Below are 72089 nucleotides of genomic sequence, written 5' to 3'. Positions count from 1 at the left end.
ATCTTGGATTCTTGATTCTTGATTCTTGTTGTACCCTCTTGATTCTTGAAAGTTGAAAGAAAAGAAAAGAAAAGAAATATGGAAATGGAATATGGATGGAGAGGAGTGGATGGAATGTAGAATGTAGATTGTAATTTGTCAAGTGTAAAGTGCTTAGTAAGAGAGGATGTAGTAAGAGAAATAGAGAATAGAGAGAGAGTTTGAGCTTTTTTTGTAAGTATGAATGCTTAGAATGCATATATATAGAGTAAAAATCCGGATTTTAAAAAAAAAGGTCAAAAATTGGTCAGAAATCTGACCGTTGGGCAATATGCGGTCGCATATGCAGTATGCAATCGCATACATCGCATATGCGATCGCATATGCTGGCACATGTGGAATATGTGATCGCATGTGCAGTGATCGCATATGCCACTGCTGCATATATGATCGGGCCAAATATATATGCATATGCGATCGCATATTCGCATATGCGACTGCACATGACAACACTGGAAAGAGTAACCTCCTGGTATTCGGCACTTGGCCCTCATGCATCCACTTGATCCAGACGTTGGAGTAACCTCCTAGTACCATAAGGGTTTAGGGAATTTCACCCAGGGACATCTATCGCGCCCCATGTAGAACCAAATTATTTTCGGTGTCCAATCCTGCCCTCTACGATATGCATGTGGAGGCTACAGCCCTATATCGCTAGGGCATACAATAATCATAACATACAATGCAAGATGCATGACTCACACCATCCAGTCATGCATCAATCCTATGCACACTGCGCGCTCATGTAGGGACACTCCATCTATCAAGGAGTCCCATAAACAATTTGCCCAATGGCATATGCTATGATCAATCACTTCTCATAACAAGCATGTGAATGATGCGTATGGGCATGTATCATAATGCTATGCTGACACATACTAAGTGATAATCAGCCTATATATATGGCGAAGGACAACAGATCCATAACATAAAGGTCAGTCCTCAACTGTGGATATACCAAATCTGACGTCGCAGATCCTACCATCTACAGTAATGATATACTCTTCTCATGACAAGGTTGGGCCTAGGGATAAGGAGCGGGCTTCCTCACCCGTTCCGACACATAGCAAATTGGGCTTCCCAATGGGCCCGATATGTACAAGGTGGGCTCTATGACCTTGGACAAATCTAAAAGGCATGATGGAAACACCAGTAATAATGGGGGCCCAACGGTTTGGGGTAAGCCCAATAAGGTGGGTCATGTTAATATCAATGGGGGCCCAATGAATTTGGGTTAGCCCAATAAGTTGAGATGGATCATACTAATAATAGAGGGGGCCCATCAATTTGGGTTAGCCCACTAAGAGAAGATGAGAATGGGCCTAACAACGGGCCCTAAGGAGGATCATAATGTGGACATCTAACCACCATTGTACCTATAATGTAGACATTTAACCATCATTGCTCCCAAGGCTAGGCCCATTAGAACCTATCCTATAATGGGGTCCATGGTCCTTATATTAACTAGGAAAATGGACGGATATCATGAACATCATCACATATATCAAGGTCGAATCACACATCATAATTGGGCCTCATCACATAGGCCTCATATGCACCACAATGGGCCCCACACAAGGGCCTCATATACATCACAATGGGCCTCACACAAGGGCTACATATGCATCAAATTGGGCATCACCATATGGGCCTCATATGCATCACATTGGGCCTCATCATATGGGCCTCATCATACGGGCCTCACATATATCACATTAGGCCTCACACAAGGGCCACATATACATCATATTGGGCCTCACACAAGGACCTTACTTGCATCACATTAGGCCTTACTACATGGGCCTCATATACATCACATTGGGCCTAATGGGGCAACCCATAATCCAGGAAAAATGGATGGGTAGCCTGTATATACAATAAGGTGGGCCTTGCACATATGGCAGGTGGGTCCACGTGAGTCGCCCACCACATTTTGAACCAAACTGATATTTGCATTTTCCTTCATCCAGGGTTGTCCCAACAGACAGGCAACGTGGATACATCATACATCATAGTGGACTGCAGAAGTGGAAGGTATAGCTGAAACACGTACAACATGGTGGGCCTACGTCCATTGGACTGGACAACGTGGATATACACATGCAACATGGTGGGCCCATAACCAGAACACATCCATCATGCCGCCCCCATGGATGGATTGTGTGTATATAACACATATATCACAACTGGCCACACCGTCCAGGGGTCTAGATGGTATGGATATACGGCACATGCATCATCGTGGGTCACACCATCCAGGGATGGACGGTGCAGATACAACACATATCATCAAGGTGGGCCCCACCCCCACAAGTGCAATAGTGTAGGGTGGGCCCATGTCTAGCAAACAAATGGATGACGTGACATAAAATAATACATTGCCATACATCAAGGTGGGTCCACAGGTGTGTTCCACCAGCTTTGGATATAGCTAATATTTGTGTTCTCCTTCATCCAGGGGCGCTGACTGTACTAGTAGTGTTGGACGTCAGCAACGTGGGCCCCATGGGTGGTCAGGATTGATGAAACATATACATCATGCAAGGGGTCCACATGGGTGGGCCACCCATCCAAAAAATCAGGCTAATCCTTTTGTTTTCCCTCATCCAGATTACCCTAAAAATGGGCATCAAGGTGAACCCAAAAATCTAGATGTGTGGGCGTCCCATGTTTAGACAGCAACATGCATCAGGTGGGCCATCATGCAAAGGATCAAGAGAGAGAGAGAGAGACGTCTGATGGAGGGGCCCTGCCACTATGGACCCCTCTAGGATCTACACATCATACATTCATCAAGATGGGTCCCATGATTAGGTGGGCCCTCAAATTAGTAAATCAAGGTGGGGATGTCATCCCCACCACAAACCAAGGGTCTAGATGACCCATCATTAACATGGATTTAAATAAAACATCATGATGGGGTCCATGGAGAATGGCCCCATCATGGATCATGCATGTAACAAGGATGGGCCATTGGCCACATCCAAGGGATCATGTAAGATCTCCACCATTGATTGGTGGGTCCTACATGCTCCTATGCAAGAAAAACCAGAGACCTATGAAGGGAATAGGGACATCTATTCCTAAACATGCACCCACCTTAGATCTTCAACTTCTTCTTCCCTTATGCTTCAATGCTCCTATGAAGCTCTTTTAATGGTGGAGATGGGCTTTTGATGGTTGGATTGGTGGGAAAAATAGGTGGAAGAGGGCTAGATATGGAGATGGGTTGGGACGTCCCAAGCTATCTAGTTGCAATGGAGGATGAGAAAATGAGGAAGAAAGAGGGAGGGAGAGAGATAAGAGAGAGGGGAAATGATTAGTTGTAAGGTGATTATGACTTGTGTAAGTCATGGGGAAGAGAAAGAAATCATTATTTGTAAGAGGCATGGGCTTGGGTGACATCATCCTACCCTAGGTAGGCTAAGGTGATGTCACCATCATGATTACTTACTAGGGAAAAGTGATATTTAGGATAGGTGGGTCCCACAACGTGCAATCCACGGCCAAAATAGAGCGCAGGCCACATCTCATAACATAAGCGTCGATTTGGCGCACAAGACGCGGCGTCAAAACCGCGGCGATGGCGCGATCGCAATGGTATAGGTTTCAGGTTGAGTTGGCTCAGCTTTACAGGGTGCGACTTAAGGTCACGTGCAAATACTATCTACAGGTCACGGGTTACCAGAATTCGACTGGAAGGACTGCGAGATCCTACGGAATGACGAGATATTAGGATGCAGGCCTAGCACACGTAATTTATAAACATCACGCATAATTAATATGATATCAAAATTTCCAAAGGGTAAGTAATTGATGTTGGTAAATTAAACAATTACAGATAATATCACAGTGTCATAAAAGCTTGTAAATGGTAGAATAATAATATCTTTAATTAAGTAAGCTTGAAAGATAAAAACCCTCACCTCAGTGGTGATGTCGTCCCTTGCTTAAGTTAGATGTTCAGGGTGTATGATCAGATCCTACTATAATCAACTGGTTTAAATTGATTAAGTTAGATGTCAGATTAGAATAGGGAAAATCATGATCTAAGCTATTCCTTGGACGGGTTTACAGGTTGCCTAAGTTGATAGGCTTTCATCTTATCGTGTTTTCAACCCTTCCTATCATCGACTCAACTTCGCCTTTAATGTAAATGGATTCCCATTGTTGAAGGATAGATTAAACCTGGAAAGGGAAAGGAATGATAGAAATAAAAGAAGTTAGGAATCAAACTAGGCTTCCGCGATAACACGGTGGCCCACTAATCTCAACTTTCACGTTCCTTTCTTCTCTTTCTCTCTTTCTTTCTTTTCTTTTCTTTCTCTTTTCTTCTCTCTTTCCTTTTCTTTTCCTTTTCTTTCTCTTTCGTTTTCTTTCTCTATTCCTTCTCTTTCTCTTTCTCTTTCCCTTTTTCTTTCTTTCTTCTTTTCTTTCTTTCCTACTTGTGTGTTTTCCAGCGTTGGGAGAGGCATATTTATATAAGCCTAGGATTCCCAAATGTTCCTGCATATAACAATATGAAGGACGTGTCTTGTGTGACCGGCTACGTAAGCTAGTGTGGAGGGTTGTTTGAACACGCTTGTTCTTATCTCTTCCCTTCTTTTCTGATGGTAAAGGGATCAAAATCTCATTCCTATGTGTTTGGATGGTCTAAATCATCTAAGATGATCATGATGATGGGTAGTCGAACACAAGAGAGGACCGGAATTTCAGTTGGGCCGTCCGAATGGTTTTGCAGAGTTACCGAAATCAGTGTGTGGCCTAATCTTCCCTCTACTTCTTTACTTCCTTGTTGCAGACGTGGGTGGGATTGGAATCCCTACTCCTTAGGTTTGCATGGCTTAGATCAGAACCTGATTCAAGGATTCAATTGTCCTGCGTGGGGAAACTTTGTCCATTTTTCCCGCTCAATGCGTTCACAGAGGGAGTCCCGATTGTCTAGGAGTGCTTTCCTTTTCTTCCGGTCATCATGGAGGGAGTTGGTTTTGGATGGCTGACGCGATGAATGGTTTGGGTCTTTATGTCGGCCGATCATGGTGGGCCACAACATCTCCAAACAGATGTTGTCTAGTGAGCCATGGTGGTGGGCCACTAGTGATACAAGTGGATAGATGTTCATACGTCTTGCAGCAGGAAGAAAAAGTAAAGAGAGACCTCTCCTTTCTTGAATGGGAGTCGGGTCAAACCCTCTTAACTAGGTTTCCCGATTCGGTGCATCGCGGGTCAACACCTGATGTGTACTTGTACTATGCAAGGTGGGGTCCACTATGATGATTTAACGGATCTGTCCCATTCATCAAGTTCTATGGGTCCTATTAGGACATCCGGCCAAAGATGGGGCAGATCCAAAGCTTAGATGGGCCATACTTGAGTGGATATCTATTTTAGCCATTGATCTTGCTGATCCAATGGCCGAACTTTGCCGTATATGATTTATTTATGATAATTATGCATGGTATGAGGTTTCTCATCACATAGATTGCGAGAACCTTGTGATCTAGAATTCAAGGTCTAGGTTAATGGCATTTTCGTAATTAATGTTGATTTAAGAGTTTTGTGAAATCTAATGGTTCTACATGTTTGTATGCACCTTTCTAAACATTTCTTACAAAAGAACTTATGAATGAATCATTATGGGTAAAGAGTTATTCGTCAATTCATTTAAGGGAAGGTACAAACGTCGAATCACTTGATGGTTGGTCTTGTTTTAAAAATCGATGGTCAGATGGCTTGATCAGTGAATGGAGATCATTCCTATCGGTTAGATTCGTGTCAGGGAACAAATGTAAGATTAGGGTAGTTAGAATAGTGTCATATGCATGTACATATTACGTTAAAATTTATGGTAACACTCGAGAACTTTCAATACTCGGGTATTTAAAAGTTCAGGGTGTTACAATAATAAGGTGTGATTTTTTAAGCATCTAATTTATATATTATTAATACCTAATTTTCTCGGGCATGAATACAAACTCTGGCCATGAAAATTCGAGATATTACAGTTGGTATCAGAGCATGAGAATGAGATTAACTAGGCCTGAGTGAATGGACCATCATAAGCTTTACGCGCCCAAGATAGGATTATGAATTAGATACTTATACTCAAATTGAATTCCCAATGGAACTAGGAAAGTGAGGAATTAGAAACCCATATTCAGGTTCCCCATTGGAAATATTAAGTTAGATGTGAAATTTAGAAACTATGAATCTAGGTACCCCCATATTAATTTTTCAACATTTTGAATAAAAATGTTCTGAACTAAAAGTCATACTTAAATAGAGTCACAATCAAGAAGAACAAGTTTCCCATTTGGGAATAGAGACTTTCTAATTATTCTAAGATTTTTGATTATTTCAATGAAATTCTGACGTGCTGTAAAATCTCCACTAGTTACAAAAAGAAGACACATCAGAAAATTTTGAAAATTTTCCAATAGATCAATTAGGTCTCCATCAACCTTTCTATAAAATTCCATCACAAAATTTCCTAAAAATCCGATAGTAATAAAAATCAACAAAAATTACTGCTAGACAACAAGCTTTTACACACCTCACAGGGGTGAAACACCCCCTAAACCATAGAATCTTACCTCGTGAAATTTTCTAGAGTCTTAAGAATAAGTTAGGGGCTTAGGTTCCAAATTTCGAATAAATTGGATGCATGAATCATGAATTAAATTTCTGAAAGTAACAGACTATATATATAAAAAGATTTTTGAGATTTACAAGGTTCATATAACGGATAACACTAAAGCTTAGTTTTTACAAGGAATGAATAATTTTTATGAAACCTAAGATACCCTTATGGTGAAACGAAAATTTCACGATATTCTCCAAAGATTTAGAATGATCGGAACCATAGGATTATGAAACCATAATCAGGTAAGGCATAAGCAAGTTAATTCAATTACCAAATCTCGGGATCGAGATTTTGTTTAAGGGGGTTAGGCTATAGCGTCCCGATTCATGTAGCCAATCATATGTGCACCTAGACATACACACACATACACACACACACACACACACACACACACACACACACACACACACACACCTTACGAGTAATACATTGAAAACTTAAGCATAATGAATTAGTGAGGATGATAGAAGTAATTTTGGGTAGTGTATCAGATAATCAGAGTACACAGTAAAAGCTTAATGGGCTATGTAGAATTATTCCTTACGAGAATATACGAATTCGTGATATTCCCCATGAGTTTAGAACAATCGAGATTATGGACTGATGGAACCATGTTTACACGAAATTTGCGAGGTTTGACTCAAATTCTAAGTCCTAGAAAATCTCAAATGACCCCAATGCCCTGATCAAGCAAAGGATCAAGATTTAACAGGATTATGAATTGATACCAGTAAATCCTCTGTACTGCGCAGGAGAAGGATCTGTGTATCGAGCGTAAACCCACTACAACCATCTATTCATATTACCTCAAACACAGGAAGGCTGGAATCCTTAGAGGCATGGAAATGGCTTGTGTAATAGAAGTACTAAATTTTGGGGGTGAAAATATGTTTAAGGGGGGTAGATTGTAACACCCCAAACATTTCAATACCCGAGTATTGAAAGTTCTCCAGTGTTACCATGAAGTTAACTAAATATGTACATATGTACGATACCAATTTAGCTATCCTAACCTTGTATATAATCTCCAATGTGAATCAAACCATTGGGAATAATCTCCATCCATATCTTAAGTCATCAAATCCATCGTTTATCTAGCCATGCCACCCAATGTTGAAATCCATTACATAACGAGATAATCCAACCAGCTGATTATAGAAACAACCATAAGACTTCAACTAGGATCGACTAAGAACCCTTATAAACCATGAAGGTTAGAGCCGAAGTTGACATGACCGTTGATTTTAAGACAAGATCATCCACCATGTGATTTGATATAGGTACCTTCCCTTGAATGAATTGGCGAATATCTCCCTGTCCATAATAATCTAGATGTAAGTCCGCTCGTAAGAATTGTTTAGAAAGGCGTGTACAACCAGGTAGAACCATTAGATTTCACAAAACTCTTAGATCAGTAATAATTACAAAATTACCATTAACCTAGACCTTGGATATTAGATCATATGGTTCTCACAATCTATTTAGTGAGAAACCCTATACCATGCCTATATATCACATATTAACCGTACATGTCAAGTTTCAACCCTTAAATCGGTAAGACCCATAGTAAAAACAAAAATGCACTTAATATGGGCCACCTAAGGATCATAGCTGCCTGATACTTTATGTAACGCCCCGAACATTTCAATACCTGTGTATTGAAAGTTCTTGAGCGCTACCAAGAAATTAACGCAATATGTACATGCGTACAATACAAAATGATTATCTTAACCTTACATCTATACACTGACATAAATATAACCATTGATAATGATCTCCAAGTAATAAACCAAGCCATCTAACCGTTAATTTTAAGACAAGATCATCCATTACGTGATTTGACATAGGCACCTTCCCTTGAATGAACTGGCGAATAACTCCCTATTCTAATGATCCAGACATAAGTCAATTTGTAAGAATTGTTTAGAAAGATGCATAAAACCATGTAGAACCATTGGATTTTACAAAACTCTTAGATCAACAATAATTACGAAAATAGCATTACATTAGACCCCTGAATTCTACATCACATAGTTCCCATTATCCGATTAATGTAAAATTTTATACCATGCCTAGGAATCCTAAATTAACAATACACATCAAATTTCAGCCCTTGGATCATCGTAAAAGACACCCAATCGACAAATCAGCCCCTTAACCGTTGATTTTGACGGCCAACAAATGTCACAGGTAGCCATATTATGATATATATCGCTTCATCTAAGGATGTATAATTCTATGGATAGGTTGGATGACAAATAAACATCATTGAAGGGCCTAGAAAGGTTTCAACAATGGAAGCCATAATACACAATGTTCCATGTACTATGGCCCATCTAATCTATGGATATGCTTCAATTTTGGACTCAACCCCTTAAATCAGAGGGGAAACCGGACGGACGGAGCAGATCAGATTACAAATACCTGTGGGTCCCACTTTTAATGTAAGACCTGGTCAAACCAGGTTTGACCGAAAATCACGAAAGAGGAGGAAATCTCCTTCCATTTTTCAAAAATCCTCCACCCGCGATGAACTCACGGTGTCCATTTTGGGAGATGTTGTGGTCCACCATCACCATCCGGAAGGATGATCCAAGTCATCCATGTTGTAAATGGGCCAAAATTGACCAGAACCACATAGGTCCCACCACTAATCAAAACCTGACCATCCTCCAAAAATGAACCCAAACAACTCTTGCGTCAGGAAATTTAAACGAACAGTGTCTGTTCATGACGATTGTGGCCCACCATGATCGTCCATCTAGACGACTTGAACCATCCATCATGAAGCCAGGAAAATCTGAAAGGATTCATGTTTACTTCGTATTTAGTCGAGCACGGACAAGGGCACAGGTCCGGTCACAACTAGACTATGCGAAAACAAGAAACTGTCCGGTTTTCTTTGCTGGCAAGCCCACATTCTTTTAGCATCAACCCTTAGAGGAAAACCATCCCAGCCATCCGACCTACGCCAAATGAGTGTCCAACCCCAACCATGATCACCAGAAAAAATTAGGAGACCTCCACAATTCCGGAAATAAGAGTCCATCTGCAGAACGACTAGCCGAGAAAGAGTCACGTTCCAAGAACTTCCACGGTTGAACCTAGGAATCCAGTGCTGATCTGGACCATCCAAATTCAAAGACAGGGAATTCTGACCATGCCCACGTTGGCAAAAATGACAGAAAGATTCCTGATGAGATAGATATTCCCAATTTCCATGTAGGTAGCTGCGATGAGCCTCTTTGTCAGGCCACTGTCTGACCGATCTTGCACCCAACTACACCCAAGAAGACAATCATAACCGTCCATCTGCTGGCTCTTGATCAGAGGACCCTTCTACAATGAGCGGATGGGATCGAAAATACCATCAGAATATTTTTCAGACCTGCATGAAGAGAACAGTAATGCGTTGTGCAAAAACAGAATGCAGAATCCAATTTTTGCACGTAACCATGCATCCATTACACAACTTACGAAGGAGGTTTCTAGAGAATCCTTGCCTATATAAGTACACTCCTACCGACATTGTGGAACACATAATATGAGGAAGAGAGAAAGAGAAATAAGAACGGGAGAAGAAATGTGAGAGCTCTAGTCAACCGGTAGCAACAAGAGAAGAGAAAAGAAATGAAAGGGAGAAATAAAGGAAAGGAAAAGAGAAGAAAGAGAGAGAAAGAGAAGAAAGAAAATAGAACAAGAATAGGAGAAAGAGTTTGGGTTATGCCAAGTCGACTCAGATCTGCTGAGTTTTATGTTTAATTGAGTATAACTCCAGATTCTCTATAACAATTTGTTGGATTCAAGTTGTCAGGCTGAAATCTAGGGGCTGAACAAGGTAAGTTGTCCACTTGTGTAATAATCTAGTTCAAGTTTTTAAATTAAATTATTAAATTATATTACCCTAGACCTACATCGCGAGCCCAACCCTAGTCATCTATTTTGACTGTATGAACATGTGTTATTATGATCTAACCACATGAACTATGTTAATCATGATTAGATCTTGACCGTAAAGTATGAATACATGAAACCTTAGCAATTAGAAGCCGATCTATCTTGAAAGGTGAGGGTTTTTATCCTTTAAGCTTACTTTGATTTAATTGATGATTATTATCCTGTCTTTGCATGGTCACATATTACTGAGAGCTATCCATTCAATTGATTTATTACCATCATTTATTTACCCCTTTTAGGAATCATGATTCAATTTACATTCTCTATCACTACAAGTGTTGTGTTAAAGGCATCATAGCTAGTGACTCAATATTTATCGTGGATGTAATGCGTTATGGGTAGCGGCCCTCTTGGTCGGCACGTAATTCCATGGGTTGGTTGGTGTGGTGCACAATCAATGTATGTAAATCGCAAATCCAGTGTTACATCAACTTTTCTAGATTCAATGTCACAAATAGTCGCTCCATGAATACATCGTATTACGTAAATTCCTCAACTACATTGTTGTCGCCTTGAGATGTTCGCATAAATCCATGTTAACATGGGACATGCAAGCAAATATCTGTATAGTGAGAGTGCGGGTTGAGCCGGATATCATGAACTATTTTTCACATTATGATATTGATCACTATGTAGATTGTTTGCGCATACTGATATCTCTCATAGTGGTGGAGTATGTGACGTATCAGAACCCTCACGTTACCTTTATAAACCTCTTGAATCATTATTAATCTTAAAGGATAAACATCACTATGAGTAGGGCATTGACCCTCTCCCAACTATACAGATTATGCAGGTAACGTATAGATTGAAGACCTAGTGAACAATCTCCCTAAGGAAGATTATGTTGAAAGAATAAGAAGACAATTTTATGATTTAGTTTTATACTTCCATTGTAAACTAGATAAATGTAATAAGATCCCATTGAGAGGGCATTTGAATATTCTTTTCACTTTAATGAAATAAAATCAATACAGTTGATTTTATTCTTGTGAATGTTATCTTCATAAATGTATCTGGATGTGATCCAAATGGAAGAAAAAGGTACTACACCAAAATTCCTCTTTAGGAACGGTTTTCAACCGTGGCTAAATAGGGTATCCCAAAAAAATAGGGATGGTTGAAAACGTTCCAAAAGATTCAATTTTGGAACGGTCCTGAACCGTTCTTGAAGTAGGGCGTCGCAGAAAATAAGGGACGTTTGAAAGCCGTCGCAAATTTTCAATTTCCAGCCCAAATTTAAATTTTAGGGAACAATATTTTTTCTACTAGTTATGGATCACCCCTAGAAGCACGATAGAAGAAAACCAACTAACTCTCAAAGAGAACCAGCGGTATTATTTTGTGAGGCATAAAAAAAAAAAAGAATTACAAAGCTATTCAACAACTATTCAAACTTGAAATGAGTTCGAGTCCGAGTCCAAGCATAGTCAAGAGTTAGTCAAGATTTTAATGGGTCAAGAGTCGGAAGAAAACAAAAAATAAATTAGGTGTGAGGAAACTGACACGTCATGGACATAGTTCGCATTGATTAGGCTCTCACATATCAATCAAATATATAGAGCATAAAATCAAGTGTATTTAACAAAAATAGTTGTTCTTACAATTAAAAATATATATATTTGAACCAAAGGACAAAAAAGCGAGTAATCAAAGAATGCGAGTAAATGGCTAACCTTGGTCTTACAGGTTCTTTGAGAAACCTGCCACTTCATTTTGGTGTTGCAGAGCTTCAACCAGCAACTTTTTATGAGACAGTTCAACCATAACAAGTTAAGAAAAAGGGATACATATAAGTTATACCATATTGAAAATTAAAAGAGCAATTCTAACAGTAAAGAGTCAAGCCCTTAAAATGGAAAATTAAACTTTTCATAATTGAGATAAAAAGGAGTTAAAGATTATCAAGTTCTGGATACTAGGGAAGTTAAAAAGAAGAAGAAGAAGAAGAAAATGCAAGTTTTGGAGAATATATTGTTGGAGGAGGTTCTGTAGTCATGGGTCAACCTTCTGAAGTCATGGCATATCATGTCACAATATGAGGAAAAGAATATAAACCAAATAGCAGGCATCAAAAAATAAAAAGATTAAAAAAAAAAGATGGCAAAGCGAATATTTCATAATTAACATAGACGTGAAATAGTCTGAAAAAGAAAAGAAAAGAAGAGGACATTATATTAACATGTAAAACATCTATCTTTTTGCCTCCAATAGTCTAGCTTGCATAATTCATAGTTTCTTCCAGAATAAAGCCAAGGAACCCAGATGCAAATGACAAAAGCCCAAATGGTAAACTTCAGCATGCTTGCAGTTACATACAGTTATACACTATTTAATTGAAATCAAGTCATGGGATGTGAAGTGCCCCACATGCATGAATATGCATGCTGTGAATGAAGCTAATAAAAACTAGTGAAGATAATAAAAACCTCACAGTCATTACGCTTTCCAGAAATCCCGTAAACAGTACCTATGTCCAGCATTATCAAATGTTGCAATAGACCTATTTCCAAGTCCCTTATCTGCAGAACATACTTGCAATCACTCAAATAGCTCAATAAAAGTTGGTTACCATGCATTCACAACTTTAGCCGATTTGAGCACATCCTTTTTAACTTCTTAGAGCACATCAGTCCATACACTTGACTCCTCGAGGTCTACTCGGACCAACTTATACCTTGGAGCATCTTTATTTGTCCGAAAGTTAAATTAACAGCCATTATTTGATACTGCTTCATAAAGTGCATCGAAATTATCAACAAGCTTAACAAAGGGAAGCATATCATCTCTCTCCCTTAAACCTTCAACCATTACATGGAATCTCCCTTTGAAATCCCGATTCATAGTTGACACAAGTCAGACTAATCAGACATTGTGTCTGACATTTAGACCATATGCACAAAAGGATAACAGGCATCGATATGTCAAACTAGAGCACAATTCATTTCAATACTTGAATTCTATGACTCATCACTTCATAGCATTATATTCAAACCTCATGCTCATACGAGTAAAGCTTGATGATTCATGTTGAGATGTGGAGCCACATCTGGACAGGGCCGCTCGACCAGTCGAGTGGTCCACTCGACCAGTCGAGGGCTGGCTCGACTTAAAGTCCAGCGAGCTATGATTTTGTGGGTTTGTAGTGCTCAACCGGTCAAGGCCCATGCTCAACCAGTCGAGGGTCCGCTCAACTGATCGAGGTTACGTAGATTTGTTTTGCGGATTTGATATGGACTGCGGAAATTTGAGGCGATTTCACAGGGGTGAGAAAGGGAAGTTGCCTAAACCATAAATAGGGGTCCCTAGGGATATTCTAGGGTAATGGGAGATATTCTAAAGTGTGGGAAAAGGGTTTTCTCTATACATCTAAAGGGAAAAGGTTAGTATATTGCTTGTAATCTTGTTTTCTTCATAGTGGAAGTTTTGCACCGTAGTTTTTTACCCTTGTTGGGGTTTTACCACGTATATCTTGTCCTGTGGTTTGTTTAGAATGCTTTAATTCAATTTCCAAATTATATTTCTTTCTGTTTATCGTTTGTGAGTGAGACCGGATATTGGATCTCAGTTTACTGCATTTTTGGCGTGCTGCTCAACAACTGGTATCAAAGTTATTGGCTTAGTTCAAGTGGGAGCGATGACGGAAGAAGGGAAGACTAGATTGAGAAGTTTGATGTTCAAACTTTGCCTACTGGAAGATGCAGATGGAGAATTCTCTGTATTATAAGGACCTTTATATTCCTCTAGGAGGAAAAGAGAAGAAACCAGAGAAGATGATAGATAATGAATGGTTTTTATTGGATCGGAAGACTTTAGGAACGATCTGACTCTCTTTGTCTAAGAGCGTTGCCTTCAATATATCTAAGGTGAAAAACACAAAAGAATTAATAGAAGCCCTAGCTACGATGTATGAAAAACCCTCAGCATCCAACAAAGTTCATCTCATGAAATGCCTATTCAACATGAAGATGTTAGATGGTGGGAGCGTGGCTAAAAATCTAAACGAGTTCAATACAGTCACGAGCTAGTTGGAATCTATTAGCATTGTTTTTTAGGATGAGGTCAGGGCGTTATTGATCTTGTCCAATTTGCCAGACAGTTGGGATGGTTTGGTGATTGCTGTGAGCAATTCTTCAGGGTCGACAAAGTTGAAGTTCGATGATGTGGCCAGTCTAATTCTCAACGAAGAATCTAGAAGAAAAACATCATGAGTTTCAAGGGATTTAGGGAATGCTCTAAACGTTGAAGGAAGAGGAAGATCGCTGAACAAAGAAGGCAATAAACACAGACGTTTTAAGTCGAGGAAGAAGTCCAAGGGACAGAAAGGCAAAGACGAGTGTTGGCAATGAAAGAAGAAGGGGCACATGAGATGTGATTGCATGCCGCTTAAGAAACAAAAAGGAAGCTCTCAAGGCGAGAAGGATTCAGTGAATCTATCTAAGAAGAGCGACCTAGAGGCGTTGATCTTGTCTCTTGATGCGAGGAATGAGTTTTGGGTCATAGACTCGGGTGCTTCATTTCATGCTACTTCATGTAAGGAAGTTTTACGTGATTAAATGTCAGGTGACTTCGGAAGAGTCTACCTGGGTGATAATGAGCCATGCAGTAGTATTGGAAAGAGAGACGTTCATATAAGTCAAAAGATGGAACGATTTTAAAATTGAAGGATATCAGACATGTACCAAGTTTGAAACAAAACTTGATCTCAGTGGGGCAGCTGGCCAATACTGGATATGTGACGACCTTCACTAGTGATTCTTGGAAGATCACAAAAGGTGGCTTGGTGATATCTTGAGGCAAAAAGGAAGGTACTTTTTACATGACTTCAAAATCGTATAGTTCACTCACAGTCGCATCAACTGGAGTGAATGGGTAGTTATGGCATCAGAGGTTGGGACATATGAGTAAGAAATGGATGAAAGTACTATTGTCAAAAGGGAAGCTACAGGGTTGAAGTTTATTGACTTGGAATTCTGCGAGGACTGCATGTATGGGAGGCAGAAGAGGGTAAATTTTAAGAAGACAGCACGTGCTCTAAAGACACATCTGTTGGAACTTGTACACACTGATGTGTGGGAACTGGCATAGGTATTATCACATGGTAGCTCATGTTATTTTTTTTCTTTTATTAATGATGCTAGTAGAAAACTGTAGGTTTATTACTTAAAACATAAATCTGATGTATTTGATGTATTTAAGAAGTGAAAAGTTATGGTAAAAAATGAGACAAGTAAAATAATAAAATGTCTCAGATCTAATAATGGGGGAGAGTACTGTGATAAGAAGTTTGAGGAGTATTGTGTAGCAAATGGAATCAAACATCAGAAAGGACACCACAACAGAACAGTATGGCTGAGCGCATTAACAGGATAATTCTTGAGCGCACCAAGAGCATGAGGCTACATGTAGGATTGCCTAAGACGTTTTGGACAGATGCTGTGAATATTGCCACATATCTCATCAATAAAAGTCCCTTAGCACCATTGGATGGTGAGCTACTAGAAGAAACATGGACTAGGAAAGAAGTGAACCTTACAAATCTCAAAGTGTTCAGTTGTACTACATATATTCACATTGATGTAGAGCACAACAACAAGTTGGATGCGAAGTCAAAGAGGTGCACGTTTATAAACTACAGGCAACATGATTTTGGCTACCATTTTTGGGATACAGAAAATAGGAAAATCATCAAAAGCAAAGACGTAGTCTTCAATGTGAACTGGGAAAGAAGTGAACCTTGCACATCTCAAAGTGTTCGGTTGCACTTCATATGTTCACATTGATGTAGAGCACAGAAACAAGTTGGATGCAAAGTCTAAGAGGTACACATTTATAGGCTACGGGAAGCATGATTTTGGCTACTATTTTTGGGATACAAAAAATAGGAAAATCATCAGAAGCATAGACGTAGTCTTCAATGAAAAAGTAATGCATAAGGACAGTGTGCAACAAAAATAAGGCTAATGAGAAAGAATTCGTAAAGTTGAAAGAGTTATCAGACACGGGTGTTATAGTGCCATAAGATGATCATGCACAGGAGCATTATGAGGCAGAGCCAAAGACACCAGTTGTGAGGAGGTCTACTCGGGAGAGGAGACCCACGGTCCGATACTCACCCTCCTTACATTATCTACTACTAACAGATAATGGTGAACCAGAGTGTTTTGAAGAGGCATTACAATCAGATACACGGATTAAGTGGGAGCAGGCCATGGATGATGAGATAGACTCTCTTGAGTCAAATTATAAATGGGAGTTGGTCACTCTACCTAAGGGTAAGAAAGCTCTTCATAACAAGTGGGTTTACAGACTGAAGGAGGAGCACGATGATTCGAAACGGTACAAGGCTAAATTAGTTGTGAAAGGGTTCCAACAAAAGGTAAGTATCGACTTCACCAAAATATTTTCACCAATGGTGAAAATGTCTACGATTCGCAAGGTCTTGAGTATAGTGGCTACAGAGGACTTACATCTAGAGCAGTTAAATGTTAAGATAGCCTTTCTTCATAGGGACCTTGAAGAAGAGATATATATATATATCAGCCGATAGGATACGTGGCACCAAGAAAGGAGAATAAAGTGTGTAGACTGAAGAAAAGGCTATATGGCCTGAAGCAGGCCCCGAGGCATTGGTACAAGAAGTTTGACACTTTCATGTCGGGAAATGATTACAGGAGATGTCATGCAGACCACTGTTGCTATTTGAAGAAGTTTGATACGTCGTACATCATCCTTCTTCTGTACGTTGATGATATGCTTGTGGCCAGATCAAGCATGAAGGACATCTCAAATCACAAAAGACAACTGTCTAAAGATTTTACCATGAAGGATTTAGGAACTGCAAAACAAATCCTAGGCATGAGGATAAAGTGTGACAGGAAAAATAAGAAACTAGTTTTGTCACGGGCAGAGTACATAGCCAAGGTACTTGATCGATTTAATATGGGAGGTGCTAAGCTAGTTAACACTCCATTAGCCAATCACTTCAAGCTTTCTAAGGAGTAAGGTGCGAAGACGCGGGAGGAACGGGACTACATGGCTAAAGTCTCATGTGCGTCAGCTATTGGGAGTCTCATATATGTTATGGTGAGCACTAGGCCAGACATTGCTCAAGCAGTGAAAGTTGTTAGCAGGTTCATGAACAACCCCGGGAAGGAACATTGGGAAGCTGTGAAGTGGATCCTCAGATACCTAGCAGGTATTGTGGATGTAGGGTTGTGTTATAGAGGATCGAAAATTAACCTACAAGGCTACGTAAATTCAAATTTAGTAGGAGATATTGACAGCAGAAGAAGCATTACTAGTTATATCTTTACTCTAGTTAGTGCTGCAGTCAGTTGGGTCTCTCAGTTAAAGAAGATAGTATCTATCAGTGCAACGGAAGCAGAATATATTACAGCTAGAGAAGCATGCAAGGAGATGGTATGAATGCAAGGTTTCATGGAAGATTTGGGTAAGAAGCTAGCAGATTGCAAGCTGTACAATGATAGTAAGAGTGCAATACACCTGGCTAAGAATTCACCTTTCATTCAAGGACCAAGCATATCAACATCAGATATCACTTCATACATTCGTTACTAGAAGATGGATCGATTACTCTGGAGAAGATTCATACAAGTGAGAATCCTGCGGTATGCTGACCAAGGCGGTCACACCAGAGAAGCTGAAGTTTTATTCATCTTTGATTGGTCTTCAAGCTTAAAGATGGGGAGATGGTGAACTACGGATGTAGAAGACAATTGTTTATGGTGATGTGCCTCCAAGCGGGAGATTGTTGAGATGTGGAGCCACATTTGGACAGGGCAGCTCGACCGGTTGAGTGGCCCACTCGACTAGTCGAGGGCTGGCTTGACTCAAAGTCTAGTGAGATATGATTTTCTAGGTCTGTGGTGCTCGACTGGTCGAGGCCCATGCTCGACCAGTCGGGCAGCCTGCTCGACTAGTCGAGGTTACGCAGATTTGTTTTCCAAATTTGATATGGACTGCGGAAATTTGAGGCGGTTTCGCAAGGTTGAGAAAGGGAAGTTGCCTAAACTATAAATAGGGGTCCCTAGGGCTATTCTAGGGTAATGGGAGATATTCTAAAGTGTGGGTAAAGGGTTTTCTCTATACATCTAAAGGGAAAAGGTTAGTGTATTGCTTGTAATCTCGTTTTCTTCATAATGGAAGTTTTGCACCATGGTTTTTTACCCTTGTTGTGGTTTTTCCACATATATCTTGTCTTATGGTTTGCTTGGAATGCTTTGATTCTACTTCCAGATTATATTTCTTTCTATTTATCATTTGTTGGTGAGACTGGAGATTGGATCTCGGTTCACTGTGTTGTTGGCGTGCTGCGCAACAGATTCATTGGTCAAGGATTGGAGCTAGGCTTTAGGTCATTATTTTTCTACAACAATCTAACTAATGTGGAACAATTCCATCCTCAATATATACAAGACTTAAAAATCTAAAATGAGGAGAAAGGATAAGAGAGAATGAAAAAAGATGGTTTTTATCATATGCCATGTTATGGCCATATGTTCCGCCAAACGATGTCCCATATAGCCTAGTCAGTAGAATAACTGTCTTAGAAAATTTCCCTTACATCATATGCATGCAGCGATGACACAAAGCTCTAGAGGCACATCTCCATATCATTTAAGAGATTTTACAATAAACTAAAAGGAAGGCAACATGTAGATAAATCATTTAAGAGATTCTGGCATATTAAAGAATGAATGGATTATCGTGCTCAAGTGTGATGTTCAAGTGGCTGCGTCACACCCCAAATCCAGGGACGGACAGCTTCCGTGATGCCTCGAATCCGGCACTCAATTTTCACACACCAAGTCCCGAGTTCGGCACACCACAAGAAAGATTTTTAACTGAATTATATATATATAATACCTGAGCATAAAGATCCATGATCAAAATACCAAGCAACACTCTCCATTATAAATCCTGATGATTACAAGTATAATGCTTTATAAAAGGTACGTAACGTCGACATTGCCAAATCAAAAAATGGATGCAATGCATCAAGAAAGCTAAGTCTTCCAAGCTACTCCAGCCCTAAAAAAATGGAAAATAGGAAGCTTAGGCAAAAAGCCTAGGAAGTACACACGTGTGTGCAGTGTGTCCTATATGCAAGCAAGATAAATATGCCACGAAGAAATCATGTATGGTGAAAGGCGTGTAGTACGTAAGGTATGATGTCAATGCCAATGCAATGCATATGCATCATAGTAATACTCTGTATCAATGCTACCAGAATCACCAAGTCATATTTTCATTTCTCTTATACTACAACCATAACCATATTACACGCATCCGTAATCACATCATAATTATCATATTGTCATGCCATATCATAACTGTATATCTCAAGAAAATACCGTGGTCGATACCCATGCACCAGACACTAGTAATCGACCTTGCATACCTGTCCTACGGTGGACTTCCACCAAATGTATGTCATGGGAAACACCATGGTCGATACCCATGCACCAAACACTAGTAATCAACCTCACATATCAGCCCTACGGTAGACTTCCACCCGACATGCCAGTAATGGACCTCATTCGCGCTTCTCCTCACCAGCGAGTCAGACCGGTCCCTATTTGCACCTCAGCCCTTAAGCAGGTTGGACCCATCTCTCCTCAACCCGACCTCGTCAATGGGAGTCAAATCCATGACCCATGTATCCACTCAGCCTGACGGTGAGGTATCCCTAGCTAACATCGGGGTTTAAGGACTTTCAACCTAAGGGGCACATCATCCCCTACTATTTCCACACTTCCGGTGTCCCGTTCATTTTCAGGGATAACCCAAGTCACCATCATAGATGTACATTTCGCCATCAAGATCCAACTCATGTTATACAGCACGACTGTGGTATTTCGATCATCATGTGTGCTATGATTATGCATGAATTCAAGCAATTATGATGTGGCATATGTTCAAGTGCATGTGGTAGGCATATAATGCCATGAGTTTAGGGTCTGCTTAACCTTTAAGCCAAAAATGACATACAATCATCATGTGCCAATATCAATTATATCAATCCATAGTCATGTGACTAAACTGAAGAGGACATATCTTACACATGAACAAATGTATTGAAGTACACTTGCACATACCATCATTCCATGGTGCATGAGTATGATCAATAACAACATGGTCAACTAAATAAATTTAGTACGCTAGGAAATGGAACAACATTAATCAAGATATTAAATCACATACTTCTATTAACCATAATAACTAACAACACTGATATCATCCATAACTATCATAATCATGAGCCTTAATTGTAATCAGAGTTACACCATATCCTTCGCAAGATAGATATTCCATTAGTGGTTTTGGCCCGACATGATTTTCTTGTATTGAAACCCCATGGTTATAACTTAACTAGGCCTTATGATTAATGAGTGGTGATGACGCAAAGTACATGCACCAAGTGGTTATGAGATGAAAGGCATGATTATAACATATAGTAAATGAGCCACAGGATGGATGGTGCTGGCAAAACTCATATAATGTAGTGGACTTCTCCTTCACGTGAGTTGTTAGTAGATTGGATTTATAAATAATTATTGTAGTAGTTCTACAATGGTTTGGAAGGCATAGGTAAACTTCATAAGATATAGTGAGTCCTAAGTTAAACGACTTGGGTATATAATATCCACATAAGAGTTAATCACAGTTAGATGACATGGGTTTGTCTCATACAACATAGTAGTTCCTACTTCCAAGTGGTACTGTAAGTAGATGGGTCCACACACACACATTACGGTGGGTCCCATCAAGTAGATAATATAGGTAACTCACATATAATAAGGTAGTACAAGGAAGAACAATTCAGATGTACAAGGCACACGACAACGGGTTCCATGATCGAACTGTTTGGTTGGTAAAACAATTGAACAGTGCGGATAAAATACGTACATTGAGTGGATTCACAAGTGTTTGAAAGTTATATGTTCAATTAACACTATTTCATGTCATCTGACTTATTTAGGAATTGGATCTAGGTCATTTTGAAATCATATTCTAGAATTAGCTAGCCTAATGGATAAATGGTGAAACATACAATACTCACATCAAGGTAGAGTCCATAATCAATCTGACACATGCCTTAAGTCACATACAGAAAAGGTTACACCATCAGCATAGTCCACGAGTCTGAGTAATCACACAATTCTCGTATGCCCACATGGTCTCATGGTCACTTCATTATCAGAAGTCCATATGGTTGAGTGGCCACAAAAATGTCACTCTATTTACCGTAATAAAGGATTTAAGCTCACATGGTTACTTATTTTTACTATATTACAACTCATACATTTATGGGCAACCACTTTATTAAGCTCCCACATGGGCAGGTTGTCGATGTCATAATTTCACTTGGTTGAGTGGACATACAATTAGTATCATGGTCTAGTGACCGTATCTCAAAGCATCCAAGACACAATCATAAGCATACCCACCATACTAGGCTACATTACATTACACAAACTCTTAAACTATGATCGCCTTATACTTTATACGGAGAATGACTCAGATTTGGTGTCATATAATCAAGAGGCCAAGAACTAGCTTCCATCACATCAGATATAGTTTAGTGGTCCCTGCATCTGCCTCAGCTATGAGAATAATCTAAGGGTTGTATTTATGTCGCATGACACTGAATTGAAGGCCACTCCCTTATCAAGTTGTATAATCCAACCTATATCATAATTCTCATGACTAAGAGAACCTGCACCTACAACCCGATTGTTCATGGTTTGGGTGACTATGGCTATGCCCATAAGCACGTGGTCATAACGTTGAGTGGTCACCAATGCCACCTAACTTCATGTAGTTGGTTGGCCTTGTGTGAATTTTGAAATCATATGGTTAAACGCCCACATATACTCCACAATTGCATTTAATTAGGTGGCCATACATACGTCACATGCCCACATGATTAAGGGGCCAAACATATATCGCACCGTCACACATCTAGAATCTACCTAATTGTTATAATTGAACATGTTTATGGGTTTAAACACATGTCATATGATCCTACTACTTAGGGTCGCACTCTAACCAAAGTGTCAAGTTGTGAAAGGTTGTGCACTCATTATATAATTAGGTAATCTAAGGCAGCAACATAATACAACGTATGTCACATACCAAGTGGTGAAGGGCTATACACACAACATAATTTCACATGTTCCAATATAGCATACATTTAATACATGTAGATCACAAACTCTTGCCGAAGAGAGCCAATGGTTGGCCCAAACAAGGCTACTACTGATGGGCCCACATGACATTCACTCAAAATGGGCCTTAACATTCTTGGGCCCATACATCAATGGAATTCAAATGGGTTCTATGCGGTGGAGCTCATGGGGTTATGCATTCATCATACTTACATCAATTGTAGGCTATCCATGCACTACATCGTCACATGATTGTACACCATCAATATATAGAAATTTTAACAGAGATCGATACCATTCACATATCAATCTAATTTGCATAATTAATGGGCCACCAATCCATGGTGGGCCTGGGGCTAAAAATCAAGTCAATCTATGGCACATGTGGGCCACACCACACACAAAAGTTGAGAGGATTACCCTCCATTAAAACATTCATAATCACTTGTTGGGCCACCAAAGCGTGGTTCACAAATCCAACCCATCCATTATGTGTGTCCCACTTGGTTAAGAGGTCAGGCCAAGTTTCAGATGCATCCAAATTTCAGGTGAACCCTAGCAAGTAATTCTATGTACTTGAGCTCCGAGTTATATGAACGGTTTAAGGAGATCAAAGTTACATGGGTCCCAAAGTGATGTATTTATTACACATACACAGTTCATCTATTTTTATTTTTATTTTTATTTTTATTTTTGTTTTATTTTATTTTTTTAAGAGATCATTTTATAGCACTATCCAAAAATGAATCATATCCAAAGATTATCTAGACCTCACCACAAACAGTAGTGGAGATAATGATTTCACTGTTAAACAATTTACAGGGCCCACCTTAATGTTTATTTTCCATCCAATTTGTTCATAAGGTCACAAAGACCTGGATTAAGGGGAAAAACAAATTTCATATTGGTCCAAAACTTTTATAACCCAAAATTCAATGGTAGACATTCAATCCCTTACTGCTTTTGTAGTGTGGCCCACTTAACAGTTAGATCTATCTTATTTTTCTTCTCAAGCCTTAAGAGGAGCTCACCAAATGAATGGACGGTTTGGATATAACACACACCTCATGATCAGATTGATCCAACTTCCTATTTTTTGTATTATATTTTTATTTATTTTTTTAATGGTGTGGGCCACCTGAGTTCCATGTACAGCTGATTTTTGGGGCGACCCATTCTTTAAAGGGGACCCATCAAATGAACGGTGTAGATGTTCGAAATACATCAACGTGGGACTTGTGGTGGGGCCCAACATCCCTGCCTATTGGGGCGCTGCTTGCTGCAGCGTCTAGAGACGCTGGCAGCAATAGCGTCACACCCCCTTGCTTTTATTTTTTTAATTTTTTTCTTTTCTTATGGTATTTCATAGGTGGGGTCCACATCATGACGATCCACTCCATCTGTTGGATTCTATGGCCCGGGACGGATCTAACAAGCTCAATATTCAGTATTTTTTGACGTGCAGAAACATCACAGCGGGCCCTAATAGTTTTTCACTATTAAAATAGTCTTTTTGATGGTGTGGCCTACTAGAAATTTAGATTGACTTCATTTTTTGGCTCAATGCCTAAAATGAGCTAGGAAATTGAATGGACGGCATGGATCAAATACATAGAACATGATGGGGCCTGTGATGGTCCCACAACCCTTCCCTTTTATTAAAAGCAGCCGGATGCTGGTAACAATCAGCGTCCACTCCCCTCCGTGTGTTTTTTTAATTAATTTAATTCATTTTATTTTATTTTATAATGTCGTGTGTGCACGTGTGTGTATGTGTGTGAGTGTGTGGCCAGCCCAATGGGCCACACTTTGGATAGTTTGGATGGCCTACAAAATTGTGGTGGGACCCACAATCAATGGGTCCCACATAAAGTCTATAATAATTTTTTTTATTAGTACTCTTTTTATATGTATTTTCCTATGAATCCACACCATTAAACACATCAATATCATTATATCATCACCATTTTTTATCATCTTTTTATATGTACTCTCCTATGTTTCCACACCATTGCTCACATCATTATCATCAAATCGTCACCACTAATAATCATACAAATAATCAAAAAGAAAACAAACCAAGAGTGGAGTGGGTGTACTCACCTTGATAGATTAGATTGATGGTTGAGATGGATGGAAGGGATGGGGTTGATGGCCCACCAAGATCACTCCTCTCTCTCTCTCTCTCTCTCTCTCTCTCTTAGTAGAAAATGGGGAAATGCTAAAGGATGAAGGACTATTCGTAAAGAGATTGTTAAAATATGGTTAGATTCAATTAATGTGATCTTAGTTAGCTTAGATTAACATTATGACAATTAATTCATGATTTGCAATTAATGGTGCGTTAAAGGAGCATGGGATAACATGGTGTAATGATGTCATGCATAGGGTATGGTATGGAGGGAAGTTGACTTTGCATGCACATGAGAGAGGAGAGGTATGGGTGTGTGACATCACACACATGGGTAGAGATTCTCTCACCCATATGTGGCATATACATGTGTGCATGGCATGTATTGTGCACATGTGCGGAATGGGGTACATGGCGCCATGCGCACATGATACAACAACAATTCTTCGCGGCGTATCTCACTAACGTAGTATCATACAGACGCGCGGGTGGTACCTCCACGATCGTGGCAATGGGGCAGTCAATATGAGATAGGTTTCGATGTCTTGAGGTTCTAGTCAGTAGGGTGTGCACTATGAACGGTCATTCTAGGTGTAGCTAAGGGCGTCGATCATTGTGCACATATGCATAGAAAATAGTACGGAATGAATAGGGTCTTACAGGCTGAGTACAAAGGAGCTACCATCCCTACCTCATAATGGGTCAACGATTCAAAGGCGGAGGTCCGCGCTTTTATCCATGTGGTTCCAGAACCAGTGTACCTGGATATTCCAATTTCCCATAAAATCTCCATAACACTCTTTGAAGCTTCAGAATATGCATAAATGAAATGTTTATAATTATTCTATCATCTAGAGAAATTTCGATATCTGATAGCTAAGTGAACAAGAGTGCAAGTCTAACAAAAGCACTGATAGATGAAATTTAACAAATTACACCTAAAGAAGAAGAAAAGCATCATAAAAAGGATATATGAGAAGACAACATGTATAGCAACTCTTTGTCACCAAGTAAATTTGTTTCAATGTATTGATGGTGAGTATCAAGTTGTGTTGTAGAAGAGACCACATATCATTTATTCCTCAGCCCACTGGATTGATTTAGCATTCTTTCATTGACCTGCTTTAGGTGACATGGATGAAACTGGATGGTCTCTAAATATGTTGGCAATCTGATCTAGTTGGCCTTTTCAGTTAAAACTTAAATGACAAAATTTGTAGACACTGTCTGCAACAATCTGATGGGAATACTGAAAGGAAGGAACAACAATACTTCTAGAAACAGAGTGAAAATATTGGCATTGGCATGGTGAGCCAGCAGATGAAGGACCTCTAATTGTAAGAAGATGTACTTTATGATTAAGGATATCAATTCTAGGAAGTAGATGTAATGTTAATAAAGTTATTGAGAAATCATTCTTAGTAATTGTCTTTCAAAGGAAAATGATCCATTATAAGAGGGCAAGTTCCCTGTTTGTAAAGAACAAGGATGATCCCTGTTATGCCGAGTTTGTACATGTGCCACACGCACACATACCATTCATAAATGAACTTTCATTGGCAACCATTCACTATAATTATGCGAAGGAGCTTATTTTGGTCAATAGTTCATCTGTACAGGGGCCTAGATAAATAATTTGGATCCTTGTAAAATGGACTAGCAAAGGCTTCTAATAGTAAGACTTCTCGGATGCTCTATGTAAGATCCATACCGATGTGCTGCTCGGCTAGATGCACTATACCCATTTGTCTGCGCAACAGTGACTCTAGAACAGAAGGCTACTGAAGATCATTATTACTTTTCAGTACTGCGAGTAGTCTCCGCCTGAAGTTTCCAAGGATGCAATCTCTCGTCTACTGCAGAGGAATAATGGAAATGTTATGTTGGAAATATAATCAATAACAGTTGATGATGAACTAATTTGTAAATGTAGTGACAAAATATTTATACAATAAAAACAATAGGAAGCAGAAAATAATTAGAGAACCATAAGATAATCTTCATCACATAATGTGGAGGTTTTAGTTATTTATCCTGCACAGCTACGAGCCACACAGATCCATGTTATGGGTACTTACTAATCTCCAGTATACAGAAATTTGTGAGAAAACATTAAAGAAGAAAATATTGTACTATTCTCATTTGTTTAGCATGCTCGTAACAAAGCCAAAATCTACTAGCTCCAAATTGAATGCTCATCAACATGTGATTTATATGCCAGAGCCCTAGAATATGTATAGCTTAGCCTGCCAGACAAACAGACTACAAGATCCGCATCATGATCTTCAAGCCATAACTTCAATTGCCACAGTAAAAAATTGAAAATCAAATAAAAAACTGCTTTACTTATAGATAGCAGCAAGATGCTTAGATTCAAGCTTGTTAGAAAAGTTACATATGCATGAGCAAATCTATAGCAAATTCATAAGTATGAAATGATGAGATAGAAAATGCCCACTTCAACACTGACAGAACAAAGACGTGACTCAGAACACATATTGGTTCCATATCATTCAAAACTGAGCACAGATTCGTTAACCTCTGCATCGCAGCCCCCAAAGCTTCTACTGTTAAATCAACAAAGCTTACATTTTGACAGAGTAATTATTTTTAGGGTAGCTCTCATGGCCAGGCAATGGCAAACCAGATATGCCTCTCGGAGATTTTGTAGAAGGGGTGGAGAATTTTGTTGCATGATTCATGCGAATAGCTGCCCAAGGAAGGTTAATGTCCTTGGGCAGCTGACCATAAACCTTTTTCGCAAATCTACCATTTAAAAGCCAACCCAAAACAGTTGGGAGAAAGGCTAAAATGATGTTGTTAGAAAGAGTTATATAAGCAAGCAAACTTTCAACTGATGCTTCTCGTCTCCAGCTTCCTGAAGCCAAGCCATTGCCGCTACTCATGCCTGATGGATTTCTTTACATGCATGCAAAGACACTTTCAGCAATGTGATGGCATCTTTGGAAAGATGACGTGTAGAGATGCCTAGTAACTCAGATGAATGCAGAGACTCCACGTACACTTGGGTGTGTAGGTCAAATATATTCAGCAGTTAGTTTTCAGATAGAATGTTGGGTAAATGAAAGTTAGGATCTCCTTGCAAAGCACACAAAAGTTAATAAGCGCAATTGCATCAAAATATCATTTTACAGGAAGAGGATATGATTTTAACAAGAGTGTAATGATAGAAAACCACAAAATTGAAAGAGTGCAATCTCATCATTGTCTAAAACCTGGACTTTGGATGACATAAAATACAAATTAAAAGGAAAAAAATAAAGAAACCATGAAACAAGGAAGAAAACGGTCTTGTGTATTTCCTTATCAGCAAAAAATAAAGAAAAGGGTCTTGTGTATTTCCTTATCACACAAAAATCCCTAATTAGGGATTCAAAACTCAAAAATTCCCTAGTAGGTGCTAAGACGAGGACAATAGGACCTTCAGCTTGTTCTGGTCCATAATTCGCAAAAAGAAAAAACAGATAAATGAAACATAGATATTTAAATAACTACAACTGTCATTGGGCAAGGCTCGGGCTTAGCAAAGCGAAATTTTGAATAGGGCCAGCCAGATAGGCACATCTAATCAATTCAAAATCCACGCCAAAGGCAACCCAGGCCCAACTCATTAACAACCATATGGTGTGGCAGTGCATTTATATGAACCAATAAGAGAACTCCAGTGTGAGATCCAAACCATTCATCCAGTGGGCTCAATGGTGAATATTCCCAAGCCCAAAGTCAGTCCAGTCCACTCACTTGGTGACCCGCACATGTATGAAACAATGGATGGTTAGAAAATAAATCAAACCCAACATCCAAAACAAACACCCAAGTTTCAACATCATTCTCATTATGGGGTGCATCCAAATAAGCCTCAAACAAGAGAAAATAAAATTGCAGTTGATTACTATAAAGCCTTGAAATTCCATTCAAATAAATCAAATGAAAAATAGATTTCAAAAATAAAAACGCCAGCATTTCTAATAATTTTCATACCTTGGAATTTTGTAATTCTATAGTTGAAGCAGTGCTATTAACATCCACTAAAAAACATTTTGAGATAAGCAGTGTGATCCAATAGCCATTGTAACTGAGAGAACAGTTAGTAGCAAATGTCATATTGGTTTTAAAGTCTAAGGTTGCATTGGGAGCACAAGTGGATTTGAGTTGCAAACATTTAGTGAAAATGGCCATCCATGCAAAAGTTGGGCCACACCATGAACATCACCTTTCTCAAAAATCAGGTTGATCCACTCATCAAGTGGGCCACCCCTATATATTGATCTAGGCCCTGGTCTGTCCATTTATATCGATTGTGTGGCCCATCTAATGAGTGAATCTAGCTGATTGTGGAGCCCACCATTTGCATAGCTCAAAGGTCACACCAAATATTGATTACAAAAAATATTAAGGGTGTGTATGGTCACACTAAATATCATGATATTTGGTGCAACCAATCTAAGAGTTATCGATTTTGTTATTCCTAGTCGCAGAGCTTCCAAGATCCTATGATTAACAGCAATGCTCAGCAAGAGAGGGACCTAATTTCAGAAAATATCACTTACTAATTTTTTAAAACTTTCAAAAAAAAATTTGCAATCATCCAACCATACAACCATGTGGGTCGACTCATGGGTAGAGAAAAAAAAAGGGACTCAAATGCGATCCACACAAAACATTCCTTGTTGAGACATTTCATCAAATAGTTAACATGCATGACATACAGGAGATTATATACAATGGATTTTTCAGTTTTTAAAAGTGAGGCCATTGTTCTGTGACCTAAATTCTGATATTATATATGATCCATGCACTAAAAATCTGAAAAAAGGGGGCCCAACTTTTATAAAATTAAAAGAAAAAAATTAATAATAACTGGTAATTTACTAACAAATTGGAGATTGGTAAGGAACATAATCAAAGGACTTAATCAAAACCCTTAATTCAAAAGGCCCAAATTAGATGAATCAAGTCAAAAGCACCAAATCAAATGTCCATATCAAAAAATCCTGAATCAAATGTACCTTGATGATTTGGGCTATGATTAGAAGCATAGTGTACCTTGATGTAGCCGAAATTTTTAGTGTTGAGTTCTTCCATGATAAAAAAAAGGGGTATTCTTCTGCTTGTTCTTTCAACTTCAATAGCTTGTTCGCAGAAGCACTCACCATGGCTGCATATGGAAGAAGAAAATAAATGGAAGTTATGTTCTTCCTTTGGAAGAAACCATCATTTCTCTACAGAAAATACAGGATTTGAAAATAAAATCTCAGAAAGAGATGGTCGTAGTTGCAAGAGAGGAAAATCGGAGGGTTGCAACTTCTTCCTTCATGAATCGTGCACAAAAACACAATGCCAGATCTCCATTTGAGAGAGAGAGAGAGAGAGAGAGAGAGAGAGAGAGATTTCCATTTGAGATGGATACGTTGGGTGGTTGTTGGCTGACCGAAGGACGGACGCCGATCTCCATGTGTGTGTGTGTGTGTGTGTGTGTGTGTGTGTGTGTGTGTGTGTGAGAGAGAGAGAGAGAGATTGAAGAAAAGGGGGAGCAAAGAGCCCTAATAACCTTGAAGAGTGATATATGCCTACACTTAAAAATAGTTTAAAACCGTGTGCAATTAGGAACGGCTCAAAATTGTTCCTGAACCAAAGCACTAGCCGTTCCTGATAAACAATTTTGGTGTAGTGAGGTGCGATATTCAAAAACATCTAATTTATACATCATTAACACCCAGTTTTCTCGGGCATGAGTACAAACTCTGGCCATGAAAATATAGGATGTTACACTTTAAGACAGGTCGTGACTAGGACCAAGAAGACAAATGAATGAAGTAGATTTAACATAAATCACATGTGGACCCTGTAAGTGCTATGGTTTTATGCTCCTTTGGTTGTCAAATTTTGTGGTGCCAAAATATCAATCTATGTCTTACGTAGCTCATTGGTATATATGATCAAGACATTGCATCACCTCTCTAAACACTTTGCTTCAAGTCAAGAACGAAGAATTACTTCAAAACCATTTCAAGAAATGCAAGTGCAAGCTACAACGAAAGAAGTGATCTTATTCAAAGACTCGAGTTAGTATACAACGCAAGATGAAGTGTAATTCAAGCTCTAGAAGATCTCAAGCTCAATGTTACATCAAGTGGAGAGATCTCAAGCTTCAAAATCTTCAAAGGTCAACTATCATCTGAAGAAATGAAGTCTCAATGTTCATACCTCACTTTCAAGGTATGATTGACCTTAGATTGACCTTAGGGTAGGTCATTTTGTATACATAATTCAAATTGAATCATTTTATAGATGTTTGGTCTGTTCTAAGATTACTCCTGAACTCTGTTCGACTAGTCCTAGCTCTGGCTCGACCAGTCCAAGAAATTCCTAAACCAGTCCTAAGTTGTTGCAATTTTTTAGAATTTTTTGGTTGAACTACGACCAGTCCTGAAAACTGCTCGACCGGTCGTAGGAACAGTGTTGACTCGTTCTAGGACCAGTCGTTCACCTTCGACTCAAACTACAGCGATCAAATCAGGTGCCTCATGACCAGCCGTAGGATGCTCACGACCAATCGTGGAGGGCTCACGACCGATTGTGGACACCATACGACCAGTCATGAAATGGTTTTATCTGATTGCGCTTAAAATTTCAAAAATTTGTTCGGTCTACGACCAGTAGTAGTGTCCTCAGGACTAGTCGTAGGTGCGATTTCTACAACTACAAATAGAACACGAATTTCAGAGTTTTATATCGAATTCAAGTAAAATCAAGGCATCACTCTGAGATAAGTTTGTGTTCATTCTTATGCTAATTGTGCATATTTAATATTCTCTTTTGTTAGCTTTATTAATTTGATTTTGTTTATATATTCCAATCTGAATTGAAAAGAGGAATTGTTATATTCCTTCTTCTTGGAATTAAAATCAAATATAGCTAGCCCAACTGGTTTAATTTAAAATCAATTAGAACCTAGAACCATTTCAAAGTGAGTATTGGACATTGAACATCCACATTCGAACTTCTACTCCGATTAGTTCGTCCGGGCTGCTACAAAAGGAGAAATCCAGGTATTTTACTATATTGTAAATTTCCTTCATTTTGGTTTTTGTTTAAGATTAAGCCAGAAAAATCTCAATCTATTGGTTATCTGAGGAGGGCCAGGAAAACTCAGAAGTGGGGTTTTTAAATTGTGTAAGCCCATTGAAAGACACAATTGTGAAGGTTTTAGGTGAACCTGTGAAACCTATTTTCATAGTGAATGCTGATATCCCCTGTATGAGGATATTTGGAGTGGAGTAGCAATTTGTGTGGCTGTTGTTTAACAGTTGGTGAACACACAGGCGAACCACTATAATTCTTTGTGTATTGTGGTTTGAATGTTTGCTTAATTTCTATATCATATATCATTCAAAATTGTGGGATATATGTGTGGATGTGAATGTTGTAATATTTACTTTTCAAGCACTGTGGGGAATATTGTAATAGTTTAGATTTCAATTCTTGCTATTTCCTTTCAGTTCCTTTACAGTTTTAGCTTTTAATTCTCTAATTGTTCTAGTAAGGTTGTCCTGCCATAAACCCTTGGTTTTTATGGTGAAAGGTTGTCCTTAGAACAGCTAGATTATGTGATTGCTTTACATTTCCATATTGTGATTGGTTTAAAGTGTTATCTTTACTTTATTCATCGTGGTGCACTAGACTTAGTGTCAGGTCAAACTAGCTTTGACCTGACAAATTGCTGGAAAAAGAGAAACTTCTCTCTTTCTTTAGATTTCCTGCCAGCAATTGGTTTTAAAAAAAAAAAAAACCATCGTCCGTGTTTTGGTTTTAGACCACCATCTGAGATCAAGTGACCAGATCCGAGTTGTCCATCTAGTTGAGAGGTCGCCATCGATCAAACCCTACTAATTTTGCACGTTGGGATGCACGTGTGTACATACGATTCCCGGTAAAAGAGGGACCCCTATGTCACAACATTAGCAGACAACATCCATTTGGGAATTAAGTGGGCCACCATCACAATCATCCAAAGAAATCTAAACCATCCAGTGTATTCATAAGACAAATTCAACTGAACCTCAACTTCTTTCACTCCCTACCTAAATCAAAGAGACGGGCAAATCCTCTCCCAAACTGCTTCCGCGAACAGCATAAAAAGGAAGCCAATTCAATTTTGAATTCCATGCATAAGAAAACCTCATGGAAAATACGTGGGATGATTAGAGCCATCCAAAACCCAATAAAAGTGATTTCGACCGTACCCACGCTGAGAATAAGGGGAGAAACGAGTGCGGAAGAAAACACTCCCCGGTTTTCACACAGATGACGGCTTAGAAGGGATCTTCTACCAACCAGCAAGTTCTGCATTCAAGAACATGATCAAGGCCATTCATTCAGAGGCCCACTCAGGGACAACTCAATATCATCCAAGATCCGATTGGATCTACGTAAGGATGCAAAGGATACAACCAAACTGACAACTATTTCACTTACAGGACTTATGTCCATCTTTCACCTTCGCACGATGCTACATAAGTGAGTCGATGCAAGGAAATTCCAGCCGACCTGGAAGCCCTCACGCCTATAAAAGGACCTTCGACGTCAACCGAGAAGAGAAACGAGAAAAATAAGAAAAAGAAAAGCATGAGAGAGAGAAAGAAAGAATAAATGAATGAATGAAAGGAAGAAAGAAAGAAAGCGAGGAGGTGCCTCGCAGCAAGCCAGCTCCACGCTAGGAAACAAGAGGAGGAAGAGAGAAAGAAAGCATAAAGGCTACCTGTCCACCTCACTACTACCGAAGTCGGGTTTGATTCCTAATTTTTATTATTTTCTAACCTTCCTTTCCCTTTCTGAAATTATTCTATCCTTTAACAATTGGAATCCATTTATACTAAAAACCAAGTTGAGTCGATGATAAGAAGGGCCCTAAAACACAACTTAGGCAACCTGTAATCCCATTTAAGGAATAGTTTAGATCATGTCTTTTCCCTATTCTAATCTGATGTTTAACTTAATCAATTTAAACCAGGCGAGTATAAGTAAAACCTGATCATACACCCCTGAACATCTAACTTGAGTTAGAGACGACATCACCACTGAGGTGAGGGTTTTTCCTTTAAGCTTTCTCTGATTTAAGTTAATATGAATTATCTTGTCTTTTACCTGTTTTTATGTTACTATGATTCTCTCCCAGCGATCATATAATTTTACCACCATCAATTGTCTATCCTTTTAGAAATTATGATATGACTTTAATTATATGAGATCTTTATGAATTTATATGGGGCAATGGATACAAGCCTTACCCTTGTCTTTACCAATTTGTTGAGTTAGCCCTTGCTACTCTTTTCTTTATTGAGTTGGCCATTATCACTCTCATTATTATTGAGTTGGCCCTTGCCACTCTCCTCTTTGTTGAGTTAGCCATTGCTACTTTCTTCCTTATTTTACTAGTCTTGTGCTATTTACCATTACGGCTTGGGCATATGTCTTAATATTCCAGAACTCACATATTCAGTTTATATTCTCCTTTATGCAAGTGATGTGTTGAAGGTATCACAACTAGTGATTCAAATTTATGTCATGGATATAATTCAATCTGGGTAGAGACACTCTTAGTCAATGCGTAATTCCATGGGTTTTAGGTAGTGGTGCATAAATCGATGTAAGTAATTCGCAATGCGTGTTACATCACTTCCGGGATTGGATATCGCAAATAGTCGCTCCATGAACAAATCGTGTCACGTAATTCATCCGACTCATGTGTTGTGCCACCTTGAGATGCTTACGTAAATCCATTGTAGCGTCGGACATGCCGGTGAATCTTTATAGTGTGAGAATGCGAGGCGATTAGGGTTTTATGTGAATTATATTCCACATTGTGATAATCACTACATATGATGAGCAGCATGCCCTTTCCTAGGCATGTATCTCATGTAGGTTGTTTGCGCATACTGATACCCCTTGTAGTAGCGGAGTACGAGATATATTAGAACCCTTACATTACTTTTATGAATCTCTCGAACTATTGATAATCTTAAAGGATAACCATCATTATGGGTAGAGCATTGACCCTCTCTGTCATGGCCGAAACTTAGAAACTAGGCTCACAAAATTCTCAATCACTGAATCCGATGCCGACAGCCTCCGTAGTACCCCATTATCGTCTCCCAGCGCCCATACGCCAGAATCCGATTCTGGAATCCTATAAGGAGGATTTTCCATTGTACATTTATCTCATAAAAAGCATAACCACAAGTTTACCCAAATCACAAAGGCAACATCATCATAACATATCCATTAATATAAATAGTTGAATACAGTGCTGAAAGGGAAATACATATATCAAAAATCAAAGCTCTAGAAGACAGTTGCACGCTCCAAGCTCAACGCTGTTGTGACCCAACACCACTTGTACGCATCTATCATGCGTAAGCTTATAAAAAGCTCAAAGGGTGGTGTATGTGTATGTGTGTGTGATACATGTGCCAAGCATATAAATATCAGAGTAAGTGGAAATACTGACAATCCATAAATCGTATAATATCAGAGTAATGTGAAAACATACTGGTAAGTTCATAAATATCATCAGCCTTATCCAGGTTATGAGATGCAAAAAGATAATAAGTCAATATCATATACTGAGGAAGCAATGTAATATACAAATCCTGATGAGTCCACAAATACCATCAGGATCATCTAGGCTATATAAATCCATAAACATAGCAACCCAAAATGTCATATGATGCAGACGCAGTATGCGGTGCGAATGTAATGACCAAACTGGAGTGTGAAGTCGGGATGATAGTACATGTTTCGACAAGAAAACAAATGCGTTTGGTTTAAGGGATTTATTCAATGATAACAAAGAATTTAATAAGAGAACATTGACCACATTTATTCTAAGTTCATTTACATCATCGGATTCCCTTGATTCTGAAAACAGAGTACTATCATTGCAACATAATGAATGAAAGATAAGACAATCCAATGGCGATTTCGGCAGCATTTCGACGCTTTTTTATCACATCTCCAAGGGAGATGGGTTGTGCGGGCTTAAAGCCCTTGATCTGACCGTTGAGATCGGTTCCGATCATCCTTCCATTCATTTTTCCTTGATCTGACCGTTGGGATGTGGAGCGACAATCATCCCTTGAAAAGTGGATCACAGGGTTCCCACCATCCGTTCGGCTCGAAACTTTATATATGGTCTGAGGACCATAAATTAGCCGTACACGTCAAAATTCAGCCCGTGGATCAATGTATAGTGACCCAATGGGCAAGATCAGATAATAACCATTGAGAAAGCATCTTGGACATCCTTGGGAGATCAGGACCCAAACTGAACCGATGGAAAGAACATGAAAAATGATGGATCTTCGCCAAATTTCAAGGCGTTTGGACGATGTATGCTAATATAACTGACGCCGGAAGATCTTTGAGGAATTGATGGCAAATCTGTAAATAAGGCTAGAACCATGCATGTTACTATTCAACAAGTAGATTTAATGGTGAATGTCAATTTCTACTTATTTAGATTGTGCCGCCCACCTAATTTACAAAACTTCCTCATCTTTCACCTCATGTCATAACATAGTGGGAAAAAGACAGTGAACGGAGTGGATTACTTGCCAAATATCACAGTGGATCCCAGTTAATATCACAGCAAGTTATGTAACTTTTACATGATTTCAATACCACAGCAAGTTACATAAGTCTAACCATTGAAATTGCCCGCTTATCACATGTGTTGTGACCCTCTCGGAGTTCGGATCTGCCTCATCTTTTGGACAATGGCCTAACAAGATCGTCTCATGCTAATAAAGGGATCAGATCCTTCGAAATACCATCATAAGTGGCTGCAGTAAACAAATATCGCCCAACACAAAGGGTTGTGGGGAACCGCGCAAGCAACTTCCATTTGCACAGGCTAGTGCAAAAGCCTCTCATCAAGTCCCCTTGAAAAGTGGCGCAACCCCTTTTTCCACTTCCATTGCGCGGAACCGCGCAAGGAACTTCAACTACTTGATCCGAGCAAGCAACTTCCGTTGCGCGGGCTGGTGCAAAGACTTTCTTCTCTCCCTCTCTCACCTTGCTTCTCTCTCCCTTTCTGGCCCACCAACTGATAAGCCCCTTAAATGAGGCAGGGGATAGGTATTTATAGGCCCCACTCTCTTACAAATTGGTAATCACTACAGCTTTTCCCTTCACATAATGTCCACCCTCTTCTCTTAAACAACGGTGTCCACCAAACTTTCCTTTAAATGGTGGTGTACAACGACTTCTTCATTAAAATGACACCTATGCACCCTTTTTTACCAAAACACCCTCTTTACTGCCTTTTACTGAAATACCTAAAATACCCCCGGACATGGATTTTTACCAAAATACCTAAAATACCCCCGGACATGGATTTTTACTAAAATACCTAAAATACCCCCGAACAAAGATTTTTACCAAAATACCCCTGGACATGGATTTTTACCAAAATACCCAAAATTACCCCGAAGCTGATTTTTACCAAAATACCCCCAAACATGGATTTTCACCAAAATACCCCTGGAGCTGATTTGTACCAAAATATCCCCAGACATGGATTTTTACCAAAATACCCCCGGAGCTGATTTTTACCAAAATACAAAGTGCACAACCCTGAAAAAGACCCGCATCATGGAATTCTCTGACCACTGCAATGGAATATTTTTGTGCCTCAACAGATGCCCCCTCGATCCTTCTTTGATTGATTCATGAAATCAAATGGAGGATCGATCTTCTTCCGACCAAAGAACTGAATGAACTGCAACTGAAGGATGACTAGATGATCATACTTGCATGGAAGACTGGATAATCGTGCTTGCATGGAAGACTGGATGATCATACTTGAATAGAAGATCGAATGATCGTGCTCGAATGAAAAACTTGAATGATCGCGCTCGAACGGAAGACTCGATAATTGCGTTTGAACGGAAGACTGGATGATCGTGCTCGAACGAAAGACTTGAATGTTGCGTTCAAACAGAAGTCTTAAATGATTGCATTTGAAAGGAAGACTGGATGATCGCGTTCGCACAGAAGGCTTGAATGATTGCGCTCGAACGGAAGACTTGATGATCGCGCTCGAACGAAAGACTTGAATGATTGCGCTCGAATAGAAGTCTTGAATGCCCCCAGCCAGTAGTGTCGAGCAGATGTTTCACTAGAGAGGAAAAATTATCTTTTCATTGAAACACGTCACTGTAACAGTTGTGACGACTTTGTCTTTGAGCAATTTAATTAGAGAATTATCTTTCAACACCACTGATGTTGCAACGGTCTCTTTGATCAACTCCTGCAATTCTTTTTGTGAATTCTGCGTCTAGGGAGTTGTTCTTTAATGCTGCTCCTGCTGCAACAACTTTTTCGATTGTTTCCTTTATTCATGATCTGCATAACCCAAGCTTTTGAATAATAGTCTTTCCTGCCAAATAATTGGAATTAGTATCTTAATACAGTATAATTTTTTAATTTAGCTTTATGAAGCATTAATAATTTTTGAAATATATTAAAAACTTCTCCTCTTTTTTTTAGGCTGATGTGATATTCGCAATATGATAATGATTTAATCATTTCATCTTTGCACTTGTCATCATGCTTCACTTTGTATTCTTTGCTCATTATATCACTCTTTTAGAGATATCATTTCCAGCTCCAAAGGTTTAACCACTAAGTCTTTTACTGAGTCTTCTCTAGTTTATGCTCCTTAGCATTTCTTCATAAACTTTTCCTTGGATCTTTTCTGATTCTGAAAAATAGACAAGACTTCTTTTAATTTTCATTTAATAACTTTCTAAAGGACAAAGAAGTTACTGATGATGATTCCATTTGTTCTTTGTCACCATCAGATCTGATACTTGGAGTCTTGCGATATCATTACTAGAACAATGAGAAGTTACAACATCGGCATATGAATTTCTCCACCGTGCATAAGAGATTTTCAGAAAGACCAAGGCATAGATTACTTTGAAGGCATAGATCCTGCCCTCCTTTCCAAGTCAACTCTGCATAAAGATTTCTTCAGAAGATAATATTTCCGAAGTGAAGCCTGCTGATACCCTTGAAGGATGGATAATCTTTACTGCTCCTTTAACGAATCCAAAGAATATATCTGAATCTTTATATTGTCCGGAAGAGAATGATAATTCTTCACTAGTTTATTTTCTGCCCCCTTTTGAGAATCTTGTGCGATAATATCTTTCTACATTAAGAAGGAAAGAGATAAAAAGACCTTACGGCTCTTGTTAATATATTAATTGACCTTGAAGACTTGAACTTTTGAGTAGATAATCGCCAATATCTTGAAGGCATTTACTGTTGCTGTAATTTGAACCTGATTCAAGAGAAACGCATTTTTGCATGTTTGTTTAATCAGTGTTTAAGATTTTCATCAGACAATTGGATATTTGAGCATATCTAAAGTGAAATATGTATCCGCAACATTTTAAATGCTAAACTTAGTTTATGCTTTTTAAGCTGTGGTGCTAGTGTACTTTGACTGACCATACCTTGACTGGACAGGACTGAACTTGTCCTGACTTGACTGCACTTGACTTGACTGGACAAGACTTGACTGAATTGGACTTGACACTGGGCTCAGAGAGCAATTATAGTTTGCCGCCGATTTCGGGTTGGGCTCAAGGAGCAATTATAGTTTACCGACAATTTCGGGTTGGGCTCAAGGAGCAATTCTAATTTATCGCCGATTTCGAGCTGGCCAATTTAGGACTTTTTAAATGATAAATCTTATGCGTAGTTGGCCATATAGGCTTGGCTAGGCTGCCTTAAATGATCATTTGTCATCGCTGTTGTAAGATTTGTGTGGTTGGCCATATAGGCTTATCCACTGCTTATTTCACTGCCATGAATGGTGTATCAATAATTGATATATCGCCACTGCTAATATGTTCTGACAATGCTTATGGTAAGGATAGTGTATCAGCTTGGCGATGATAACAATTTCAATAAGGTGAGATAAGATAATTTTGTATCAGCAATTGATGACAACAGTGATAGTTACTAATTTTGGCGATCATCATTTGTAATGACCCGAAAAATTTTATGCCAAGGCCCGAGTACTACCTCTATTTTCCTTAAAAGCTATTTGTGGGGTAATTAGTGCTAAACTCGATTGCTTGTGAAATTTGCATCAATCACTTTAAATTTGATCTGCATGACTCAAAACCTGTAGAATCATTAGTGCTAGGTTACTCTGAAATCTGGGATTCATCGCTAAATCCAGTTGCTCTTGGGAATTTTTGGAAGCTTTGGATCGAACCTCGACCGTCCGTCGAAAGTCCGATAGCGATGATCTTAGGCTGCTATGGTCACCATGTTAGACTTGACCATCACCTCAAAAATTAAGTCCAGATGATGTTCTGGGTCAATTTATTTGAGTCCGGAGTGTAGAGTGTGAGAACGGTGAAAATTAAAAGGTGATTTTATGAAATCTGAGTCGTGTCGCTTGTGCGATGATTTTAAGCAATCTGACCGTTGGATTCTGACCCAATTTCACCCTCTGATCAGGGAAGGTGGCCCAAGCATATCATTGTGCTTGTGGACCTGATCGAGTTTCGGTGACCGTTGAATTGAGTGTGGTCCACCACGGCTGATCTGTAGATCCGATCGGTACAAAAATTCAGTCTGACCTAGATCCATGGTCAGTGAGCTTAAGTCTAACCTCTCGTGAAAAAAGGCCCACCGAAAGTGTTCCGTTGGATCGAGAGAGGCCTGTTTTGGTTATAACCTAAGTATACCTTGACCCTGGGGTTATTTTCATCAATGTTAGGCCTATATATAGACCTTAAAACCCTAACTCTCTTTTCCATACGAATTTTCTAACCCTAGCTAAGAAAGAGAGAGGAAAAGAGAGAGAAAGTTAGAGAGAAAGTTGGTAAATCATCTTAGATTCTTTCCTGTTCTTCTTCATCCTTAAACCTTCACTTTTGAATCGTTATTCCGGTGATTCTAGGTTCATCCTTGGGTAAGTTAACCTGAACCTAATCTGTTTTAGAGCTTAGAATAGTTTATGTGTGTTGTAGCTCATTTCTATTCTTGCATTAGGTTATCTTGTCGCCGTTGACGAAGACATATCGTCTGAATCAGTTCGGTGTTCTTTTCTGGCTTAAGGTGCGGACTTTAATCGTATAGGTTATGGTTTTCAAGGCTTTCAATGCCAGCTAATGGTTTATTCTTGTTATGGATGAGATTTCACATGCTAAATGTTATGTTTATTTTGCGTTCCTGATATGCATGTGTTATATTGAGATTTTTGTATTCTATGTGTATGTAGGAAGTACCGTATACGTATAAAATATGCTCATATGATTGCCATGATTATTTGTTGTGTATTTATGCAAGATGTATGTGTGTCAACTCCTTGGCAAAAGGAATTGTCTAGATGTGTGTATTCCAGCATACGTCATGTATGTTGACCTATGTATTCTAAGTGTTTGTAGAAATATCTGAATGATCTGGTGTGTAATATATCAACCTAGTATGGGCGTTGAGAAGCAATTCTCAACTCTCCTATTAGTGTGTATGATTTCCTTCATATAAGTTACATTCCTTGTTGTTTAATTTCAAGTATTACTTATGTGAAAATCCATGCTAAGTTGATATTCTTCAAACGCTTACATATCACATGATTTGAGTTGTTTTTCCATTACTGTTCTAAATTGTCGATATGAACATCTGTTGTAGTGGAATGTGTTTGGGACTATGGAATATTCCAGGAAATCGGTAATCGGCCTTGAGATTGTGGCTGAGGCTGCTTTCGCCACAAAGGACGTGTTTTGACGAACCCGAGTCGTATTAGAGTTGTCGGCAGTGGTTTGGCCACACGGAGTGTTTGCGCACTCTATGTCGTTCAACCCAACGTGCGCTCATGCTAGTCGAGTTCGTCAAGTAACCCGATTGTCCGATGTATGTTCACCATGTATGGACGCTATTGTTTGAATCTAGGGTACCAAACTTACCAGTGCAAATCCTATTAACCGTTGTACCTTGATCCGCTAAGACTCATGAGCCAGACATGGTGGTATGGGACACCGTGGTCGAGCTGTCGGCCTACGCTGGGGTGACGAGCCTCCCCGTAGTGACCAGTGAGCAACCAAACTCGTGAGCCGATTATGGTGGTATGGGACACTATATTCGTGCTGTCGGCCTACATTGATTGGTGACGAGCCCTTTGTAATGACCTCGAGCATGCCTAGATACCGCATTGAGGTGACGAGCCTTATTGTAGTAACGAAGGTATGATAGGCGTGCATTGATTGGTGACGAGCCCTTTGCAACGACCGAGCCTTAGTGTAGTAACGAAGGTATAGGACTGACGACCCTAGAATGGATCACTGTTTTGGACATTGATATGAGGAAGGTACCTTAGCTTCCCAATCCTATTGTATGAAAAGGACTAATAACAACTTGGTAATCATGTTCATGCACCGCATTTGCATGTGCCTGAAAGAGGTGGCGCACTTTGAGGCGATGTCATGCATAACGTAAGATGAAGACGCTGAGGGTGTACGTGCGAGGGCACGCATCATTCTACATACATCCTTGCACTAACAAGAGTACTTAGGACATGTTTGATTGTTCTGCTTTATCATTACTGCTTGATTGAATTGAGAACATGTTAACCTTTGCTTTATTGTTCCACTGAGTTGATCACTTATCCCCTCGTTCTGGGGCGGTGTTTAAACACCCACCAGACTCTATCTTAGATGCAGATATTGATGCGACCCCTGAGGTAGAGCCGGAGTTCGAGGATGATGAGGCTACATTTTCTTTCATGCAGTTTTCAGGCGGGTTCTAGTGAGCCTTGTTCTGATGCGTGGGATTCTAGGATTTCTTTTTGGGTATAAATGATGTAATTTAACACATAATTTTGATAGTAACACTTGTAAGTATGACCTGGTATGTATATGTATTTTAGGGATTTACACATGTACACATATATTTTCTTTAAGTCTTCCGCTTGCGTTTCTTCACTTATCCCTGAATTATCTTTGCCGTTTGGCTTAATCTATTCTATGTTTTATGTACTCATACAGACAACATACATCTATCATTCAATATGTTTCATAAGTGATGTTTTGAAACTCAGGAGCTGAGTTATGCTCGACCCCCGAATTTCAGGGCGTTACAAGTTGGTATCAGAGCATGAATTGGATTAAACCGGACCTGGGTTATGGTCACACACAGCACGCTGTTGCCACCTTAGTGTATTTGGGTGCGAGTTTATCGTAGAATTTATGTTTGTGTATGTTGCTTTTATCGGCGAAAGTTTACTGAAAATGATCGCCGAGATCGAGTCTGTCCGCCCTCCTGATCACACACAGCGACCCAAAATCTCTTCTAAACCATCTATTAATGAGTCTAGATGGTTTATCGTCCCATCTCAACCCTCCAATTGTCAAGAAACCTTAGTTTGTATTAGATTTCTACCCGAATGGCCCGATAGGCGTCGAATCAAGCAAAGGGGTCGATCGGGGCATTTCTAGGGGGACCCAGGGGGGACCCACATCATTTTGGAGCTAAGGGACTAAGGGGACCTCTCCCAAACGGTGAGCCATCGCCGGACGGTCAAGAGACCGGCGATGTCCTTGCCGGTTCGACGAGCCCTCGCCGATCAGCAGGCCAGGCCGGGCGGGCCAGCTCGGGCCGACGACTTTGGGGCCTATGTGGCCCACCCCTCCACTATTTGCTGATTAAAACCCCTCCTAAACCCTATTCCCTTCACAAAACACCCTCTCAAGCTCTCCTTTTCTCCAAGTTCTTCTCAAAACTCCACCAAAATCCCTCCCCAATCTCCTTCTTCTTTCATTTTCGTGCACACCCCATCAACCCATCTCAAAACTCCATCCCCATTGCTGATTTCACTCTCTTTTCTTCTCATTTGGGCTCTCAAATCCTCCTTTGGGATCTCAAGTGTGTGGAAGCTTCACCATTCTTCATATTTCTCTCTTTCTCTCATTTTTCATGGCCCTCTTTGAGTTTATCACGGCCATATTTTCCATCTCTACCCTTCTTTCTTTGATGGGGAAGAAGAGAGCACCCGTGGATGAAGCCGGGCCTAGCCACGCCCGCTCAACTCGTGCACGGAGGCCGAGAGGTGCCGCCGCGAGCACGACCGCTGCCCGTGAGTTTCAGACCAAGCGGGACCTTGATCCTCGAGCTCCCATTGGAAGAACCTTGTTGGCGGAGCTATCTCATGGAGTCTATGAAGACCGTAGGGTCCTTTTTGAGGCTCATGTAGATCCGCGGCTATTTGGCGAGTTTCTGTTGTTGGAGCGCCTGGAAGAGGCTGGTTGGTGTCCCTTGTTTGAGGGTGAATATCGCGCCAATGCAAGCACTGTTCGAGCTTTTTATGCCAACATTCGTGATCCTTTGCTGGAGCCTCTGCAGTTCAAGATTCCTTGTGGAAGCAGTCGGGAGGCCATGGTCAGCGTCACTTTGATATCCCGACTCTTGAATGTGCCACTTGGTGAGGTGCATGCCAGTGAGAAGAATTTGAACAGTATGCGTGAGAGGGATTGTCGCACCCGGCTCTTATGTGGTCGTCTGGTCGAATGGCAACCTAATAGAAGTCTTCTAACTACCAACATGACGGACGACTTCCGCTTGCTTCACCACATGTGTACGTTCAATGTATATCCAAGGTGGAGCAACTGTAGCAAGTGTACATGCCTGATGGTATATTTTCTGTATCAGGTGGGGCAAGGAGCGAAGTTATGTGTGTCGACGTACATCTTGCGCCATATTATTCTCACCGCTCGTTCGACTAGGAGGACCGAGTCGCTCCCATTTGGCCGACTCATTTGTAAGCTTGCACATGAGTTTGGCTATCGACTTGGGGCAGAAAAGCCGGTGCCTGTTCGTCACATTAATCTGACGACCTTTAAGCAGATGGAAATTGGTCCTCGTCAGCAGGCCTCAGAGAGTGAGGATGAGTCAGGGAGTGATGAGGATGAGAGTTATGCTGAGGGTGGAGCTGAGATTGAAGAAGAAATAGAGCAGGACGAGGAAAAGGTTGAGGCATAGGATACGAGTGATAGCTCTCCTCCTGTGGCACTAGAGCAGAGCGCAGATCAGGCTGCCAGGGATGCCTGTCTCGCATGGCTTGAGGAAGGGCAGGCTGTTCTACGCCAGGATATTGTGGATCTTCGAGGCCTTGTGAAGCATAAGTTCAAGAAGGTGACTTGAACTCTAAAGTCTATCCTATGTTGCTTGTAGGATAAGGGTGCCCTGCCTCCATCTCCTGATTCCTACGAGTAGTTGTCGTTAAGTCATCCTTTGCTTTGTTTTGTTGTTTCTTTCTGTGTGTAGCCATTGTTGGCTTTGTAGTTGGAAGTTGTTTGTTGTTGGTTGAAGTTTTAGATGTTTAGTTCACATGCTTTCCCTGTCGTGATTCATGTAATGCTGCACTACTTGTATTGTGACAAATTTTGTTAAATGGAATGCATGTTGTTTATCATTGAAGTTGTGTTGTGAATGCTGTGTGGGTAGATTATGTGAATGTTGAATCTTACAGGTTGCATCCTCTGTTGAATGTAGGGTATGCCTCTTAAGGGATCGAAGACTTCAGCCTGTCTCTTCATGGTTGAGTCGCTTGCTGGGGTTCCTCCCCTGAGCGATAGCCAGACGGATCCACAGTCGGGCCCGTCTCATGCTGGTGTTGGGCCGACACCTATGGCTCCTCCAGTCACGCCTTCGGTTCCTGAGCCGAACCGTGCATCTTCGTCTGCTCCACCTTCTGATAGGTTTGAGCAGATGATGTTGTTGATGCAGCAACAGCAGATTCAGCAGCAGCAGCAGCAGTTCCTGTCTTCCATGGCTGGCATCTTTGCTCAGTCAGTGGGGGCGACTCCACCTGCTTCACCTATGCCCCCATCTGAGAGCACTAGTGCGAGTGGCACTTTTGAGTGATTCTAGCGCTTACGACCTCCTACATTTGCGGGTTCTCATAGACCCGAGGAGGCTGAGTACTGGATTGATCGCATCTCTAAGATGCTGAGACCGCTACACTGTTCAGAGGCTGAGCAGGTCGAGCTTGCCTCCTTCATGTTTGAGAAGGAGGCCAGTTTATGGTGGGACAGTATTCTTCGCACTATTGAGGAAGGATATGAGTAGTCGTGGCAGGTGTTTGAGGCACGCTTCCACGAGAAGTATTTTCCGGTTACGTACCGACATGAGAAGGAGAGTGAGTTCCTTCGCCTCCGCCAGGGAGGGATGTCGGTGACGAAATATAAGAACCGGTTCACTGAGCTAGGTCGTTATATTCCCTTAATTCTGGGTGATCAGCCGATGAGGATGCGGCAATTTTCTGAGGGATTGAGGCCTGAGATCCGATCGAAGATATGCTGTGTTAGCATTTCTTCCTATGCGAAGTTGGTAAGCATGTCCTTGCGAGCAGAGCAGGATGGGGACAGGTCGTCCCGTATGCGAGCATCTATGATTCCTAGGCCACGACCTGACTTTCAGAGTATACCTTTTCTCGACAAGAGGCCGCGGGCAGATTCTCCTCTGAGGCGATCAGCGCCGCCCGCTCAACAGATACGAGCTGATCTTCGCTGTTACTACTGTGGTAAGATGGGGCATTTGGATCATTTTTACTTTTTGCGTATGCGGGCCAGTGGTTTTACTCCACCGCAGAGGATCAGCCGTCCGATGCCTCAGGTTATTTCACCTCCACCTCTTCGTTCAGCGCTAGCTCATCCATCCTTCAGACCTGTTGTACCTAGCTTCAGGCCACCTCAGCGGCCCATGGTTCCTCTGTCGAATCGTCAGCAACAGGCTCGAGTTCATGCACTCTCAGCTGAAGCGCCTATGTCTAACTTGGTGCCGAGATCCTTCGAGGTTACAGCGCACATTGAAGGTATTCCAGTGTCTATGTTGGTGGATACAGGGTCCACTACCTCTCTTATCTCGTATGCGGCAGTTAGGCATCTAAGTTTGAGCACTGTTTCTATAAAAGGAGTAACGCTCACTACCGCTATTGGGATCTCCTCTGCTATGAACAAGCGTTGTTTGGATTGTTTGATTGATCTAGGAAGTGGATCGATTCTTGTTGATCTTTTTATCGCACCTCTTTTCCATTACGATGTTATTATGGGTATGGATTGGCTCACAAGGATCCGAGCAGAGATTGATTATGAAGCAAGGTCGGTGACAATTCATGGACCTGAGGGCGAGACAGTTACTTTCCCTGCTCAGGTCAGTCTCCCTTTTTGCCTTGATTATTATACTTCTCTGTTGGAGAGTATGGCTGGATCGGCGTTTGAAAGCACGCCTGTAGTTCGGGAGTTTGAAGATGTATTTGAATCGATTCCTGGACTACCTCCACAGCGCGAGATTGATTTTACTATCGATCTCATGCCTGGTGCGGCACCCATTTCTTTGCCCACCTATCGTATGCCTCCGAGTGAAATGGAGGAATTGAGGAAGCAGATAGATGGTTTGTTGGATTTGGACTTTATTCGGCCTAGTGTGTCTCCTTGGGGAGCACCTGTCTTGTTTGTGAAGAAGAAAGATGGTTCCTTGCGATTATGTATTGATTATCGCAGGTTGAATCTGGTAACTGTGAAGAATAAGTACCCTTTACCTAGGATTGATGATCTGTTTGATCAGTTGAAGAGGGCACGGTACTTCTCGAAGGTTGATCTACAGTCAGGGTATCACCAGTTGCGCGTCAAGAATGAGGATGTGCAGATGACCGCTTTCAGGACTAGCTTCGGTCACTATGAGTTCCTTGTGATGTCGTTCGGTCTTACGAACGCACCGGCCATGTTCAAGGATTTGATGAACAAGGTGTTTCGGCCATTCTTGTTCTGATTCGTCATTGTCTTTATCGATGACATTTTGATTTATTCTACGAGTCGGGAAGAGCACGAGGAGCACTTAAGAGTGGTCTTGGATACTCTTAGGAAGAATCAACTTTTTGCGCAGTTCAAGAAGTGTGATTTCTAGAAAAAGGAAGTCAAGTTCCTGGGACATGTGGTGTCCAAGGAAGGAATAGTTGTCGATCTTGCTAAGGTAGCTGCAGTTCAGGATTGGAAGCAGCCTGGTTCAGTTACTGAGGTGAGGAGCTTTCTGGGTCTAGCAGGCTATTATCGACGCTTCATACGAGACTTCTCGAAGATAGCCAGACCGTTGTCTCAGTTGACACGGAAAGATTTGAAGTTTGCTTGGAATGAGATGGCGGAGTTAGCTTTTCAAGAGCTGAAGGATAAGTTGACGTCCGCCCCTGTGCTAGTATTTCCAGAGCAAGGGGTTAAGTATGTTATATATACTGACGCCTCTCGCGTTGGACTGGGTTGTGTCCTTATGCAGAAGGACAGGGTGATTGCTTATGCTTCAAGACAGTTGAGGAAACACGAAGAGAATTACCCTACGCACTACCTGGAGTTGGTAGCTGTCATTTTCGCATTAAAGCTCTGGAGACATTACCTCTATGGAGAGTAGTTCGAGCTCTTTTGCGACCACAAGAGCCTTAAGTATATTTTCACGCAGCGTGATTTGAATATGAGGCAGCGTCGATGGATGGAAACATTAAAAGACTTTAAGTTCGATGTTTCTTACCATCCGGGCAAGGCGAACCTTGTGGCAGACACGTTGAGTCGCAAGAAGGTTATAGAGTTTACGGCTCCGCTAATGATAGCAGAATGGGATATGTTGGAGTTTGTGTGAGACTTTGAGCAGAAACTTACGGTGGAAGAGCCATATGAAGTTATCGCACACATTCGTGTACAGCCCCTTATTGTCGAGAAGATCGTTGCAGCTCAAGCAGATGATGAGTTTTTGGCGAAGATGAGAAAGCGGGTTGGTACAGATGAGAACTCCAAGTGGAGTGTTGGTTCAAATGGGGGCCTACGACTTCGTGGCCAGTTATGTGTCCCAGACATTCCTGACTTGAGACGGGAGGTTCTCGAGTTAGCTCATAGTTCTAAGCTTGTGATGCATCCAGGTAGCACGAAGATGTATCAGGATATAAGAAGATCATATTGGTGGGACAACATGAAGGTTCACATTGCTGAGTTTGTATCTCGTTGTCTCACGTGCCAGCAGGTCAAGGCAGAGCATCGCCGACCTCCTGGGCTGCTGCAGCCCATGCCCATAGCAGAATGGAAGTGGCACTTCATCTCTATGGACTTTATTTCTGGGTTGCCGAGAATGAGGAAGGGACATAACTCTATTTGGGTGATCGTCAACCGATTGACGAAGTCAGCTCATTTCTTACCGATCAGAGTCATAAACTCTGCAGACGAGTTGGCTAGGTTGTATATCAAGGAGATTGTACGTCTGCATGGAGTTCCCTTAGAGATTGTATCTGATAGGGATACACATTTCACATCTATCTTCTGGACTCGTATCCAGGAAGCGATGGGTGTGAAATTGAAGTTCAGCACCACATTTCATCCGCAGACAGATGGGCAGACGGAACGTGTGAATCAGATCCTAGAAGACATGTTGCGAGCTTATGTTTTGGATTTTAAGGACAGTTGGGATGATTGTCTTCAGTATGCAGAGTTCGCGTATAATAACAGTTTCCAGGCGAGTATCGGCATGGCTCCCTGCGAGGCATTGTATGGTCGCCCGTGCAGAGCACCGCATTGCTGGGCAGAAGTTGGCGAGCGTAGTTTGATTGGCCCGGAGTTGGTGAAGGCGACTTCAGAGAAAGTTGACATTATTCGACGTCGACTTCTGCAGCTTAGAGTAGGCAGAAGAGTTACGCTGATACGAGGCAGCGTCCGCTTGAGTTTGAGGTTGGAGACTATATATTTCTTAAGGTTTTCCCTATGAAGGGAGTTCTGCGGTTCGGTAAGAAGGGAAAGCTTATGCCGAGATTTATTGGTCCATTTCAAATTCTGGATCGAGTGGGAGCAGTAGCATACTGCTTTGCTTTTCCCACACCACTTGCGGGCATGCATAATGTATTTCATGTTTCTATGCTGAAGAAGTACGTTCCTGATCCTTCGCATATTATTAGTTGGGAGCAGGTGCAGTTGAGCAAGGATGCCACATATGTACTGCGACTGACGCGTATGCTAGATAGGAAGGAGCAGGTATTGCGTAGTAAGGTCATCCCTCTTGTGAAAGTTCTATGGACGCATCATAGTGAGGAAGAGGCTACTTGGGAATTTGAAGCTGAGGTCAGAAAGAGCTACCCTCAGATCCTTGAGGAATATGAGAAGGTATGAATTTCGAGGATGAAATTTTTCTTTAAGGGGGGTAGATTGTAATGACCCGAAAAATTTTGTGCCAAGGCCCGAGTACTACCTCTATTTTCCTTAGAACCATATTTGTAGGGTAATTAGTGCTAAACTCGATTGCTTGTGAAATTTGCATCAATCACTTTAAATTTGATCTGCATGACTCAAAACCTGTAGGATCATCAACGCTAGGTTACTCTGAAATCTGGGATTCATCGCTAAATCCAGTTGCTCTTGAGAATTTTTGGAAGCTTTGGATCGGACCTGGACCGCGCGTCGAAAGTCCGATAGCAATGATCTTAGGCTGTTATGGTTACCATGTTGGACTTGACCACCACCTCAAAAATCAAGTCCAGATGATATTCTGGGTCGATTTATTTGAGTCCAGAGTGTAGAGTGTGAGAACGGTGAAAATTGAAAGGTGATTTTATGAAATCTGAGTCGTGTCGCTTGCGCGATGATTTTAAGTAATCTGACCGTTGGATTCTGACCCAATTTCACCCTCTGATCAGGGAAGGTGGCTCAGGCATATCATTGTGCTTGTGGACCTGATCGAGTTTCGGTGACCATTGAATTGAGTGTAGTCCGCCACGGCTGATCTGTAGATCCGATCGGTACAAAAACTTAGTCTGACCTAGATCCATGGTCAGTGAGCTTAAGTCCGACCTCTCGTGAAAAAAGGCCCACCAGAAGTGTTCCGTTGGATCGAGAGAGGCTTGTTTTGGTTATAACCTAAGTATACCTTGGCCCTGGGGTTATTTTCATCAATGTTAGGCCTATATATAGACCTTAAAACCCTAACTCTCTTTTTCATACGAATTTCCTAACCGTAGCTAAGAAAGAGAGAGGAAAAGAGAGAGAAAGTTAGAGAGAAAGTTGGTGAATCATCTTAGATTCTTTCATGTTCTTCTTCATCCTTAAACCTTCACTTTTGAATCGTTATTCCGGCGATTCTAGGTCCATCCTTGAGTAAGTTAACCTGACCCTAATCTGTTTTAGAGCTTAGAATAGTTTATGTGTGTTGTAGCTCATTTCTATTCTTGCCTTAGGTTATCTTGTCGCCGTTGACGAAGACATATCGTTTGAATCAGTTCGGTGTTCTTTTCTGGTTTAAGGTGCGGACTTTAACCATATAGGTTATGGTTTTCAAGGCTTTCAATGCCAGCTAATGGTTTATTCTTGTTATGGATGAGATTTCACATGCTAAAAGTTATGTTTATTTTGCGTTCCTGATATGCATGTGTTATATTGAGATTTGTGTATTCTATGTGTATGTAGGAAGTACCGTATACGTATAAAATATGCTCATATGATTGCCATGATTATTTGTCGTGTATTTATGCAAGATGTATGTGTGTCAACTCCTTGGCAAAAGGAATTGTCTAGATGTGTGTATTCCAGCATACGTCTTGTATGTTGACCTATGTATTCTAAGTGTTTGTAGAAATGTCTGAATGATCTGGTGTGTAATATATCAACCTAGTATGGGCGTTGAGAAGCAATTCTCAACTCTCCTATTAGTGTGTATGATTTGCTTCATGCAAGTTACATTCCTTGTTGTTTAATTTCAAGTATTACTTATGTGAAAATCCATGCTAAGTTGATATTCTTCAAACGCTTACATATCACATGATTTGAGTTGTTATTCCATTACTGTTCTAAATTGTCGATATGAACATCTGTTGTAGTGGAATGTATTTGGGACTATGGAATATTCCAAGAAATCGGTAATCGGCCTTGAGATTGTGGCCGAGGCTGCTTTCGCCACAAAGGACGTGTTTTGACGAACCCAAGTCGTATTAGAGTTGTCGGCAGTGGTTTGGCCACACGGAGTGTTTGCGCACTCTATGTCGTTCATCCCAAAGTGCGCTCATGCTAGTCGAGTTCGTCAAGTAACCCGATTGTCCGATGTATGTTCACCATGTATAGACGCTATTGTTTAAATCTAGGGTACCAAACTTACCAGTGCAAATCCTATTAACCATTATACCTTGATCCGCTAAGACTCATGAGCCGAACATGGTGGTATGGGACACTGTGGTCGAGCTGTCGGCCTACGCTGGGATGACGAGCCTCCCCGTAGTGACCAGTGAGCAATCAAACTCGTGAGCCGATTATGGTGGTATGGGACACTATATTCGTGTTGTCGGCCTACATTGATTGGTGACGAGCCCTTTGTAGTGACCTCGACCATACTTGGATACCGCATTGAGGTGATGAGCCTTATTATAGTAACAAAGGTATGATAGGCGTGCATTGATTGGTGACGAGCCCTTTGCAACGACCTAAAAACATATGATCGTATGAGATTGTCTAGGACTGACGACCCTAGAATGGATCACTGTTTTGGACATTGATATGAGGAAGGTACCTTAGCTTCCCAATCCTGCTATATGAAAAGGACTAATAACAACTTGGTAATCATGTTCATGCACCGCACTTGCATGTGCCTGAAAGAGGTGGCGCACTTTGAGGCGATGTCATGCATAACGTAAGATGAAGACGCTGAGGGTGTACGCGCGAGGGTACGCATCATTCTACATACATCCTTGCACTAACAAGAGTACTTAGGACATGTTTGATTGTTCTGCTTTATCATTACTGCTTGATTGAATTGAGAACATGTTAACCTTTGTTTTATTGTTCCACTGAGTTGATCACTCATCCCCTCGTTCTGGGGCGGTATTTAAACACCCACCAGACTCTGTCTTAGATGCAGATATTGATGCGACCCCTGAGGCAGAGCCGGAGTTCGAGGATGATGAGGCTGCATTTTCTTTCATGCAGTTTTCAGGCGGGTTCTAGTGAGCCTTGTTCTGATGCGTGGGATTCTAGGATTTCTTTTTGGGTATAAATGATGTAATTTAACACATGTAATTTTAATAGTAACACTTGTAAGTATGACCTGGTATGTATATGTATTTCAGGGATTTGCGCATGTACACATATAATTTCTTTAAGTCTTCCGCTTGCGTTTCTTCACTTATCCCTGAATTATGTTTGCCGTTTGGCTTAATCTATTCCATGTTTTATGTACTCATACAGACAACATACATCCATCATTCAATATGTTGCATAAGTGATGTTTTGAAACTTGGGAGCTGAGTTATGCTCGACCCCCGAATTTCAGGGCGTTACATCATTGGTGCTTCGCAATTGGCTATTGTCATTGGTGCTTCACATTTGGTGATGACTTGATATGCTTGAAAGCCTGTACTTTATTCATATATAAAAGAAATACATTCTATGGTGAGAAATACATTTCACAATTTTTTTTTTACTCACCTGTCTTACCCCCTTTTGATTTTGGAAGTATCATACCGATACCTTTCGAAATCAGAATAGCGGTCATCTCCTGAACTGGCAAGTATTACAATGCATATATGCAACGAATATACTTTTTATCGCGGCTTTACATCTTTTGCCTCACTCGCTTCTTTTTATTTGAGTATTTAGACTATGACAACTTGATCTTGTCAATTACTGACGGTTCACCATACGAAGCATGTTATCGTCTTTTAACGCGGATGCCCCCAGAATATTCTTTATCAAGTTTCTGTCATTTTTCTCTTTCTGTCATGCTCTTTTCATCGCAATTTCTCCCTTATCGATCATCTTTTGTATCTTTTTCCTGAGGGAATTACAATTTTCCGTATGATGTCCAAATTTACGATGATAATGGCAATAATCTATTCCTCTTGTATTTTTGATTTCTTCGAGGTGTCTTAGCCGAGGTAATTCAATACTCTTCATAGCCAACAATTGATTCAGCATAAGAAGTATATCTTTTCTTACAAACGAATACTTCATATGATCTTTTTTTTTCCTGGACCTTTTATATATCATTATAACCGCACGACCATTTCTATCTTCTTCATCATTGACTTTTTCCACATCCTAATAATCTTCTTTAGTTTCTTCTTTCCGAGTTATGTGGGCTGATTTTGACTGAAAAGCAGATACTCTTCCCATCATCTTTTCAAGAGCATAAGCCTTTGTAGCAAATCCACGAAAGGTTTTCCAATCTTTACTAATTAGGTAGCATGCTAGTTCTGGTCTCATGCCTTCTAAATATAGTTCTACTTGTCTTGATTCCCGAAGAGGATGTTGACATGATACTGCCAAGTCCTTCCATCAACTAATAAATTCTTCAACTGATTCATTTTCTTCTTGGCGAATAGAGGCCAGTTTGGTCAAACTAACTTCTCGGTCTGAAAAAAGTTTGACATAAAAGCATCCTGCATCTATATCCAGGTATGAATAGATCCTGGGATTAAACTTGAATACCATCTGAAAGCTCTTCCTGTTAGAGAAGATCCGAATAATCGCAGACAATATTGAGGAACTCTATTGAAATTTTCCATCTTTGCTATGAAATGCATCATATGATCTTCTAGTGATCCATTCCCATTAAATTTCTGAAAGACTGGGTGTCTGAACTTAGTGGGAAATGGCATCTCTTCTATTTCACGCGAATATGGTGTCTGATATCGAAATTTTTGATTCTAACCCTGCTTCTGCTCTAAATGAATGACTTCAATGACCATCTGTCGGATTTCTTCCTGCGTTATATTCGATTGCAGTTGTGGCCTTTTTTCTTGCGGTTCAATGTGTTTCACAACAATCGCTGTCGGAATATGAGGGACTTCTTTAGTCACATGTTCATCTAGCGAAAACTAATCAATCTGATTAATATCTATCGATGAGCTTTCTGTTTCTTTTTACTTCAATTGTCTTCATATTGAAGGAGGAAGCGAGCATCACGCTGCTGACGCTGTTGAAGAAGATGAACTAGTATTTAATTCGAAACCAGTGTACTGTCACTTCTAAGGACTAGCTGACTCAAATTGTGGCATTCTTAATGCATGAGTTTGCTTGAAATCTTTTGCATGAGGTGCTGTGAGTGAACATTTGCTGGTTACAGTCGCCTTCCCTTTATTTTTCTGATCGCGCAATGATTCTGTGGAAGATGTCTTTACAGTTATAGTTGACAATATCGAAAGACCTTTTGGACTAATGGGCCTTTCTGTTTTGATCGAATGAGATGATTGTATAACCGAAGCAGGACTGTGTCTCATGACACTTCGCATAATCGACCCAGTACTTGGTGAGATGATGCTTCTTGCAGAAGTAGATCGAACTTTTCATCTTTTGGAGGTTACTATCCTCCATCCTCCCTCATCTTGTTGAGCTATTGGCGAAACAGAGATCATTCCGTCCATTACATGAAATTCCTTACTCTTGATCACAGCAGACTTTGCTTTCTCTAACGCTTTCTACTTACCATTGAAGTATGCCCGCTTATCACATGTGTTGTGACCCTCCCGGAGCACAGATCTGCCCCATCTTTTGGACAATGGCCTAACAAGATCTTCTCATGCTAATGAAGGGATCAGATCTTTCGAAATACCATCACAAGTGGTTGTAGTAAACAAATATCACCGAACACAAAGGGTTACGCGGAACCGCGCAAGCAACTTCCGTTGCGCGGGCTGGCGCAAAGACTTTCTTCTCTCCCTCTCTCACCTTGCTTCTCTCTCCCTTTCTAGCCCACCAACTGATCAACCTCAAATGAGGCAAGGGATGGGTATTTATAGGCCCCACTCTCTTACAAAGTAGTGATCACCACCGCTTTTCCCTTCACATAATGCCCATCCTCTTCTCTTAAACAACAGTGTCCACCAAGCTTTCTTTTAAATGGTAGTGTACAACCACTTCTTCATTAAAATGACACCTGTGCACCCTTTTTTATCAAAACACCCTCTTTAAAAGGGTGCACAGGTGTCAATTTAATGAAAAAGTGGTTGTACACCACCATTTAGAGGAGAGCTTGGTAGACACCATTGTTTAAGAGAAGAAGATGGACATTATGTGAAGGGAAAAGTGGTGGTGATCACCACTTTGTAAGAGAGTGGGGCCTATAAATACCCCTCCCCTACCTCATTTGAGGGGTTGATCAGTTAGTGGACCAGAAAGGGAGAGAGAAGCAAGGTGAGAGAGGGAGAGAAAAAAAATTTTGCGTCAGTCTGCGTAACAGAAGTTGTTTGCGCGGACTCGTGCAACTGAAGTTGCTTGTGCGGTTCCACGTAATGGAAGTGGAAAAAGGGGTTGCACCACTTTTTACAGGGACTTAAAGAAAGGCTTTTGCGCCATCCCACGCAAACAATTAGGAAGGGATTCCTCTTGCGCCATCTTTCAAGGAATGATGTCCTGACAGAATTCCCTTACGCAGTTCCGCGCAACCCTTGGCTTTTGAATAGCCCATATTTGTTGAGTGATATTTGTTTACTGCAACCACTTGTGATGGTATTTCAGAAGATCTGATCCCGTCATTAGCATGAGAAGATCATGTTAGGCCATTGTTTAAAAGATGGGGCAGATCCGAGCTCCGAGTGGGTCACAACACATGTGATAAGCAGGCATACTTCAATAGTTAGATGTAAAAGTTACGTGACTTGCTGTGATATTGAGTGGGGTCCACTATGATGTTTGGTAAGCAATCCACTCTGTTCACCATCCTTTTCCCGCTATGTTATGACATGGGGTAGAAGATGAAGAAGTTTCGTAAATCAGGTGGGCTGCACAATCTAAATAAGTGGAAATTGACATTCACCATTAAATCTACTTGTTGAATAGTAGCATGCATGGTTCTAGCCTTATTTATAGATTTACCATCAATTCCTCAAACACCTTCCGGCATCAGTTTTGTTAGCGTACATCGTCCAAATGCCTTGAAATTTGGCGGATATCCACCGTTTTTCATGTTCTTTCCTTTAGTTCAGTTTGGGTCCGGATCTCCTAAGGATGTCCAAGATGCTTTCTTAATGGTTATTGTCTGATCTTGTCCATCGGGTCACTTATACACTGATCTAAGGGCAGAATTTTAATGTGTACGGTTAATTTGTGGTCCTCAGACCATATATAAAGTTTCGAGCCGAACGGATGGTGGGAACCCTGTAATCCACATTTCATGGGATGATCGTCGCTCCACATCTCAACGGTCAGAACAAGGAAAAATGAACGAAAGGATGATCGGAACTGATCTCAACGGTCAAATCAAGGGCTTCAAGCACGCACAACCTATCTCCCCTAGAGATGTGATCAAAAAGTGTCGAAATGCTGCCGAAATCGCCATTGAACTGTCTTATCTTTCATTCATTATGTTGCATTGATTATACTCTGTTTTCATAATCAAGGGAATCTAAGGATGTAAATGAACTCAGAATAAATATGATTAATGTTATCTTATCGAATTCTTTGTTATCATTGAATAAATCATCCAAATCGAAACACATTTGTTTTCTTGTCGTTCCTTGCGCAGTTCCGTGCAATGGAAGTGGAAAAAGGGGTTATGCCACTTTTTAAGGGGACTTGACGAGAGGCTTTTGCGCCAGCCCGCGTAACGGAAGTTGCTTGCGCGGTTCCGTCGCAACCCTTTGTGTTGGGCAATATTTGTTTACTGCAGCCACTTGTGATGGTATTTCAGAAGATCTGATCCCTTCATTAGCATGAGAAGATCTTGTTAGGCCATTGTCCAAAAGATAGGGCAGATCTGAGTTTCGAGAGGGTCACAACACATGTGATAAGCGGGCATACTTCAATGGTTAGACTTACATAACTTGCTGTGGTATTGAAATCACATAAAAGTTACGTGACTTGCTATGATATTAAGTGGGGTCCACTGTGATGTTTGGCAAGCAATCCACTTCGTTCACCTTCTTTTTCCCATTATGTTACGACATGAGGTGAAAGATGAGGAAGTTTCATAAATCAGGTGGGCTGCACAATCTAAATAAGTGAAAATTGACATTCACCGTTAAATCTAGTTGTTGAATAATAGCATGCATGGTTCTAGCCTTATTTACAGATTTGCCATTAATTCCTCAAATACCTTCCGACGTCAGTTATATTAGCATACATTGTCCAAACGCCTTGAAATTTGGCGAAGATCCATCGTTTTTCTTGTTCTTTCCATCGGTTCAGTTTGGGTCCCGATCTCCCAAGGATGTCCAAGATGCTTTCTCAATGGTTATTGTCTGATCTTGCCCATCGAGTCACTTATACACTGATCCAAGGGCTGAATTTTGATGTGTATGGCTAATTTGTGGTCCTTAGACCATATATAAAGTTTCGAGCCGAACGTATGGTGGGAACCTTGTGATCCACAGGGATGATCATCGCTCCACATCTCAACGGTCAGATCAAGGAAAAATAAATGGAAGAATGATCAGAACCGATCTCAACGGTCAGATCAAGGGCTTCAAGCCCGCACAACCCATCTCCCCTGGAGATGTTATCAAAAAGCGATGAAATGCTACCGAAATTACCATTGGACTGTCTTATCTTTCATTCATTATGTTGCATTGATTGTACTCTATTTTCAGAATCAAGGGAATCCGAGGATGTAAATGAACTCAGAATAAATGTGATCAATGTTCTCTTATCAAATTCTTTGTTATCATTGAATAAATCTCTCAAACCAAACGCATTTGTTTTCTTGTCGAAACAGCAAGAGCTTTGTATTAAGACATCATTCCCTTTAAAGTAGCACAAGGGGAATATCTTTAAAGGGTTGTGTAGAACTATGCAAGGGACTTCCCTCAGGACAAAGCTCCACAAATAGTGGCGTAAGGAGTTTCTCCTTCAAAGGGTTGCGCAGAACCGCGTAAGGGATTTCCTTTAGGACCAAGCTTCATAAATAGTGGCTCAAGGCATTTTACCAAGACAAGATTGTAAACAACCATGCAAGAGGATTCTCCCACATTAACTTCTCCTTGAGAAGTGGCGTAACAGGGTTTTCTCACCAAGGGATTGATCGCAACCGCGTAAGGGAGCTCTCCAAAAGGCCGCGCGCAACCGCGCAAAGGAGCTTCTTCACTTCTTTCTCTTCTTCTCTTCCTGTCTTCGTTTCTTCTGCTCTCCTTATTCTAAACTTCTTGTCTTCTAACCCCTCCAAATGAGGCATAGGGAGGGGTATTTATAGACTTCCCTACCTTATATAGTGGTGATCACCACTTCTTTCTTCATGCAACTTTTACCCTTCTTCCTTACATAGTGGTATTCACCAACCTCTCCCTTAAATAGTGGTGTTCTCCAACCTCTCCTTCCTTAAGGCAACATCCCTCCTCTATTAAAATGACACCCATGTATCCCTTTTTACCAGAATACCCCCGGTCACTACTTTTTATCCTCACTACTTTTACCCAAATACCCCCATTCACTGAGTTTTACCAAAATACTCCCATTCACTGATTTTTACGAAAATACCCCTTTTCACTGATTTTTACCAAAATACCCCCTTTTATTGACTAATTTTTACCAAAATACCCTTTTTCACTGATTTTTAGCAAAATACCCCTATTCATTAATTATTACCAAAATACCCCTTTTCATTGATTTTTACCAAAATATCCCTTTTACTCCAAAATAAGGAGTGCACAACCCTGGAAAGGATCTATACCATGGAATTCTCTGACCAATGCAATGGACATGCAATGAGGTAGAATATTTTTTTGTGCCTCAACAACAGAGTTGAGATATGCTCAAAAAATTATGTTTTAAACCTTCAAGACATCTTTAAAAATAGGTAGGTTAGGAAGTTCTACATTACCTCTTCCAATGATTTTATAGTTGTTACCATCTCCAAATGTTACTGAGCCGCCATCAATCTGATTGATGTCTAATTATATCGCCTTATCACATATCATATGTCTAGAACATCAACTATCCAGGTACCATCTTAAATGTCTACTTGCTTTGAAAGCTGTGTAGATAACAAGACACTTATCATTTGGAACCCATTTCAATATGGATTTGGGTTTAGGAGGATCTCTTACTATACGTTGTGTTTGAGAGTAAGAATTCTTCTTATTTCTACTTACTCTAATATTTCTAGAGTTGGATTTTAAGAGCTCTTTCAGTAAATTCACTATCTTATCTGTTAAAGGAGGATTACTATTTTTCCTTTGATATTTATGATAGTTGGCCTTAGTTTTTGGATTAGAAGTTTTTTTAAAAGGTTTTTTATTCTTATTTTCTTCTTTTGTAGTTTCTACTATAGATTTGAAGATTCAGCTTTTACAAATATGGGAGTAGAATTTTTTTTATTTTTTTGTGCCATTCTTGATATATCCCAAGCCAAATTTGTTACTACTTCGACGAGATGCCATTAATAACTTTTCAAGTCTCTGGTCACCTTAGGTGTATATCAAAGTCTCTTTTGAAGTTTTAATAGAAGCAACTTCTAATTTTAAATTCTCATTTTTAGTTTTGAGATTTTGAATTTCAAAAATTTTCATATTTAAATCTAGTTTGGTTTTCTCAAAATAATAAAAAAAAATAAGATTTTTCCAAAACAGATTTTTCAAATTCTAATTTCAAATCAGCAAATTTTTCTTTTTGAATTTTCAATTTGGCCACAATCTTACAACTCTCTTTGTATAGGGCATCATAAGCAATTTGAAGATCTCCTTCATTTTCAGAATAACTTTTAAAAGTTTCAGAGTAAAAAATTTCACAATCATCTGAGGAAGTGATTCTAGTTATGGTAATGAATGCCTTTTCTTCTTTCTCAGTTTCTTGGTCTAATTCGTCAATTTTTGAATTGGATTCAGATTCTGATGATTCATCCCCAGTGGTGAAAATGACGAGCTAAGAGCCCTAGAGGGGGGGGGGGGGGGGGGGGTTGAATAGGACTATGCCAAATTTAAAAAAATTAATGCGAAATTAGAAAGAAATAAATAAATATAATACTTAATAATCTCACAAAGCAGAAATGAATAGCAACCTCAAATGTACAAGTATTGAGAGGTTAATACAGATGTTGTTCTAAGGACAACCTTGCACCAAAAACCAATGACTTATGGTAGGACAACCTGATTTCTAGAACGATCTGTGTATCAAAATCCCAAACCAATACAGAGGAGAATAGAAATATCAAAGAAAGTAAACTAAGCTATTACAACATTTCCACACTTGCATAAAAGAGATTACAACATCCTCCACAAAGGATTAAAAAGAATTTACAATATTCATACAAAGCCACATTCAACCAATCACCACTAAACCAAATATTATAGTGGTTCGCTTGTGTGTACACTAGCTATTTAGAAAAATAAGCACACAACTACTCCACTCCCAATATCCTCTCCCTCTAGATATTAGCTTTCACTATGAAATAGGTTTTTCAAGGTTCACCTAAAACCTTCACAATTGTGTCTTTCAAGTGGGCTTACACAATTCAAAAATCCCATACTCTGAGATTTTCTGGATCACCTCAGACAAACCAAACAGAGATTTTCCTGGCACAACCTCAAAAATCAAAAAGAGATTTACAAAAAATGTAAATATACTTATCTGAATATTCTCTTTTAATTAAGCCCGGTAGAACCAATTCGAGGTAGATGTTCAACGAAGATGTTCAATGTCCACACTCACTTATGAAAGGGTTCTAAATGATTTTTAAATTTAAATCACTTTGGGCTAACTTGATTTGATTTTGATTCCAAGAAAGGGGAAAAACTTAAATCCCTTCTTCAAGTAAGATTAGAATAGAGAACTCAAAATCAAATACAAAAAGCTAATTAAAGGAGAATATTAAATGAGCACTAAATAGCTTAATAATATCACAAACTTATCACTCAGAGTGGTGTCTTGATTTTTCTTGAATGACTTACCAAACTCTGAAAATCGTGCTTTATTTATAAGTGAAAAAACTGTTCACTAGACTAGCCCAGAGGACAGCTCGACTGGTCGAAGGACCAATAAGAATTCAAAATTTCGAGCGCGATAGGATAGGATAGATCCATGACTGGTCGAGTCGCTGGATCAACTGGTAAAGTGGCCTGCACGATCGGTTGAGCCATGCACTCAACTGGTCGAGTGGAACCTTGAAAGGTTGCTGGACTTTGAGTCGAGCACTGTTCACTCGACTGGTCGAGCAGTCTCCAGGACTGGTCGAGGGTCCAACAGAAAATTCAAAAAATCCATAACAAACCTTGCACTAGTCGAGAAAATTCTTAGACTGGTCGAGCCAATACTTGGACTAGTCAAACATCAGCTAGGACTAGTTAAGAAAAAGTTTATAAAATTATATCATGACCTAAAATCAGAATGTAATCAATATGACCTAACCTAGGGTCAATCTAGGGTTATTCATTCCTTATAGGTGAAACTTGAACATTGAAACATCGTTCACTTCGGTTGATAGTTTATTTTGAAGTACTTGAAGCTTGTCATGGTTATATTTAAAGATGTACTTGAAGTAGTGACCTTGTAACTTTAAGTTCCAACTTAAGAAGATTACTTGAGCTGAAATCTTTAAGTAAAGCACATTGTCTTGATATAGTTGAAACTTGAAAACTTGATCTATCACTTGATGGTGTACTTGAATCTCTTATTCTTGTACTTGAAGTTCTTGATGTAGAGACTCTTGTTCTTGTACTTAAATGTAGGTAAGGATGATATAAATTGAGCTACACAAGATACAGATTCCAAGAGGTTTTGCACTACAAAATTTGACAAATCTATGAGCTAGATAAGATAGTATTCTCAATCTCCCCCTTTGCCAAATTTATGACAAAACAAAATACATTAAAATAAGCATAATACGCACAATAAAGAATCATGCACCACTAGTTAAGAAACCAAATAGCAAACCAAATAGTCCCAATATATTACTCCATAGAATTCAAGAGGAGAAAATTTGCAATTACTTCACTTCTCCACTCCCTACACTTCTCTTCTCTATTCCACATTCTCCACATTTCATAAAATTCATAAAAATAGGCAAGAATAGGCATTATCAACACAAATTCTCCCTCTTTTTGTCAAAATATGACAAAGGAAAGAACTTATAAATGAAGATGGAAGTAAACAAATATGGAAGTAAAGAAAAGAGCAATGAGTAATGAGAGAAGAAGAAAATTTAGAATAACATAATATGGGCAAGATAACCAGTTAAACATGTCCACCATAACAAGAAAACATGTACAAGCAAATAAAGACATGAGAAATCCAAGTGTAAAAGTTATTACATATCAGATATTTAAAAACCAATCTGAACCAGAAGAAGGAGTAGGTGTGGAAGGATCAATTTGATGAAGTCTCATGTTAATGCACCTAAGATATTTGCGCATATATTTAAATTGTATTTCTTGGGACACATGCATACCTTCAACCTGCTCCTTAAGAGAACACAGATGCACATAAAAAATCAGAAGGCTGATAATCAAGATCAGTCGCAGAGTCAGATTCAATCTCATCGAAAATGTCATCCATATTGATATCATCTGGAGGCAAAGCATCCTCCTCTTCAGTTGCTTCTACTGCTCCACCAGCACTTACATCAACTTGGCCTAGAGCCAACCTCAAATTCATCTTATTTATGTTTGAGTTGTTAAATGATAGATAATTAATGGGAGCCTCTCCAACAGGCATAGCCACTGGACTAGGGGTGGCTAAAACAGTCATAAGATAAGGAAAGGGTATGTCATTGTGACCTAGATTGAGATGAAACTGAATCATGATATAATAGATAAGCGAAGGAAGACACACAAAGACTCCAGTAACAATAGAATGAAGAATATGAGCCATGAATGTAGTAAGCTCGATTTTGTTACCAGATCAAGTGTAGACATTTGAATTGAAAATACGATGTAGAACCCTGTATCTGGATAACATAAACTTGGAAGCGAGTGCATTCCCAATACTCCATTCCACATCCATATTACATAAAACTCTAGTGAGAATTCTCTTCTCAGATTCAGACAGTTTTGCTACAACTATATAAATGGGAATACCATCATCATTGACTGGTATATCTATTAGCCTAGAAATTAAGTGATGGTCCACTTCAATTAGACCTTCTTTGGTTGTAATTACAAATATTAGATTCTCAGTAGAGAAGTCACTAATGCATGCTTACATAGCCTGCACAATGGAGCAGTATGTCGGTCCACCCCAATGTAATATGTTATCCCAACCAACAGACCGAAGGAGAGGAACAACTCCAAATGGTGTCAAATGATCATGATTAACAGTCTGTTCAACTCTCACGTTGCGCAAGCGAATATCCCACACATACTCAGGATCTTCCTCGGGTGACCGAAGATGACGCACCATGATAGGAGCGGAATGACAAGAAGAGGGACCACGAGATCCTTTCTTCTTGTTTCTACTCTCTATTGCAATAAAGAAATCAAGAAATATAGAGATTGCAAAAGAAACAAGAGGGGTTTCTAGCAAATTAGATTTTTTGGTAGAAAACTCACAAAACAATCATAAAGCTTGAAATAAACCACACAAATGAAGAAAAGGAAGTGCAAAGGACTTAAATCTATAAGAAAAATGAAAATAATGCACTAACCATGGAGGAATCGAAGATGGGTTCGACCGGTCGAGGTAGGGCGTGTTGGAGAAGAAGACTCAAATGAAGAAAAAAAAAAGATTTTTCCCAAATAAATGGCCAAACCCGTGATACACGATTGGTCGTGCCACACTGGTCGAGTATGTACTCGACTGGTCGTGCACCACACAAAATATGCAATTTTGCATAAAATTTGAATTCTAAAAATTTTAAAATAATAATAAATATATACATTATGATACAAACAAATACAAATCATCAGTTCATATTGCACATACCAAGATCAAATTTCAATTTTGGAAACCTATTTTTGTCGAGCGATTTTGTAAATATGTCAGCAAGTTGATTGTCGATCTGAATATATTCCAATGAAATTATCTTGTCTTCCACTAATTCGCGAATATAGTGATATCTAATGTCAATATGCTTGGTTCATGAATGTTGAATTGGATTTTTAGAAATATTGATTGTGATTGAATATCACAATATAAGACCATAGATTCTTGCGCAAATCCATAATCGCTTAGCATTTTCTTCATCCACACAAGCTGAGTACATGCATTACTGGCAACAATATATATAGCATCAGCTGTGGAGAGTGATACAAAACTTTATTTCTTACTTAGCCAAGAAACTAAACAGTTCCCGACATAGAAACAACCACCGCTGGTTGATTTACGATCATCAATGTTACCAGCCCAATCAGCATCCGTGTAACCAGTTAATTGCACACTAGTATCATGTGGATACCAGAGACCAATATTAGGTGAACTAGCGAGATATCGCAAAATGCGCTTAACAACAATTAGATGTGACTCTTTAGGGTTCGACTGACATCTAGCACAAATTCCTATGCTAAAAGCAATATCAGGTCAGCTCGTAGTTAAATAAAGTAAACTACTTATCATACTGCGATACAACTTAGGATCCACACTCTTACCTATTGAATCCTTAGAGAGTTTTAGAGTAGTACTCATTGGAGTATCAAAATTTTTCTCACTCTCAAATCTAAACCTTTTAACTAAGTTCAGAGCATATTTGGTTTAAGAGATAAAGAAACCATCAGGGAGCTGTTAGACTTGCAACCCTAGGAAATAGTCTAGTTCTCCAACCATGCTCATTTCAAATTTAGATTTCATAAGATCTACAAATTCAACAGTTATGTTAGTAGAAGTAGATCCATAAATAATGTCATCAATATAGATTTGAACTATTAGTATGTGATCATTATGTTTCTTTACAAACTGTGTTTTATCAACACTTCCCATTACAAAGTTATGACTTAGTAGAAACTTAGTCAACTTTTCGTACCATGCCCTGGGAGCTTGTTTCAAACCATAGAGTGCCTTTTTTAGGCTATAGACATGATTAGCATGCTTAGGGTCTTCAAAACCCTTTGGTTATTCAACATACACTTCTTCGTGCAAGTCGTCATTTAAAAATGCACTTTTTACATCCATTTGGCATATTTTGAATTTTTTTAAAGCACGCAATGGATATAAATAGTCTAATTAATTCAAGATGAGCTACTGGGGCAAAGGTCTCATCATAATCATTACCTTCAATTTGAGTGTAACCTTGTACAACTAGCCTAGCCTTGTTTCTAATAATATTACTAAGTTCATCAAACCTATTTTTTAAATTTCATTTTGTTCCAATAATGTGTTTATCTATTGGTCTTGGAACTAAGTACCAAACATCATTTCTAACAAACTGATTGAGCTCTTCTTGCATTGCTATAATCCAGTTTTCGTCAGTAAGGGCATCTTTTACGTTAGCCAGTTCTATCTGGGATGTAAAGCACATGTAGTTGCACATATCTTCCAGTTATTTATGAGTGCGCACACTAGTGAGAGGGTTTCCAAGGATTTGATTAGAAGGATGGTCTTTAACTGTCCGTAGTTCAGTGTTATTTTAACTAGATGAAGAGTCTGGTTTATCAAATAAAAGAACTTCATCATTTTCTGAACTTGAGACAGCTGTATTCAAGTGATCATCTATGACAATATTAATGGATTTCTAAATTACACCAGTCCTCTTGTTAAAAACCCGATATTCTAGACTATTTAGAGCATACCCTAAGAATATTCCTTCATCACTCTTGGTGTTAAATTTACCCAGATTTTCTCGATCACGTAAGATGTAGCACTTGCTACCAAAAACTCGAAAGTATTTGATAGTGGGCTTCTTATGAAACCACATTTCATAAGCAATTTTACTATTTGATCTTCTAGTATAAACGCGGTTAATTATATAATAAGCAGTATTTACCACTTCAGCCCAAAGATTTTTAGGAAGCTTCATACTATTTAGCATTACATTTGTCACTTCTTAAAGCACTCTATTTTTTTCAACTACACCATTTTGTTGTGGTGTTTTGGGGATAGAATATTCATGTGATATTCCCTGATCACTGTAAAATTTTTCAAAACTACTATTTTCAAATTCAGAACCATGATCACTATGGATCTTAGTGACTTGTGATTCTTTTTCAGTTTGGATAGTTTAAGTACCTTTTTTACGTCATCAAGACTTTTTAATTTCTCTCTTAAGAAGACTACCCAAGTATACCTAGTAAAGTCATCTACAATCACTAGAATATACTTTTTTCCACCTCGACTCTCCGTTCTAGTTGGTCCAATGAGATCCATGTGGAGAAGTTCGAGTGGTTTAGATGTGGCGTAGGAGTTCACCTTTTTGTGAGTACTCCTGGTTTGTTTACCAATCTAGCATTCGCCACATATTTTATTTACTTTCTTTACTTTGGGTAGACCTCTTACCAATTCTCTTTTGCTCAATCTATACAAGTTGCAGTAGTATACAGGTCCGAGGCCCTTATGTCATAATTAGGTTTCATCATTTTGGACCATGTAACATGATAGCTTAGATGAGTTTGAATCACTAACAATGTAGCAGTTCTTAGAAGTTCTGCAACTAGTTAATATTACAGAATCAGTTTTATTTAAAATTTCAAACCCTTGGTTGGTGAATTTTACACTATGATTATTATTAAATATTTGAGAGATGCTTAATAGATTTTGTTGTAAACCTTCTACATATAAAACATTCTTAATTAGAGGGAGGTTAAAGAGTTAAACCGTACCTTGGCTAACAATTTTACAGTTGCTATCATCATCGATTGTGACTGAACCATCAGTCATGTCTTTAAGACTAATGAATAGACCTTTGTCACCTATCATATGTTTGGAGCAACCACTATCTAGGTACCACTTTGAATGGCTTGAAGCTTTGAAAGTGGTGTGGGCAACCAAACAAGTAACCTTAGGGATCCATTTCATTACAGTTTTGGGTTTGAGAGTATAGTTGGTCTTCTTATGTTTGTAGTTGTTATAATTCCTATCTACTGAGTTAGATTTTAAGAGCTCCTTAAGCAAGTCAACAATTTTTTCAGCCAAAGGGTTACGATTCCGATTTCTATAGTTGATATGATTGCTTTTAGGATTAAAAGTCTGAAAAGTTTTAGAATTTTTAGAATTATTTTGATTCAAACTTTTCCCTTTTAAGTTAGAAGACTCCCCTTTAACAAATTTAGGTGGAGTATTCTTATTCTTGGGAGGAATACTTTTATCATAGCCCAATCTAGATCGATCACCACATTTTCTGGATCCGGATAAAAGTTTTTCTAATTTAGGATCACCTTGGGCATACCTCCATGTGTCTTTCAAACTCAAAAGCGAAGAGACTTCTAATTTTAGCTTTTCATTTTTAAATTTTAATTTTTCAGCTTGGGACATTTTGAAATCTAAGTCGCACATAGTTTTTTTAAAGCAATTTAAAAAGTATGATTTTTCTAAGACTAGATTATCAAAATTTTCTTTTAGTTTTAAAAATTTTTCCTTATGAAGTTTTAACTTTACAGCAATTTTGCAACTTTCCCTGTATAGGGCATCATAAGCATCTCGAAGGTCTTCTTCATTTTCATTGTCACTATTCAGATTTTCTTCACTGGTTGAATCATCATTATCTGAAAAAGTGAACTTGGCTAAAGTCATTAGGGCTTTAACATCATTAGCCAACTCGGTTTCAGAATCTTCTAACTCAGAAGAGACTTCAGAGCAAGAAGAATCATCCCATGTAGTGTGAGACCCGACCCTATTTCTCATGAGTACATGTGTGTGTGTGAGTATGCATCTTGTTCATCATGGTCTCGCAGTCCTACCAGTCGAATTCCGGTGACCTACGACCCTCGGATTGTGTTTGCGGTCATCCTTGACTCTGGTCACGTAGACCTGACTCGGATCAACCTGAGACCTATGCCATCTTGTTCTCATCATCGCTGCAATTTTGACGACGTGTAGTGTGCATCCATCCGACTTATGGATCAAAAGTTATAAGCATTACATGATATGACCCTTGATCATATGGCCCACTTTTGTGCAAATGCATGAGGACCACCTCCATGGCACAAGTCCCCATACACACTACACACACACCACACAAATCCTATGGAAACACCACCCATCTCAACAAACACTACCAAGCCTAGCCTAAAAGCCTAAGCATTGTAATCTCCTCCCTATGATAATGATGACTTCTCTTACAAAATAATGATGACACTTTTCTCTCTCTTTATTCTCTACCTCCCTCTTATTTCCCTCCATTTCTAAAATTTTCAGCAACTTCCCTTCCATCTCCCTCTCTTCTCCAGCCCTCTAATCCTCAAAATACTCCCAATCCCTCCATCAAAAGTAGATCTCCACCATTAAAACTTCTTCCTAGGCTCAAGACCTTCATAGTGTAGGAGTTTGGAGGCTTGATTTGCAAGTGGGTGATTATAATTTTTGATCTTATTTTCTACCCTTTGATCTTATTTTTCTTCCTAGATGGATCATATGGGACCCACCAATCCATTGTGGGGACCCCATTTGACCTCATGGATGTGGCCTTTTGGCCCATCCTACATGCATATCATGAAACATGATGGGGCCATTCTCCATGGACCCCATCATGATGTATTGTATCATCCACTTTATTTCAAGGGCATCTAGACCCTAGAATTCATGTTGGGATGGTATTCCAACCACCCATTCTAATCATAGATCATGCATGCATTAGTATAATATTGCATGTTCAAGTAACATTGTTGTATGGTTGAGATTGACCCTTGGGAGGGCCCATTAGTGGCGGGGCCTACCCTCATGGACGGATTACTCTCTTTTCTTCTTCTCTTTTCTCTGATGTGTGGATGATAATGTATGTGTGGCCCATTTAGTGAGCCTAGGATGTCCCAAAATAAATAAAAATAAAAATCCAGCAAGGTGGGATGCCCTTACCACCCAACTCCATGATCCTTGGACACCTTAATCAATGCATGCAAGTGTTCTAGTCTTAGTATGTGATCCGGACTTATGTGGGGCCCACTGAGGAAGGTCACACACCCTTTTTATGGTTGAGATTATTGAGATATAGGCTGATGTGTCCAGCCATGTATTGTTGTCCAAAAATCTGGACTGTTGCATGGACTGTCATGTTCAATCTTAGGCATGGATTTTTGGATCATGATTTTCATTATTTTTTTTATAATTATAGGGTGTAATGAGAAGGTGTGGACCCCACCTTAAGGTGTGGTGATTCATACCTCAGATGGCCCATGAAATGGTACCCAAAAAGGAGGCTCGTAGGGGTGGGCGGTCCACCTTGTTGGGCTGTCCAGCCCACATGTATGGAGGGAAAACGTATGCTTCAGCTTGGTTTCTCTAAGGGATGGGCCACTTTTGTGGACCCCACCTTACTGTATTTTATGAAGAAAATACTAAACCTCCATTTTCCCCCTCCTGGATGAAGTTTGGGCCCACCTTATTGGGTAAACAATGCATGGACAGCAACATCTCTTCCTAGACAGATTGAAATTCCTAATTTAATTAAAATATTTATGAGTAACCAAAAATCATAAATTTTTTTAAAGAGGTGGTCCACTCATGGTAGTACCCACCTACAAAATTTTGGGACCAATGGACACCTATACACACCATGGTGGTGGCTGGACCGGCCCATTACAATATGGTGTCCAGATCAGTTCGATTTTCAGGACATTGATTTCTTTAAATAAATTAAAATATTTCTATATGTCTAAAAATTATGAAATTTTGTGGAGATATGGCCCACCCATGTTAGGATCCACCTAAAACATTTTAGGTCCAATGGACCCCTGTACACACCGTGGCAACTGCCGGACTGGCCCACCACGTTGGGACGTCCAGGTCAGTCCGATTTTCTAGACAGTCTGTTTCATTTAAATAAATTAAAATATACAGTCTGTTTCATTTAAATAAATTAAAATATTTTTAAGTGTCCAAAAATCTTGAAATTTTGTGGGGGTGTGAGCCACCTATGGAAGTATCACCTTACAAAATTTCAGACCTAAAAAACATTTGAGTTGGCCGTGGTACGGCTGGAAGTGGCCTGCTAGGCAGGGACGCCCAGGCTGGGACGTTCAGCCTACTTCGTGGTCCCACCTTGATGTGTGGTATATCCCACCACCCATCCATGTGGGGTCCTTAGGGAATTGATCATCCTCCCTTTTTTTATTATTCAATTGGGGCCCATTGGGTGGATTTTTGGGCCAGATACCCCAGGCCCATAGGGCTGCCTACACATGGGACATCCCTGCCTTAGGCTACTGCTGGGCCTGCATTTCAACAACTTGGCCCACTTGATATATGTGTTGCATATCTTCTCTCATCTGGTGGGGCCCACAATGATGTGTGTGGGCCATCATTAAATATACTAAGAAATACTTCTATTGTTGGACTCCAACCAACCCAGAAATTTGGGTGGGCTGGAATTTGGCATTGAGCCCAATAATTATTGCCTATAAATGTTCTTTTGGGGCAATATGGCCCACTAGATTTGAGAAGGTTTTAAGTCAGTTATCTTACCATTCTAATTTTATTTTTGGGCTTAATTAGTGCAAGATTAGAGGCTCATTCCAATTGGATTCTTCTTAGGCTAGTCTTCGAGTTAATTAATGGGCCTTATAACCTTGGTTGGGCTGGAACTTTTGATAGGCCTGTCGGACCCTTGGGTCCTATATTTACCATGTTATTATGATGGGTCTTATGGGCCAAATACCCAAGTAGTTGGGCCTTTGTTTGCCCACTATAATAAATCCATACTTGGGTCAAGATGTGAGGCCCAACTTACTTGTGTTAAAAATATAAGGATTTTCCATATCTTGGGATAATGGGCTGCCCATTAGGCCCACCACAATGAGTGAACACATGACCCTTATGGTTGGGCCCTAACCTTGCTTAAGGGGCCACCAGGTTGCCTTTATTTTGGGCTTAGTGTATGGCCCACTAGGTCATGGATTGATTGTGCCTTGGACCTTTCTTTGCATACGTAGAAAGCTACCTTTTGGGACCTAGTTGAGGTTGGATGTCCTCCTTGGTGGCCCTAAGGTAGGCCCATAGAGGCCCTTATAGGTGGTTGAAGGCCCACCTTGGGCCTAGCTAGGACCGTTCCTCCTTAGGATTTTGACTCTCTTAGT

Source organism: Magnolia sinica, chromosome 1 (assembly GCF_029962835.1).
Source record: "Magnolia sinica isolate HGM2019 chromosome 1, MsV1, whole genome shotgun sequence".
Classification (NCBI taxonomy): domain Eukaryota; kingdom Viridiplantae; phylum Streptophyta; class Magnoliopsida; order Magnoliales; family Magnoliaceae; genus Magnolia; species Magnolia sinica.
The sequence above is the reverse complement of the archived record's forward strand: the minus strand, read 5'-3'. Positions refer to the sequence as shown.